Genomic DNA, 72,089 nt, shown 5'->3' with positions numbered 1-72,089 from the left:
TCTAAGGCAGTTGTGCCTGCAATAGATGTAATGTTTCAAGCTTTAAGGTGTGCACATGATAGCTGTTTTCATGTTTTTCTAAATATTTCATCTGTTTGGTTTTCTTCATTACATTGAGTCATTGACACTTGGTTGGGTGACGAATCAGTGAATTTGGGACAAAGATAGTGACACCCAAAAGATTATTAAAAATGCTTCCTGAACTTTTTGATCATCAAGATCAGAATGTTCGTGCTTCTTCAAAGGGGCTAACACTAGAGCTTTGTCGTTGGATTGGAAAGGAACCTGTCAAATCAATACTGTTTGAAAAGATGCGAGATACCATGGTATGCTTTTGTAAAGTTGGTATAGATTCTTCTCTCATAATTATTCCTTGTTTGGGAGTACTCCTCATATCTTTGTATTCTTTTTTTATATTAAGAAAAAAGAGTTGGAGGCCGAGCTTGCTAATGCTACAGAGACTGCCAAACCGACCCGTAAGATAAGGTGACTCTTTGTTTTCCTATCCATGACGAAGAAATTTATGTCATTTTGCATGTATTGGAATTTCTCCTAATTCTGTTAACGTTTAGTGGTCGTTCTTGTGAATAGTTATTATATTTCCAACGTCTGTCATGCTAATTCTGTACAAGAGCAAGTGGATTTAAGATTAATCAGGTATATCATGTGGCATGTATTGGTTTCTTGCATAAGTATGTGTTGTTTATGAATAGGATGTTGTCTGTTGATTCTGCTAAGATTGTTGGGCTTGCATTCTTTTGTGTGCCATTTCCCTTGCTTGATCTCGGTTTTCATGTTTGTTCTTTTCTACTTTTTGTCGCTGACTTTATGTGCCTCACTTATTCTCAGCTGAGTTAGTTATGGCTATTATTGTGTTATTTCCTAGTATTTTGCTACAAACATACCCAACTTGTGTCAGCTGTTTCGGTTTTCTTATCTCTTACATGGTTAGATTAAAATTGACTATTAGATTGGAGTATTGTTTTCTTTTGTGACCGTGTCTTTGCTATCGGATTTGATTTTAGGACTTTGAGGTCAAGACCCTTCTTTGGTTTTTTCGTCAAGTGTTTTATTCTTTGTTATTTATCAGATCTGAGCAAGACAAGGAGCCAGAAGTTGAAACTGCTTCCGAGGTTGTGGGAACTGGCCCTGCTGAAGGAACTGTAGATGATAGTATGTGAACATTCAGCTGAATTATGAAACCCTTTTGTTGTCCTTGATCTGATGCATACATTTTTCTGTCAGCTCCTCTGGAGATAGATGAGTATGAACTTGTTGATCCAGTTGAAATACTGACTTCTTTGGATAAGTCTGGATTCTGGGAAGGAGTGGTAAGTGGCCATCTCTTAAATTATGTTGTGTCACTGGTTGTGTTTTATTATTAAGTGTAATGGTTGCTATTTATTTTTCAGAAAGCTGCCAAATGGTCTGAGAGAAAAGGTGCTGTTGCTGAATTGACCAAACTTGCATCCACAAAACGGATTGCTCCTGGAGATTTTTCGGAAGTTTGTCGAACATTAAAAAAGGTTGTTACCCAACTTTTTTCTGGAAATTTTTTATTTTAATTTTTATGTAGATTTAAAATTCTTTTGGTGACATCAAGTATTGGGTCGTTGATTCTGAACCATATGCCCCAAAGTTAGTTCTATTCAGGTGCAGTGACATGTATTATCCTTGATCTAAACATTTTTTTTAATAAGAAACGGTATTTTATTAATAATATGATAAGAAATAAGTACATCAGTGGACTAATGATCCACTTTCATCATGAAGTACATAATATCAATATTGTATTAATGATACACATAAGCCCAATATCGCAATATATCTAATATAGTGACATTCTTAAAGTCATCATAAGTGTCAATCCACTTAGCAACTTTGATATTGATTTTTTCCCAGCAATGTTCTCTAGTTTCTTCCTTATCATAAAAAATTCTTCGATTTCTTTCCAGTCATACTATCCAGCATATGCAATGAACCACGACTTGCCAAATTTTTTTTCCCCTCGTACAGTTAGCTGTCCTTAATCCATAGAGAATAAATCCCTCGTTGACTTATGCATCACCCAAACCAATCCAAGCTCTTGCAAAGCTCTAGCCCACAATTCAGTCATGAATGGACAATGGATGGGCATATGATCCCGAGTTTTCAATTCATTTCTACGCAACACACACCAATTTGGGCACATAGCAATTGAGGGCCATCTTTTTTGCATCATCTCCGAGGTCGGTAGCTTACCCTGAGTCGCTGTCCACGAAAACACCTGAATCTTTTTTGGAATTGGAACCTTCCAAATAACATGGAAAAGAGGAGAAACGGGGAAACGAGTATGGGGAAAAAAAGACTTGAAGAAAGATTTGATTGAGAAAATACCAGAAGAATCCCCTCTCCACATACGAAAATCATCTACCCTGTCAATCAACCTAGTTCTCTCTAACACACCTAATAACTCGGACAACTGAAAAAGCTCCTCATCTCTCACAGCCCTTCTAAAATGAAAATTCTAGGATTGAGTAGACATGGCATTGTCAAAATGGACAAAATGTAATATAGGCAAATTGTGAACCGCGGATAACCAAAATAATGCCGGAAAAAGATCTTTAAAAGAAGAATCACCCCACCACCTGTCTTCCTAAAATCTAGCCTTGTTACATCCTCTCACCTTAATAGAAACTCATTGCTGAAAAGTCGGGTGTATTCGGGAAATAAACTTCCATGGGTACCTGAACGTAACGTTTCTTGCCAACCCCGCATCCCAACCAGTCCCTTGTAACCCATATTTACTTACAATGATTTTCTTCCACAACGTCCCATTTTCCATATAAATCTCCACCACCACTTCCCCAATATGGCCTTGTTTCTCAAGATAATATTTCCAACACCCAATTCTACTTTTTCCTTAGATTTGCACACGTGTTCCCACACGACAAGTGACTATGTACATCTCCATCCGCTCCGTCCCATAAAAAGTTTCTTGATTTCTTCTCCATTAATTCCGCTATACCTTTAGACACCCTAAAAAGAGACATGTAATATATCGGAATTGCATTTAAAAACCGATGCTATCAATGTTATCTTCCCCCTCTTGACAAAAAAGATTTTTCCAACTTGCCAATTTTTTCGACATCTTAGCCACGATGGGATCTTAGAACAATGCTTGTAACGGATTTCCACCTAAAGGCACTTCCAAATACTTAATAGACCATGTCTCCTTACCACATCCAATTTGTTGTGTTAACAGTTCAACTTCTACTTGTTCACATTGGATATCCAATAAAGCACTCTTTTCCCAATTGATTTTTAATCCAGATATTTCACAAAATGATCTCACAACTTGCATCAAAAATTTGATATGGTCCTCATTCCTCACAAAGAAAAGTGTATCGTCCGCAAACTAAATGTGAGATATCTCTATCATGTCTCTGCCAGCCTCGATCCCTCTTATAAAATTCCTTTCCTTGACTTTGTCAATTAATCTCCCCAACACATCCACTACCAAATTGAACAAAAAAAGAGACAAGGGATCTCCTTGTCTAAGCCCTTTATGCGCCTTAAATTTACCCCTTGCCCTCCCGTTAATCATAACAGAAAATGATACATTCGACACACATACTTTGATCCATCTTCTCCATCTCCCTCTAAACCCCTTTTTCATCAAAACAAAATCCAGAAAATCCCAATTCACATTGTCGTAAGCCTTTTCGAAATCCACCTTTAATACCCATCTTTTCTTCTTCTTGCTCATTCATTTTTCGAGTAGTTTATTCGCTACAAGACCACAGTCGAGTATTTGTCTTCCTGAACGAAAGCATTCTGAGATTCAGATATTGTCTCTTCTATCACAGCTTTTATCCTCGCTGTTAAGACTTTTGCTATTATCTATACAAACTTGTTGTCAGGCTAATCGGTCTGAAATCCTTCACTCTGATCGATTCATTTTTCTTTCGGATCAAACATATATGTGTTTCGTTGGTTACACCATTTATGATTCCGCTGTGAAAGAACTCATCAAAAACCTTCATTATATCTCGTTTGACTATATTCCAACACTCTTGAAAAAAGCCAAAGTTAAAGCCGTCGGCCCCCGAACTCTTGCAACCATTGCACGGAAAGACTGCTTTCTTGACCTCCTCTTCCGAGAACTATTCTTCTAACTCTCGACTCAAATCTCTATCAATGGGGCACCACTCCACTCCTTCAATACCCCAACATCTCTCATCTGACAAACTATGCAACTCCTTAAAGAACTGCAAAATAATGGAGACAATTTCATCCTCATCACTCGTAATCGATCCATTGTCTCTTTCCCATCTATTAATGGTAGGCTTGCTCCTCCGATGATTTAAAAGTGAGTGAGTTTTTTTTGTATTTTGACCCGTCTTTAATACATTTGACCTTGCTTTTTTGATAATTGATTTGATTCTTTCGACATTTCTAACAACCATTTGGTTAGTTTTCTTTCATTCGATACTTCTTCCGACCTCATCATAAATCTATATCCCTCCCATCCTTCAATCTCCCCATTGTCCACCACGATAGGGCCAATATTTTAAAGCTTTTGAGCATCAAGCACACATTCTCAAATCTAAAAGGCGTCGGACCCCACTTACTTTTTCCCAAATCCAAGACCACTGGGAAATGACCTGAGGTGATTCTTGGCAAGAGTGTTTGTCTAATCTGTAACATATGGGTGAGTCCCTTAAATTCGACCACGTGAACTTTCCATTCAGTAAAGGTGGATCTCACAACTCCAATTCCTGTATCAAGGTATCAAAACAGAGCATGCTCGAAGTCTGTGATCGACTATTCATTTTCTCTCGTAATGATCTGACCACATTAAAATCTTCCCCCAAACACCATCTATCTCCACATAAAACCCTCAACCCGACCAATTCATCCCAGAAGTTATTTCTCAAACTTGGTTTACATGGACCATAGACCGCCGTAAACCACCAATCATTGTTATCATCCTTTTGAATATGAACTGAAACCGAAAATTCCCCAATCAAGTTATCCTTAACTGAGATGACCCTTGGATCCCACATAATCAAAGTTCCTCCTGACCGACCGACTGCAGGTAAATTAACCCACTCCACAAACCTCGATTTCCATATACTTGCGGTAAAAGTCCTATTAAAACATCTACTACTTAAAAAATACAACTAATTTTTTTTAAAAAGCTTAATTTCGAAATTTAAAATCTTGCATGTATGCACTACTGCTGAAAGATACAACTTTAACAAAATAATCATGATCAAATAATGGAGAAAATACTGCAGTTTTAAATTTGCCAACTCGGCCCTCAACCACGCATGAACAAAATAAAATGAGTGAATCCTGAAAATCAACATCATGTCATAATAACATATAAAACCGATCATGTTTACTCGAAGCTCCTAAAAACGTGATGTGCGGAAAAATGTAGTCCTCGGATCGTGTGCGCACATCCAACCCTGCCTACTCAGAGTTCGGCACCTCCAGTCCCCTCCTCCAAATGCTCACATGCATCATACACGCCTAGTGAGTCTAAAGACTTAACACACATGTATCATTAATAGCAAATAAATATACTTAACATGCAACATTGAAAAATACTGTAATAAGATGCGTTTGATGAACTTAAAAGCATAAACGTAAACATGTCATGAGAAATCATATCGTGTTAAAACAACTCATCGTATCATCATATACTTATACATTTACTTTAATTGAATTCCGTTCATTAGTTGTGACTTTCGTATCAACTCTATCGTATCAGCTCTATTTGATGGATCCATCTACGTATAACCGTGATTCCCGGCGGCTGTTGGACATCAACGACAGTATTACCCATCCACTGGGCCTAGGCCTCATCATCATCGTATTCATATACATATATCGTCAGTCACTACCAAATCCCATCTTTCAAACATCATCATTTAACAAAAATCATGCATATGCGTAATTTTCCTTAAAACCAAACATGCAACGTATTTTGTTTATAATTTCATAAAAATCATATACGTGATACATAACATTTAAAAACATGATAAATTTGTGTTTGGGGCTCTGCCAGGACAAAAATCTTGACTTGGGTGCAAAATGACCATTTTGCCCCTGGAAACCCAAATTGATCATTTTACCCCTGGGCCTCTACATTTCGACCCGAAGCTTACTAAACTCCTTAAAACATCCCAAAACATAATTAAAAGTATTTCTTAGACGTAAACTCGAGCTCGTTTCAAAACTTAAACGATTCACTTTAAAACTTGGACCGTGGTCCCTGTTTTAATCTGAATTCATCCGAAACTTAATCAAATCTTTCCCGACTCAAATCATGTCTTAAATTTACCAAACCAGCCCTTAAACCATACGTTCCAGCCCACTATAACCCACGAAATCATGGCCACAAGTTGCTGAAAATTCGGCCCCCTTGCTAAAACTCAAACCCTAATGCACCAAGCCGCGTGTTTATCGACCCTAGTCAAAAGCCGACGTGTCCAGAACCTAACCAGCTATTCTGGAACCAAGACCGAACTCAAGAGACCCTCCTTGAACCATCTTAGCTAATCCTACTGCCCAAACAACTAACCCGACGCGTTACACCCGAAACCCCTCAACAAACCAACCGAGCCACCCCTCAACCTACCCCTTCGATCAACTTCTGAACCAAGACCAGCAGCTCACGGCTCTCTCCCAGCCCCGTCACGACCCAAGAGGGTCAGCTCCTTGGCCAGGATCGAACCATGCACGGCTGCACAACCCATAGCCTTCGAACTCGCCATAACCGAGCCAAAAACGATAAGCATTGATCGGCCCTCAATGCTTTCGACACTAAGCCAATTCCAGCCCCTTGCTACCTTAGTTCACGACGTTATCAGACCCTCAACAACCCTCTCGGCAGTCCCCTTGCACAAAGATCACAAAATTCGCGAGTTACCAACATTTAAATGCATTTTTCCTCATGTAAACCGTGCAAAGAAGGAAGCTACGAAATCAACCAACGTTTTCATCATGCAGTAACATATATAACCGCATACTAGGGCGTGAATGAAGAGGAAAAGGAGATACATGCGTGCCTTAGCGATTAAACAATCAAAAGCTTGAATATCTTTGCGCACGTCAACCGGAGATGTGGGGGAGACGTTTTCTTGAAAATATTGAGAGGCCGAAGCTTGCTGCTGCAAAGGGGAGGGAATGCTGCTGAAAACGAAGGGGAGTGGCTGCTGAAAATGTGAGGTGGGCGGCTGCTAGGTTAGGGGATGCTTAGGGTTAAATAAATTAGGTTTAGGTCAAGTTAATGACACCCTAATGGGCCCTTAATAAAATTTTAAAAGGATTAATAGGTTTTGAGCCATTAAACATTAAAACAAACCCAACAAGCCCAATAACACTCCCGAAAAATATTTCGTTTTGATACATTTTAAAAAATATTGCCCGAGCCCTCAAAAGTCCCCCGAATCGTTAAAATTTGCGTATCGATTAAAATATAACATGGCGGGTAAAAATACCCAGCCAAGACCCATTTTCAAAAATCATACTTAAAACACCTCATATTAAATAATTAAAAATAATTATTCATTAAAAAATGTTTTTCCTGAATATCCCGGTTTCCGTTCCTCGTTCGAGCGCGAAGTGCAACTTAAACCTTAATGCATGAAGTTTTAAAATAAACATGAAATAAATCATAACCATGCAATAATTATGCACTAAATGCATAAAATCATTAAACACATAATTTAAATAAAAACCCTAGATTGCATGCATTCGGGTTACGTACTTTAAATTTCCTGGACCTTACACCTATCCACATCTCTTTTGATTTCCTACAGCACAACTAAATCTGGTCTTTTTTTGACAAAGACATGCCCGTAAAAGATGGCACGTATCAACTCTCTACGTCTAGTTGAACCACCACCCCTAATGTTCCATGAAAAAACTTTCATCGATTCACTTCAGCAACCCTCGTAATCTATCTGAACCTACACTTTTGTCTCTCCACTATCCATGTCTTCTTTATCATTTGAAATTTCCACTTTCTCTACACCTATCTTAGATACACTCATTTTCGACTGCCCGCTTATTTTCCAGCAGCTCCAGGCCCTCACTTCTCTTTCCTGCTTCCGTACCATATTGAGGCCCTAAGGAGTTGTTCTCCGACATACCCGACTCTTCAACCATATAAAAAGAAAATTGATCAAGATAAGAAGGTGGGTACATTGCAAACCTTGTTCGGAGATGATTCAAAAAAGTCCCCCAAATCTTCGAATTCCAGGGAGTGCGGTGACGACTCATCTGAAGTTACTGAAATATGACTGTCAACTTCACTGGATTCGAATCCTTCATCTGAGAGATCGTCCATTACTTCCTTTGGTTAGTTGGTCCTCCCATTTTCCATCATCACCATCTAGTGTATCTATGCCATCCTCGATGAATGTAATCTTTGGAGCTTCATCCTCTCTCGAGTAAAGTGATTCATTATGTGACTTCAAATGTTTCCTACGATAAACAAACTCAAACTTTCTTTCCTTTGAACTACTCTTCTCCTCTGTATGTGGATGACGTGCCTCTGTGGTCGGTAAATTGTTCACCGATTCAATCGTCCCTTTCCGAAATTTAGGCTATCTTTTCGGCCTTATCTTTTAAGAATCTTGATTTGCCGCCCTCGATACCATGGTTCAGAGACGCAATTTCGTCCACCTGAATTTTGTAACGTGCCCTCTATTTCTTGTCCTTTGGGTTGATCTTTGATCTGCATCCTCAATTTTTGACTTTTCTGATTATGCTCACCGGATTTTTCTTCATTTCTCAGTTGCTGAAGTTTGGGTTCATCCGAATCTATTTTGCGCTTGTCACTTGTAGGTTTTCCGTGGAAACCTTTCGCTCTATCCCATCCCGCCAACACTCTAGCTCCATTAACCACCACTTGTGCATAAGATTTTTTTTCATAAATTTCATACACTGCTAGGTTGACCGAATCCACTACACTACGAATAACCATAGGTCCTCTTTGAGTTGAGATCTTCATGGTTCTATTGATGAACCCACCTTCAAGTTCCACCACTTTGATTTTTGCTGCCGACAAATCTTTTAGTAGAATAGTGTCTTGACTAATGCTCAACAAACCTCCACATTGCTCTCCTATGTTTTTGAAAAGAGCAGTGGACCATAAATCCCAAGGTATCCCCAATAATCGCACCCAGCTATTACAGCATTCAAACACTTCTTCCTCACTGTTGATTTGCTGCCTCCATTTCTCAATTGACAAGGTAACTTTTTTCTCCAGAAAGCATTTCTTCAGTCGCAAATAAAAGGAGGCATCCTCTTCGTTGTCTGGCTACCATATTGCTTTGTTGGCTTGAAATGGAAATATTTCAAAATAACTTCTAAACTATTATCAGCAACATACAAATTTCCAATCCCTAACCAAATCAGAAATAAACAAGTGGTTAAGCTCCAGCAAGTTCGTCGTCCAAGTCACAACTCTGAATATGATCTTCGCCCATACGTCGTCCAATGACTTTGTTGAATCTGTGAAGATTCTATTTTTCCTCTCCAACCAGAGCGACCAAAAGGTGCCATGAATTACCAAAAACTCTTTTTCCTTCTCCCGGTAAGGAAGCCTGGCTCCATAAGAAACAAGTCCCGTGCTCTTCTTGGAAAGGTCCATTCGAAACCCAGCTCTTGTAGTACTTTTGTCCATATACCACTTGAGAAAAAACAATGCAACAAAAGATGGTCCTGATTATCTTCTTGTTTTCGACATAAACTACACCATTGCGGGCATAAGGCACAGGTAGTCCACGGTTTTTGCAACGAATCACAAGTCGGCAGTTTCCCCAAAGCCACTATCCACAAGAAGACTTGAACCTTGTGCGGGACCGGTATTTTCCATATATTATAGTAATACGAGAATAACGGGGAGTTGGAAATATGGAAAAAAAGAATCGTAGAAAAAGAGAACAGAAAAACCCGGAATAGTCCCCCACCCAAACTCTAAAATCATCCGTGCCCCGCTCCAACCTAACTGTATCTAATACCCCTAAAAGAGTGCTGAATTCACATAGTTCGACCTCATTTAAAGCTCTCCTGAAACGCACATCCCAGTGAAAGTTAGAATTGACTCAAAGATCGGTAACATCTATAAAAGAACTGATCGGTTTGTTAATCGAGGTGGAAATGTGAAACAGAGATGGAAAGCGCTCTTTGAACGACAAGACCCCTCCCCCTCAAATGTCTTCCCAAATACGAATGATATTCCCCCCTTTAGCACCACCCTAATCAAATGATGAAAAGTCGAGTAAGAACGAGAGATAAATTTCCAGGGGCTTCTAAATGTCGAGTTCTTAGCCAACCTCACGTCCCACCCGTTATCTTGTAGACCATAAATGCTCTTGATTACTTTTTTGCACAATGATTCCCTTTCCACTGAGCATCTCCGCCACTATTTCCCAAGAAGTGCCTTGTTAAACAAATATTCCCCAAACCCAGTTCTCCCCTATCATTTGGTTTACAAACTTGATCTCACCCAACGACATGGCAATGCGTTTCCCCATCGGCTCCATCCCACAAGAACCCCTCATCAAATTTTCCATTCTTTTCGCCACCCTAATTGACACTTTGAAGAGAGACATGTAATAAGTCGGCATCACACTTAACACTGACTTAATCAACATAAGTCGACCTCCTCTTGAGAGAAGTGACTTTTTCCAACTTGATAGTTTCTTGGACATTTTTTTGGACATTTTGGATAACACAGGTTCTCAAGTCAACAGTCTTAGGGTCGCCTCCCAAAGGAGCCCCGAGATACTTGATCGGCCAATACTCTCTTTTCCACCCGATTGCTAATGCCATACCAGCACCTCATCTTCGAAGACATTTAGTCCCAATACTACGCTTTTTTCCAAATTGATTTTCAAGCCCGAATTAAGACTTGAGGAGTTGAGAATTTCCACTAGGGCCAGTAAGTGCCTCTCAAACTGAACAAAAAACAAGGAACGAGGATAATGGATCCCCTTGTCGAAGGCCTCTCTCCCCATGAAATTTCCCCCTTGGTCTACCATTGATAAAAACCGAAAATGAAACATTGAAAACGTACCCCTTGATTCACGACCTCCATCTAGTCCCATGAAATTTCCCCCTTGGTCTAGTCCCAAACCCTTTCTTTTGCAGCACAAAATCCAGAAATCTCCAATCGACGTTATCTTACGCCTTTTCCAAATCAACTTTAAACACCCATCCTTTCTTTTTTTCGTATTCTTCTACAATTTCATTTGCGATCAGGCAGCAATTCGTAATCTGTCTTCCTTTAATAAATGCACACTGGTTTTCTGCAATTGTATCGCCCAAAATTTTCTTCCACCTATTCGCCAAGATTTTTGCCAAAATCTTATACATACTCGTCAAACTGATTGGTCTAAAATCTTTAACCTTAATTGCTTCTTGTTTCTTTGGGATTATGCAAATGCAGTTTTCGTTTGTAATACCATTAACAATGCCACCATCAAAAACTTCAGCAAACACCTTCATTAAGTATGCTTTGACCGTATCCCAAAACTTTTTATAGAAGGCCAGTGTAAACCCGTCCGGCCCTGGAGCTTTGGATCCATCGCTATCAAACACCGCCTTTTTAATCTCGTCCTCTAAAAACGGGATCTCCAACTCCTCAGCTTCACTCCTATATAAAGGGACTCCACTCCAACCCGTCGAAACCCCCTCCATCACCATCAGATTTCCTATAAAGGTTTATGTAGAAACTGATAATGTTCTCTTCAATCTGCTTCTCCTCCGTAACCACAGACCCATCTTCCAACTCCACTTTATCTGTCATTGATCTATTCCTTCGATTATTGAGTAATGCATGGAAAAATTTAGAGTTCTAATCCACTTCCCTCAGCCATCTCACTTTTGCTTTTTGACTTGCTATCTGGAATCTTCTAAATGACAACACTTCCAGTTCAGCCCTTGCCTCCTTTCTTTCCTCCTGAAGATTTTCAGACCAAGATCCCCCAGCCTCTTACTCATCCAACTGATTTATCATATTAACCAACTCCATATATCTAACACCCACATCTCCGAAAACCTCTCCGTTCCATTCAAAAGCTTCAACTTTGATTCGTTTGAGTTTCTTCATAAACTTATACCCTTCCCACCCCCTTGTAACCCCATTGTTCCACCATGACATAACCAAATCTTTGAACTTGTGATGGGACAACCAAGTATTCTCAAATCTGAACGGAGCAGGACCCTACCTCAACTTAGCGGTATCAAGCAAGACTGGCCGTGGTCCGATGTATGTCTGGGCAGCACCGTTTGTCTGAAGGTTGGAAAAATGTCCATCCAACCCCTCGAAATGAGATATCTGTCTAAGTGGTAGCAGATCGGATTGACCACGTGTACTTCTCGTTCAATAATGGTGGGTCATGTAATCCCAATTCCCCAATCAGATTATCGAAACATTACATACTCGTGGTATTGGAAAGGCTATTCATCTTTTCTCCCGTATTTCTGACCACATTAAATTCACCTCCCAAGCACCATTTGTCCCCGCATATAGAATTCAAGCATGCTAATTCGTCCCAAAATAATTCTCTCTGTCTTGGTTTAACCGGTCCGTAGATGGCTGAGAACCACCATTTGATCTCTTCATTCTCTCGAATTTCAATCGACACCGAAAAATCTCCTGATCACTGACCACCACCACCACTCTAGGATCTTATATTACTAAAATACCTCCAGATCTCTCTAGTGACAATAGACTAACCCAATCCACGAACCGTTTGTCCACCAATTGTTTCTTAGTTTCTAAGAGTACCACGATATCCGGTTTTTCCTTTCGAATGATAGTTCGAACTAGTTCCCTCCTTGCTGCCCCACCACTCCTAATGTTTCAAGAGCAAATTTTCATAACAACGTCTTGGGACCCTTCGAAGTCGAACCTCTCTCGTAGTTAATCCCGAACTTCAGTCTGTGTAGTTCTCTACTCAGAAGACCAGGAGATTTCTTAACCCTTTCCCAACAATTCACGTCTGAATTCCTTCCCTGAAACTCACTTTCGGTACCCAGATTGTTCTCCACTCCAGCCCCTTTAGTAATTTCTCCATCGGAACTTTACTTATCATCTAACCTCGTTGACCCTCCACCTAAAAGACCACTAGACAACCCCACAACACGACGCTGGAAGAATAGAATGAAGTTTGAAAGAGTGGTTAAGAATTGATGAGTGAAAGCCGGAAAATACCTGTCCCGCTAAAGGTTTCTCATCTTCAGGTTGAAGTGACTCGGGTGTTAGACGGATGCTCATATGATGGTGAAAACAGCCCCTCAATATCCTTTATCACTCCTTCGGTGTAAGCTGAATCTTCAGATTGTTCAGAGACATAACTATCTGAGTCGGATGATTCAAATTCTTCCTCCAGCAAGTCATCTTGTGAATAATTGAACACGCATTCTTCTATGTCTTCCAAATCAAATTCCCTCAGCTTACTAACTTCGTCATGATTCAAGAACCCTGAATTTGTTATCCCACCATCGTCATGGGCACCCTTATCCTCAATAGTTCTTCTCTTTTGTCTTCGAATGTATAGTTTCCCATAGGTAGGCAATTGTGTATTGATGTTTACAATATTCACCCTATTATCTTGCTCCTCGGCTACTTTGTTATTCATGGATTGAACGAGTGAGCTTCTGAATTTTGTGACTTCTTTTGGGGGACGACCTTCCTCAATATTTTGAAAGCCTTACCCCCCAATAGAGGTGTCGACATCGCACTATTTTCTGCTGGACCTTTTTGCCGATCCTTCAAATGCACAGTCCGCTGCATTTCTTCCATCCTCTCTCTTTTATTGCCAGATCCGAATCCTAGGCTCCCGTTTGCCGTGCTTGTTGCTTGATGTAATATAACCCCTGATTCGATCTTCCCATCGGTATGGCAGCTGGTGAGGTCTTCATTTTCTATTTGTTTCCTGCGCATATTTAAATTACCCCACCTCGCCAAGGTCCGATTTCCATTAACCACCACCTGTGCGTATGATTGCTGTTCGTAGTGCTCGTAAGCTTTAAGATCGAAGGATTCTACCCGAATTCGAATCTCTATGGTCCTCCCCTTCAACGGAATCTGCACCCTAGTTTGAATAAACCCTCCTTCCGTGCCTTTCATCGTGTTAGTCACAACTAAATCACTTCCTTCAAAACGTGTCATCATATTCATCACTTAATAAAAACATGCATAAACGTAACTTTTCTTTTACACCAAGCATGCACCATATTTATCATAATTGCGTAATCGTAAACATGATGCATAAACATTTAAAATATCATAAATTTGTGCTCAGGGCGCTGCCAGGACCAAAACCTCACCCCGGATACAAAATGACCATTTTGCCCCTGTCAACCCAAAAATTATCGTTTCACCCCTGGACCTCTAAAATTGACCCGAAGCTTACCAAACTCCTTACAATATCCCAATACATATTTAAAAGTATTCCTAGACGTAATACCCGAGCCAAAATCAGAACTTAACCGATTCGTTTTAAAACTTGGACCGGGGTCCCGGTTTTAACCTGAATCGACTCGAAATTAAACCAAAACTTTCTCAACTTTTTACCACACCTACTAGGCACTTAAGAGTCCTAAACCCCAGCAATTCCAGCCCCTAAACTCACGAGACAAACCTCTAGCAGTTGCTGGAAACTTGCTGAAAAATCGCAACTTCCCTACTCCAAACCCGAAATGACCCCATTGCATCTTAGCGCTTCCCTGCTCGCACCAGCTCGCACCAGCCACAACCCAACCTAGTAGGGACCAAGACAAGACCCTAATGGACCTACCAGACCCACGCCCCAGGCCCCATGCAAGCCGCTAACCTCTATGAACCGTGAATCACCAAGGATCTCCTACCGCGGCTAACCCATCTCGCCCTTGCTCGGTTGTTCGTTCCCTCCTTTCCAGCGTGGCTCGAGCCATTCCAGACCCTGATTCAGACCCACCAGGGTCTGGTCCAGGGCTGGAGAAGGCCCTCGCTCAGCTGGCGTGGCAGAAAGAAGGACCGAACCCCTGCACTAACCTCCTGATCTGCACAGCCCTTAACGCTTCCAACCAAACCCGATCACTTCCCATTCCAGCGCCTACGCCTCACACTCCCGCTCTGTACAGAATCTTGACAGCCTCATACAACAGCCCCTTGCACCACATAACAGAAATCGTGAGTAGCAATTAAGAGAAATGCATGGCAAAAGATGAAAAACTGAAAAGAATTCTTCCTACTCAAGGACCGATCAAATAGTTTCACACATCATGTATATATGTACGTGAATGATGCAGCAAAGGAGGGGATACAAAGCATGCCTTAAATGATGCACACACGCGAGGGACCCGAGATGATGGCTGGAGGAAATTCTTTGCAAGAACAAGTGGAAAACCGATGGGGCCTCTAGCTATAATTGATGAAAACGAGAGGGAGATGGTGCTCTGAATGGGGTGTCGGCTGGTACAAAGTTTAGGTTTAGGGTAAATGGTGTTTAAGGGTTAACTATATAGATAAAATATTAGTTAATGGGCCTAAATTGTTTAATTAAAGATTAAAAAGATAATTAAGCCCTATAAACTCAAAAGCAGGCCCATTAAGCCCAAACTCACTCCCAAAAAAATATTTCGTGTTGAAAATATTAGCCGAACCCTTAAAAAGTCTCTCGAATCGATAAAGTTTGCATACTGTTGAAAATAAAGTCATGCGGGTAAAAATACCCAATAAAATCTCATTTTCGAAAAATACACTTAAAAACGCTTTAAATTAATTTATAAAAATAATTCGTGTAATAAAAATAATTTTCCTGAAAATTCTCCGGTCTCCGATCCTCGTTCAAACGTGAAATGCACCTAGAAACCCTAATGCGTGAACTTTTAAAATTTCATGAATTAAATCATATCATGCATGAATTATGCATAGAATGAATAAAATAATTTAAATCCATAATTTAAATAAAAATCCTAGATTACATGAAGTTTAAATAAACAATGTGTTAAAACACAATTAACGAAATAAACATGCATTTAAATCTTTAAAACAATTTAATAAAATAACAAAGAAATTTAATAACTTGCATGCATGTGGTTTACGTGGACCATCAAATTTTCGGGACGTTACAACCTACCCCCCTTAAATTGAATTTCGTCCCCGAAATTCGCTTATCCTTGATAATCAAAAAGTTTAGATTATTAATTCTAATATCCTAATAATCCACACTTCCGCTGCGCTATTCTGATAAAATAAGTGTTAAGCAGCTGTCCTTACATCTATCTCCTCAATCCTAATTAAATTGGCCTACCAAAATCCTTGTTTGTGGATCGCAACTTAAATCAAATTATGGTGACTTAGTTCTATTTTCTATGTCCTCAAATTTCTGACTTTCTTGTAATTCATCATACTAGAAATGGATGTCCAAATTTATTTCACCTTATTTTTTATATACTATACCCATAATGTCCAGTGTCCTATTACATTAGCATTTAGGCAGTTCAACTTAGGAAACCTTAGCACCAATATTTACAGATCAACTCCTATCCTCGTTAATACGCTTAAATGTTAAACTTTATCTCAACCTCATAATAATATTAGGCTAAGATTCTTGAATCGAATCTTTATCTTACGGCACCAACCTTAGGCAACTTAACTATTTACAAGTGTATCCCAATTATTAAATTGTTGCAAATCTTAAATTCAAGTAACGTTAATCCATAAAACCCAAGATAGACAATATCGATCTTCTACCTTAATAATAAAACCATTCTAGTATCAATTACATGCTTAAACTATTTCTTTCCCAATTATAATATAGTTGAGGCCTAAGACCCTTGAACTTTCCTCATACGAATATCGCATTCTTAATGCTTCATTGATTCTAGCGTATAAAACTTAATAAGTTATCCCATGGTAGCTTTAGATTAACTCTAATAAATCAAATTCGCTTATAGCCTCTAGAGTTCTAGAATCCCCATATCACGATTTTAGATTTCTTACTCGGTAAAAATCTTAATTTTTGTTCATTGGTAATCTATGCTGAACACCACTAATTCCTTTTTGTTGTTATTTCACCCAAAATTTCCATATGAACACATATCCCATAAATTTGAAATTCAAACTGACGCAACCCTAATAGTTTTGGATAACACAATTCCAATACACAAATCTACTTAATTCCAAGTTTCTTAATGGCTTTCAAAATTCCTCAAGACTAGGTGTCTACCTCACCTCTTACACGCGTCTATCAAATAACCTAACCATAAATCATACCCAACTTTCTAGAAAAATTAAATTCCAACAAAGGTATAATTTTAACTGTTAATATCATGACTAAAGCTTACGACATATTAAACTTGAGTTCCCAAAAATAAATTAACTTATTGTCTAATGTTATAACTTAACTAATTGATCAGCTTTATCTTAAATTGTCATCACTCTAAATTCTTAACTTGCCACAGCATTAATTCACTAGCGCTTAACCTTTCAAACCCAATGTTGATTTTTCCTACAATGTCCTTGCTTATCATTCCTTATAACATTATAACTCAAATGTCTAAAGGTTCTAAATATCCTTCAAGCCTAAATCACCGGCAATTCCTATCGTTTAAACCATTCATTTCTCTCTTATTGCTAAATTAGTCTCCAAATTCCTTAGAATTGCAACATTAATTTTTAATTTCCTCAAAAATTATCCAATTTATTCTTAATTCCAAAAATTCCACAATCGGCCACAAGTTCTTGGCATTCCTAATTCCATTTCATAGGTTTCACGTATCATAAGGTTCAATAGCCTTAAGTTTATGAAACCCAAAATTAATTATAATAACCAGTCTTACATTTCCATGAATATTTAAAATCCCAAGTGTTTCTTAGAAGTTCGAATTTAATCCTCAAAATTTCGAGATTTGCAATTTGGCCCTTATTGTTCTCGAAAATGACATTTTTGGCCCTACAATTCTTCGAAATTTGCATTTTTGTCCCCATAACATTATCGGTTTTTCCTCTTTAAACCTTAAAATTCTCAAAACTCAGAATTAAATCCCAAAATTCGGTAAATTCGAAAATAGTCCCTTAGAAATTTATTTTTGCACATAAGCCTCAAATTATTGGTTATTACAATTAAATCCTTAAGATTCTTAATTCATGAAATTCAATCCTTAAATCCAACTAGGTAGAGCATGCGTCCTAAATAAATTCTACGTTTTTATATTTCCAAATATCGTCGTAGTCTTCAAATCATTAATCCTTACAAGGAATCCTAAAAAAAATAACTCGGCTAGCAACCACGAACCATCAGTAATTTCTTAGAAAATTTACAAGTCCCAAAAGCATTCATAATTTTTAAGTTTAATTTATGACCTACAAGTAGAATATCAGTACTACTAACCAAAAATTAATATAACCAAATCATTTCCTACTTCTCCTAATGCCCAATAGCAAAATTCTTATTCTTGTCCAATTCCACCACAAAGCCGGCATGCATGAAAATCATATAATTTCTCATTTCATGTCGTAACATGCATAAAAATTTTAAAGTATCTAATCTCAAAACATAACGACAGATAAACATGTCCCGTAAAATGCATATCATGTAAACATGCAGTTGATAGCATTAAAAACATTTAAATCATAAAAACTTACAGACTTGAGGCTTGAAGACTGAGCGGCAGAAGCTGGCGGTGGCACAACCCTATACTGGACCCTTTGCTCTGATACCAACTGTAACGCCCCAGATTTGGACGACTGTCCTCACTGTATCAAGACGGGTCTTTTCAGCGTGCTTATGTCCTCACTCACACGCACCCTGGGAAACTTCCCAGGAGGTCACCCATCCCAAAATTGCCCTAAGTCAAGCACGCTTAACTTTGGAGTTCTTATGTGATGAGCTACCAAAAAGAAGATGCACCTTCGTGATATGAGTAGTACAAATCAAATCTTTTAAGCCCTCTTCAACTGTATAGTCCATTACATTGAACAGTCTCGGAATCCCTCTCATTCCGCTGTGGGATCGGTTCATTCATGTTCCCTCCACCTAGAAGCCTGCCAGGAGCCGCTCATTGTCCGTGCATTCTCATGGCACCGGCGATCACCCCCCGCCCTCTTCGGCCCCGTGCCTCACAGTTATGGTTTCTTCTTCCTTAGGATTACTAATTGGTTGATGTTGAACTGTCTTGTGGTGCATTTCAGGTGATTGAACCGCAGCTCGAATAGGAGATCGAACATTTTGGGCTGAAGTGTCAAGTCTTGGCCTTCTGGAATAAACTTGTAGTGGTTGAGTAAGGTCTTGAGTTCCTCGTTCCTTTATCGTTCCATCAGGGTTTGGATTATAAACAGATGTTGAGGGCATAATGATGGGTTAGATAGACTAGGACTAGGAAATTCAAAGGAAAACGTTTCATGTTCTCTATCTTCATCCAAATTCTATCCCTGAAGATAAGTACTTGGATTCATCAAATGTGACATCAGTTGAGACACAATATCTTTTTGTGGGAGGATGAAAACATTTGTACCCTTTCTGAGTGGAGAAATAGCCAATAAAGACAAATCTAAGAGCTCGGGGATCGAGTTTGCCCCTATTGTGTGGATGAATGTGAACAAATGCAACACCACCAAAGATTATAGGAATCGAACTGTTCAAGGCAGTAAAGCTGGGAAAGAATTTAGTGATTCTAAAGGGCTTTTAAATTCAAGGACTTTTGTTGGATGTCGGTTTATTAGATAAGCTGATACGAGGACAACTTTTCCCCAAGCAATAACTTTTCCCCAGAATTGCTTGGGGACATTTTTGTGAAACAAGGATGCCCTCGTGACATCAAGAAGGTGGCCATTTCTCCATTCAGCCACCCCATTTTGTTGGGGGGTACGAACATAAAAAGATTCATGAATAATCCCGTGTTTTTGGAAGAAAGGAAAAAGAATTTGATTAAAGTTAGTCCCTAGCATTATCAGATCGAAATTTTTTATTCCAACCTCAAATTGAGTTTTGACCATTGGATATAAATTTTGAAAAATGGTGCTGACATCAGACTTATTTTTCACGAGGTATATCCAAGTCACTCGGGTGCAGTCATCAATAAACGACACAAACCATCGTGCCCCACAAACATTAGGTACATTTGAGGGTCCCCAAATGTCGCCATGAATAAGAGAGAATGGGGCAAAAGTCTTTGTATTACTGATTGGAAAAGAAGCACGCTTGTGTTTAGCAAGCTAACATTCAGTACAATGAAAATTCTTAATCAGAGACTCATTAACCAACGATGGAAACATACATTTCAGAACACGAATTGACGGATGACCTAAGTGACGGTGATAAAGCCAAACTTTATCTTTATTGTGCAGAATCCAGATTAGTGGATTCGGTGAAGATACTGCGGGATAATGGAAAAGAGTTTTAGCAAGAGGTTTGCTATGAATGGCGTCCTCCCCATTGCATGGGGACAGTAAGAAGGATTTTATCCCGGGTCTTGAAGTAAAGTGTGTGTTTGGAAACGGGACATCGTTCTTTCGATTCCGGAGATTCGACGCACAAGCTCATTTCGTTGAGCCAGGAGAACATGGTAGAAAAAACAATAAAGGAGAGGAACTAGCAACACTGGCAGTATGCACACAACTTGCTTCCAGATGGTGAATACCTTCTGGTTCACTAGCATGTCCAATCTTCCTCTTCGTGCCCAATTCCATAAAATATACAATGAGATGGGTAGAAAATCACGTTACAGTTAGAATATTTGACGACTCTTTAATAAAGACCAAGTTGGCAAGGAGGGTGGGAACATGAAGAACATTTCTTAGGGTGAGATTATCATTTATGTAAATATTTCCTTGGCCAGAAACTGTGATGGTGGATCCATTTGCTACTGTAATTTTGTTTTGGCTAGGGCAGAGTTTATAAGTGATGAATTTTTTAGAGCAAAAGGTCATATGGTCAGTAGCCCCTGAATCCATCACCCATGTGTTGAGATTTGAAGCATTAGGATGACAAGAGGTAGAGGATATACCTAAAAATGCTTGTGAACATGTACCTGCTCCGGATGGTCCTTCAAGAGTTCCCAAAAAAAATTTAAACTTCTCAATGTCTTGTTTGTTGAATTTGGGATGTGGTGTATGTTCTTTGCTGCCTGAATGACCATTAGCCATATGGGCTTGCCCTTTGTCATTCTCATCTTTGCTGAAAAATTTATTGTTCAGATTTGGAGGCCTCCCATTCAATTTCCAGGAAGTCTTTTTGGTATGGCCTGACCGCCTGTTCCATTTTAGGCATGATATTTAAGCGTAACACTTCTCATTCTTTCTTCAGTACGGATGATGGAGATGGCTTTGTGTGAGGACGGTAAATCTTCCTTCCCCAAGATCTGTATCCTTACAACATCAAATTCAATATTAAGCCCTGCAAGGAAATCGTAAATCCACTCATCAACCATTGATTACTATCATCTATATCAGCCAAAGAAATAGGATCAATCATATCACACATATCATATCGACGCCTCAAAGCTCTATTATACTTGATATAAACCAAATCATTCAATATTTTTTGCTCCAATCTGTTTCTTCTTTTGGAATGAAGGTGAACATATTTGATACAAATTAATTTTAGCTTTAAAATAATAAATTTATTTAATATTTCATTAAATACTAATACTTAGTACTCATATGTTCAAGTACACTCCAATTTTGTTCACAAGCAGATGAACTACAAGTAAGGCTAAGAACTTTCAACACGAACACTTACAATTCGAGTATCGAACACCCATAAGCCAACCACCATTCCACTGGTTATTTTGAAACAAAATAAAAAATTGAACATTAAAACTATTACATATCAATTATCATATAATAAAAATAAAATATTGATTATCTGGTGATTTTTTTTTCTTTGTCTGACTGCCATGGGCATCCCAAAAAGTCCTTCAGCCTTTTTGTACATTGGCAATTGGTCCATGATCTTATCCTTTAGCTAATCGGTTTCACACATCCTACCGATACATTTATACAAACACGTTACAACTTAATTATCATTTTCTATATTAGAATCTGAATAAAACTCCAGGTTTAAGAAATGCCCAGCAGCATGTAAAGGTCGATGGAGTTGTATCGTCCACTTATGATCAATTATAGCAAAAATATATTTATATTTATCTTCTTTGTGATCAAATGAGGTTGCAATAGCTTCTTTAGTTCGATCGATATCCTCATAAATATAGCCCATTGGAGGTTTTTTTCCCCATCAACCAATCGAAGAACTTTCACAACAGGACTACTTACTTTAACAGCATAAACGACTGTATTCCAAAATGAAGGCATTAACATAACCTCTGTTGTTCGATTACCCGTGCCTCGTTTCCAAATCTACTAGCGGTCCATTTCTCAGATGTAAACATTTTTCACAAATTCTCTTGTGATTTTGAAACCGCTTTAAAGTCAAATAAGTAGTTGCAAAACGAGTTTTTCCAGCTCTAACCGTATCTTTCAATCTCGTGAATTCTCTCATCATGTTTAGAACTTGGGGCCTGTTATATATATATCCATTAACCATCATTGCCATTTCATGTACCTTATTCAAGTGAGAAAGTTTAACAAAATCTTCAAGCATTAAATCTAAACAATGAGCAGCGCATGAAGACCAATACAAGTGAGGATATTGTGCTTCCAAATGACGTCCTTTTCATTAAAATTTAAATTCAATATACAAATTACACTTTAAAAGTTAGAACTTTAATTTAAATAGTACAATAATTTTATATAAAGTGATATAACTAACTTCATGATAAGTAGGGGCTTCATTCCACGACCAAATTGTCCAACAGCTTCAATAAATGGTTTAAAACTATCATAATTCATGGTGTTAAAAGGAATACCTGCATCATATATCCCATCTAGCGAACTTTTGCACAACATTCTCCCTCAGTTTCTTCTTATTTTCATCATACAACTTCGCTGTCTTTGCATCTTTTTTCTTTTCTTGAGATACAGTCTCATCAACATATTGTTGGAAGTATAAATCTATTGGACCAGCTTGTTTTAGTTTCTTCCCATGAAAATTAGGTGCAAGATTAGAACACTGACCAAATGAAACTGATTTAGGTCGTTTCCCTTTTGCTGCACGTACATCTTCTTCAAGTTCCAAATATTCTTATTGTTCTGCAACTTCATCAAAGTGAGGGATCGCATCCTATTTGATTATTCAATTCTTTCTTTTTTGAAATATAAGAACTGATTTCTTCTTTCACGTGCTCTGGACATTTTGAGCAAGTTTTTGTATTTCTATTGACTCCAACAAGATGTTGTTTATGTCGATAAATCCCACCATTAGTTGTTTTCCTACAAAAATTGCACTTCACTTATTGATATTTTTTGGGTCTTCTAATGTTGTGATTCAAAATTTGACATTTTTATCGGCAAGAACAGACTTTATTCTAGAATTCTGCAATAAATTGCTGAAATACAAAATTAGAAGTATAAATACAAAATATAAATATAATATATCAATTAATCCAACCATCCCGGAAGCAATGAAAGTTGATATTGGTGGCGGGGTAGACATGATAACAAACACTGGCGTATGACTTGTAATTTGTAAATGATCGGTGATCCTAAGAATAAAACTACAGCAACAGGTTACAGGACTCACTTTATACAAGATAGATCAAAAGTTGGAAATACATTTTATTAAAAATCAAATAATTCTACTTCATTCTGAATTCTGATTATAATGTATTAAAACATAAAATACAAACCAACTCCAAATTAGATTACAGATTACTTATGTAAATTCAATTGGACACCGAACAGACAAAAAAAGGTTTAGAGTATTTGTGCATAATCTATAGTATTCAAGACTGACTCAGTAAGCCTTTCTTTCCTAATCACGTACAAAATCCAAATACAATAAATCCTATATTGTAAGCCACAAAGCCATCTCTCACATACTCACAGTTTTTGATGAAGCACACTAGCAGTCTAGCACAGTTTGATGAAGCACACTATCACAGTCCACAGAGAGAAACGCACATATGACAGAACCAGAAAGAGTTTGAGAGTTGAGACGTAGAGACTAGAGAAAAGCCGCTGCACACATAGTCGCATACACTGAGAGAAATTGAGAGGCCGCTAGGGAGAAAATCGCACACATGCTGGGCTTTTTAAAACATACAATAGGGATTGTTTTTGTTATTGGGCTTTAAAACTTTTTGCGCTTTAATTATATATATAGAATCGTACCATATCTTGTGCGCCTTTCAGCAGAGGCGCGCTTTTGTTACCCTTAACTATATTCTAAACATGCTGATTCTTTTTCTGTGGTTTAATGTTTGATTGCTGTTCTACGTTGGGATATTCTTTATGACAATGTATTCTACATGTCAAAATATATATTGAGTGCTTAGCTAATGTGGCGGTTGATTTGACTTTAATTTGTTAGTACTTTTCAAATTTTGGCCTATGTGATCACCAAGCATCATATAGCTTTGTTGAGTTTTTGTGAATCTTTGTCCAATACTTGCAATCTCTCAAAAACTGCTGAGGTTTTGAAGTTCATAGAGTTTCTAACATCAAATTCAGTGTATTTGTCTTTTATTTGACATTCACAGTTTTGACTGTCATGATATCTCGAAGTGATTAACCAAGTAGATTGCTTCATTGTCTGAGTAAAGCATGGTATTGATTTGTACTTTATAAATTGTTTGTTGCAGCTATTGTGTCTTTCAAAGAGCAGGTGGAAGCACTAACCAACCTTGACCCATCAGTTGAATTTTTGATTCGTTTACTTTGTGTTGTTCCTGGTTGGAACGAGAAAAATGTTCAGGTATATATTTATCCTTACACTTGTGTTCTTAATATAACTACAATGTTGTCACTTGAGTGGATTAAATTATCTCTGTTGGGATGTTGATGAGTAGGTTCAACAACAGATTGTCTATATAATCACTCACATTGCTTCAACTGCATCAAAGTTTCCGAAAAAAGGCGTTGTTCTTTGCCTTATAGGTTAGTTACTTTGAATCATTTATACTGCTAATATTACCTTGCGACTATCAATCCTTTACTTTTACCATCTATCGTTATCATCCTTTTCGTACTATTGATGGTTGGAAGTCGTTTTCCTGTGGTATGTTGAAGATAACTTTAGGCTTTCACCAGTTTCTGAATTCTGCTGTGGATTTAAATTGTTGACAGGTGTCAGTGAAAGAGTCGCTGACGTCAAGACTCGTGCTCTGGCCATGAAGTGTCTTACTACGTTTTGTGAAGCTGCAGGTCCGGGATTCGTATTTGAGAGGGTAAGTTGAAGATTGTTGGGTGTGACACGACCACTGATATTTAACTTTGCAAATAAAAAGAGCAATGTGCTTTATATTGAACTTTGTTGAATGTCTTGAAATTGCTGTAATGACAAAGTTTAGAAGGAAAATGACGAGCTTTCACCCTTCCCTCCAGCATATCTAACTATTTGCTCCCCTGACTTAGACCTTGGATTTTATTTCTAAACCTTGTAACGTGCGCCTACTTGGGAATTTGGGGTTGCCCCGGCTGTGTCATGACTTATGCTTGCCTCTAATCCTCTTCTCTCACGTGGTGCATCAATACAGATTGTGATACCCTATTCTATGGAACGTCTTGCAATATGAGGACTGTTATTGCAGAAATTAGTTGCCTTATTGCAGAAATTAGTTGCCTGCCATTTTAAAAAGAAAAACCTAACGTACTGTTACGCTCATATTTCTTGAATCTTTTCTTGTCACTCTTCAGACACATGGCGACACAACCTCCACTGTTAACTGCCCTAGACTTTGTCTCTGACCCCTCTGCTAGTTGACCAGCTACACCTTCAGTTTCTGCTATTCACCAAAAGATAGAAAACGATCAAAACTCCTGTAAATCTTAAATGTTGTTTTCTACCTCACTCAATGACTTTCTTGTCATGATGCAACAACTACTGATACCAGCCCTAGACCGTCTCCGGCCCCTCTACTAGCTGACCAGCTAACACCATCAGTTTCTGCTATTCACCAAAAGAAAGCGTAAAAAAACTCCTGATCTTTATTATTGTTTTCTAGCTCATTCAACGACTTTCTCCTTATGACGCAACCACCACTGATACCTATCCTAGACTGTCTCTGTCCCCTCTACTAGCTGACTATCTTTTCAGTTTCAGAAATAGTGTATCCGAACCTCTCAAGTCACAAATTGATATTTGTGGAAGATATATTTTTTATGGCGAAAGAAAGGGTGGCAATGAAAAAAAACTAAGCGAATTCGCTCCATGTTATGAATTGTATCAAGGCCTTGATAATTTCTATACTTGAGAATAATCAGTCATTAGGGAACTAAAATCTGTACTAAGAAACAGTTGGGTCATTTTCTTAAGTGAGAGGGTAGAACTGTTAATTCATTTTCTAATAATGCATGTGCGGCCGTTATTTGTTGCAATTTGATTGATGGTTTTCTTTCCATTAGTGAGCACTCTTTTGGATATTTTTCTCTGGTGCCAGCTTTATAAAATCATTAAAGAGCACAAGAATCCCAAGGTTCTGAGTGAAGGTCTATTGTGGTTGGATTCTGCGGTTGAGGATTTTGGTATTTCATATATTAAACTGAAGGTTCAAGCTCCTACACACAAATTTGTTACTTCTGATTTTATTTTCTTCAGGTTTGTGCATAAGACATGTTCAATATCTGGTGTTATTTGTTATTACAGGATTTAATCAACTTCTGCAAGGATATTGGTTTACAATCTAGTGCTGCTGCCACTAGAAATGCCACGATTAAACTTATTGGTGTTTTACACAAGTTTGTTGGGCCAGGTGATGCATGATTTTTGTAATATTATTCATGTTATTCAGATGTTTATAGGACTCACTGGATACTCTCCTTGCAGACATTAAGGGATTCCTCTCAGATGTAAAACCCGCTCTTTTAAGTGCCCTTGATGCTGAGTGTGAAAAAAATCCTTATGAGGTAAGATTTAGTTTCTGAATGATCTTCCTCATCTCCCTTGAATCCAATTACTTTGTGCGTCACATTTTTAATTTTTCTATCTGCAGGGGACATCAGCAGTTCCGAAGAAAACTGTGAAAGTAACTGATGCTAAGCATCATCCTTGGCTTCTGGTGGGGTAGATGGCCTACCACGTGAAGACATTAGTGAAAAGATTACCCCTACCTTGTTGAAAGGCCTTGAATATTCAGACTGGAAGGTGTGATGTTGTACATATGTGATTGCTGTGAAGTTTGTAAGCCATTTAAAGTGCCATCTAGTTACTGAATATATTTTGCTCTAGATCCGTTTGGAGTCTATTGAAAGTGTTAATAAAATTGTAGAAGAGGCCAACAGACGTATTCAACCGACTGGAACTGGTATAACTAATGGTTATATGTTCAATAAACTATCACAGTTCCTGGGTATATTGTGTTAACTTATTCTTCTTTCAGGAGAGCTTTTTGGGGCTCTAAGAAGCCGTCTGCATGACAGCAACAAAAACTTAATCATGGCGACTTTGTCCACTATTGGTGTTCTTGCATCTGCAATGGGACAAGCGATTGAGAAGTCAAGCAAGGTTCATTTCTCTAAATTTTTCTGTCATCTATATTCAATTTTCTCAGAACTTTGTTTTGGTTCTCATTCTGCTTTAATGTGGTCACATGCAGGGCATTCTGTCAGATATTTTGAAATGCCTTGGTGACAATAAGAAACAAATGAGAGAGTGCACTCTGAGCACCTTAGACGCTTGGCTTGCTGCTGTTCATCTTGATAAAATGGTTGACACGAAAGAACTTCTCTTGGTTACTTTCTTGCCTTTGACTTTTTCTAATATTTATGACGTGGAAGTCTTTTTTTTAGGTTCCTTTTGTTTCAGCTGCTCTTACTGACACTAAGCTTGGTGCGGAAGGGCGCAAGGATCTCTTTGACTGGTTATCCCGTACAACTTGGTGGATCAACTAATTTTCCTGATGCTATACATTTGCTAAAACCATCTGCATCTTCTATGACGGTATTCATTTCTCCATTTAACTTATTTATTTTTTTGAAAGTTTTCACTGTTAGCATCTGTTTGTTTCAGTTTTACTTGAGATGTTACTTGGTTAATCTGCCAGGATAAATCAGCAGATGTTCGTAAAGCTGCTGAAACATTGTTTAGTGAAATATTGAGAGTTTGTGGACAAGAAATGGTATGTGGATTGCTACTGCTTACTGGAAGATCTTTGATTTCCCACAGAGATCGTTGTTTGGTCTCACATATTCTTTTCGTAGGTGACCAAAAATTTGAGAGATATTCAAGGGTCTGCTTTAGCTATTGTCAATGAGCGATTAAAGCCACACAGGGCTTTTCAAGGTATATTAATTTTTGCCTCCCCGCCTGTCTTCCTGAGAAGGAAAGAGTTGTTTTGTATCTTTTAGATGCTTTTTCAGTGCTTAGCTTCTTGCTGGATTGCAGAACGTTTTGAACCTGGTCGGACAGTTCCTTCTGGATCGACGTCCAAAAACAGCTTGCAGATCGGAAAAGCCAATGCTTATGGTGATCGTGCATCACAACATGGAAACAAGGCCGCTCCTACAGTATGTTTTCAATTGATTAAAGTGCTATTTTTTCATAAATTAACATACTGTTTGAGCCAAATTTGGTCTGTCCAGAGAACTATTTCTACAAAGGGCTCAAGACAAGAGTTAGTTACATCCGTTCAAGACATCAACTTGCAGTCGCAGACTTTGCTCATTGTTAAAGATTCAAATAAGGTATATTGTATACATGGTGAAAATTGATTCACAGCAGCTTTGGTGACCTGTGCGCATGCTACCGATATGAATTGTCTGATTCTCGTGCAGGATGATAGAGAGAGAATGGTTGTTCGCAGATTTAAGTTTGAAGAATTACGTTTAGAGCAAATTCAAGATCTCGAGGTGTGCTGTTTTTTTGTGTGTATTCATTGCTTGGTTTTGGCTCTTCACACCAAGGTTCTAAAATTCGCTAGGCGTCAGTCGGGCGATAGCCCAGCACCTAGACCGCCTAGGCGGGGACTAGGCGCCGTTAATCGGATTCTACGGAATCAAAACATAATAAATCACATACTAGAACTTCAACACAATAACATCAAATTTAAAATAACTTCAAAATATTCTCAATATAGTTTAATGTGTCATCTCAATAAAATAAGAAAGAATTCAGATTTGTTCCAAAATTCACAATGAAATAGTTTAATGTGTCATCACAAATTTACTCCACTTCTTCTTCTCCGAAATTTTCAACAACTTGTTCTTCATCGGACACAAAATCAATATCATCATTGTGATCATCATCTTTTTCATCAGATTCAAAATCATCCTCGTGAAATTCTCTAACTCTAGAGCTTCTTCGGGGTTGTAGATTTTTATCTGCCCCAGTTGCTTTATCAACTAATTGCCAAGTGAGCCCCGAACCTGGTTCAACTTCATTTTCTTCCCCACCATCCACAATCCAACCTTGTGCATTTGAAGCATCTTTTTCAAGAAGGACGTTGACGTTCCTTTCTTTCTCTCTTTTTTGCTTGTTAAACAATCTAGCATTAAATTGGACAAATACTAGATTGTTCAACCTATTGACATCCAAGCTATTTCTTTTCTTTGTATGAATCTAAAAAAAATCGAGAATGTAATTAGTATAGTTATGAATATGAACATACACTTTAAAAATTATTAATAAATTATTTTAATTAAAGTTTAAACTTACTCCTTCAAATGCACTCCAATTTCTTTCACACTCAGATGAGCTTGTAGTTAATGAAAGAATCCTCAATGCCACTCTTAGCAAGTTGGGTGTGTGAGCACCGTAGGTACTCCACCATGTACATGGATCAAATGTATCATCATTTTTTTCACATGCTTTTGCAGCCAATGCTTTCCCAAATAACCCAGTCTTATCTCTATATTTTGCAAATTCCTTGTTAATAATTGTATCTTGCCATGTATTCAAAAATCCCTGTCGCGACCTCTCCAAAAAGAGCAATAGAACTATCTTTGTAGTAGAAATAGGGATTCAACGAAAAAGCTATGGTATGCAATGATGTATCAAGTCTATCCTTCATTTTTGACTGAATAATCACGATGATAGGTTGATAATTTGATTCGACATAGTTCGGAGTCACCTTGATATCTTCTTTAGCTCGAAGAAGCTCCTCATATAGAAACCCCATGAATGACTTTTTATCTCCGTCAACCAATCGGAGAACTCTTACCAAAGGAGCAAATATTCTCAAACAAAGTGTCACACCATTCCAAAAACTCATTCTTAGGCTGAGTGACGGATGCAGTCGACTGATGGATTGCTTGCCATTTTTACCCTCCAAACCTTACTGAATACGAAACACTTAAAAGTTAAACATGCTAGTGTCTATATCAACAGTTTAATAAGAAATGGTGAGACCAAAAACTTCGAATATAAACGAACAAAATATGTTCTCCTAGACAACAAATTTCTCGGCCGAGAAGTTGACTAAGATAAAAATATGATTGGAAGAATAAAAATATGAAATCGTGAAGCAAGTCTATACATCCTTCTCAACACTTTGGAACTAAACTCATAAACCAAGTCTAACTGGACTTCTGATTGGTCTTTGCTAAAGCTTCCAACATTATCATTCAGCCATAAAAATTTTAGCTTTACTGAAATATAATACTATAGACCTTTTGTTGATTAATGGTATTAATGGAAGACAATCATTCAGCATGATTGTAGGAGATGATAAGGAAATATTTGTATTATGGTAATTATTGTAATTACCAATTAGAGATATTATTACTATAATTATCTGTAATGTTTAGACTATAAATAGGTGTAGTGGTAATAAGGGCAAATGTATGTGTAATTTTTCTCATTCATTTTCAATATCAGTTGCATTGCAATTCAACATGGTATCAGAGCCAGGTTCGAGGAGCTCTTAGGTTTTGAGCAAGTTGCTAACCTTGATCGCTGTCGGCGTTGAAAGGCCTGTTGCACAAGACAAATCTCTGGATTGCGTTTGAATAGTCTCCATCACTACCATGTCTGACGGAAAGAAGGAGGAATCTTCTACTGCCATGGATGAACATGCTGGTAGCAAGATTACCACCACTTATGATAATCCTTCTCTGCAGATCAGTCCTGTCAAACTTGATGGAACAAATTATCTCGCGTGGTCGCGATCATGCTTGCTGTTTATTCAAGCCAGAGGTATGCAGGGCTATATCAATGGGAAAATTACATCGAATCGTGCTGATACTTCCAAATGGGAGTCCGAGAATTCGCTTGTTATGTCGTGGTTAATCAATTCTATGCAACCACAACTCGCACGTGGATACCTTCTGCTGGACACGGCACAAAAAATTTGGGAGGCTACTGCTCAGACTTATTCTCAGTCTGGAAATGATGCCCAAATATACGAACTACGGAGGAAGATCCATGAAACCAAACAAAGTGAGATGACAATTGCCCAATACTTTTCTGAACTCAGCAGTTTGTGGCAAGAACTTGACTATTATCAGGATTTTCAAGCCTCATGTCCAGCTGATGCAACAAAGTTTCATACATTGGTTGAAAAGGAACGAGTGTATGATTTTCTAGCAGGGCTGAATGATGTCTTTGATCAAATCAGAGTACAGGTTCTTGGAAAAGACCCTTTTCCCTCTTTACGACATGCATATAACTATGTGCAACAAGAAGAAAGCAGAAGAAATGCTATGATGCCAATTATCTCTAATGAAGGATCAGGTATGCTTGTTGACTCACATACCATCACCACAAAATATAATGCTGCTAGAAGTACAAGTAAAGGAGGTGAAGTACAAGATGAGAAAAAGTGTGAACATTGTGGGAAACCAAATCACACTAAAGCCACATGCTGGAGTATCCATGGCCGTCCAAAACGAGGTCGTGGTGGTGGAAGATTTAATGATTCACGACCTCAAGCTAATGTTTATGAAGCTTCCCATATCGAGCAACCGAGTGAGGAAAAATCTTCCAAGGGACTATCCAATGAGGAGTTACAGACTCTCAGGCACCTTATGGCTAGAATTGAATCTCCTGGTACCATGAATGCCACTTCCACTCATTCCTCTCATCTTGCCCGCACAGGTATATCATGCCATCTGCTCATACAACCCAATATACTCATTGTGTCGATGATGATTCATGGATTCTTGATTCCGGAGCCTCTGACCATATGACTGGTGCTCGTGAAAAATTCCTGACATATTCTTTGTGTTCAGGTAGCGATAAAGTCCGTATAGCCGACGGATCTTTATCTTCTATAATCGGAAAAGGTTCTATCAATTGCACTTCTTCACTTGATTTACCTCTAGCTTTACATATCCCTAGTTTTTCACATAACCTTCTGTCTGTTAGTGCCCTTACCAGAGATTTGAATTGTAAAATTGAATTTTTCCCTTCTCATTGTATTATACAGGAGCTGAGCACGGGGAAAACGATTGGCTATGGTAGAGTGAATGACGGTCTATACCAATTGGTTGGAGGATCTAGTCTCAAAAGTCATGCCTTGATAAGTGATTCGGACTCCACTCATCACCAAATCCTTCAGTGGCACAGAAGATTAGGGCACCCTTCATTTTATGTTTTAAAAAAAATTTATCCTCGTTTATTCCAGCAGTGTAATGTGGAGACCTTAGTTTGTGATGCTTGTGAACTTGCTAAGCACACTAGAACTTCATATCCTTCCATTAATAATAAAAGTTCAAAACCATTTATGATAATCCACTCTGATGTTTGGGGACCAAGCCCGGTAGTTTCTCTATCGGGTTATAGGTGGTTTGTAACTTTTATTGATTGTTACAGTAGGAAGACATGGGTCTATTTGATGCATGCAAAAAATGAAGTGTTTGTTTGTTTTCAGTTTTCCATAGAATGATTAGCACTCAGTTTGGTGTCTCTGTGAAAATTCTACGTACCGATAATGGTACTGAATATATGGAAAAGAACTTTCAATCTTATTTAGGCATTCATGGAATTATACACCAAACAAGTTGTGTCAACACGGCCGCTCAAAATGGGGTTTCTGAACGGAAAAACCGACATCTTCTTGAGGTTGCCAGGGCTCTCATGTTCACAATGAATGTACCGAAAGTTTATTGGGGTGATGCAGTTCTCACAGCGGCCTACCTGATCAACCGCATGCCTTTGAGGACCTTGAATTTCAAATGTCCATTGAAACTCATTCAAGGTAATAATTTCTCCAGTATTCCCCCGAAAATCTTTGGGTGTGTATGTTTTGTACATAAACATATTGGAGGAAAACTGGACCCTAGAGCATTGAAATGTATCTTTGTTGGATATTCGACCACGCAAAAAGGGTACAAGTGTTACCATCCACCAACTAGAAAATTTTATGTCTCTATGGATGTTACTTTTCGGGAAATGGAAGCTTTCTTTCCCATCTCGTCACCTGTTCTAGGGGAGAACAACCATATCGAACAAGTGACTTCCACTGAGCAAACCTTTCTTGGACTGCCTGTAAATAGTGGTCAGGGGGAATATGAGAATATTGAAACAATCTCAGATACAGATCAAGCCCAATCCGAAACAGGAAAACTGGATCAGCCTAATCTGCTGAGATATGCTCGCAAGAAAAAAGATGAAGCTACTCTGCATAGCCAACCGTCGGTCCCGGACGACTCCTGTAGAATCAGGTAACCCATCTCCTAATCTCGGTTGAGACCTTTTCAGATGATATTTATAATGACCTTGATCTTCCAATAGCTCTTAGAAAAAAGGCTCGGTCGTGTACTCAACATCCCATTTCTAACTTCGTTTCATATAAATCACTAACCTCATCCTATAGAGCTTTTTTGTCTTCTTTGCATTCTATTTCTGTTCCACAGGGATGGAAAGAAGCCACCAATGATCCTCAGTGGAAAGGTGCCATGGTAGAAGAGATGAAGGCCTTGGTAAAAAATGAGACTTGGGAGCTTGTTGACAAACCTTCGGGTAAAATCCCGGTTGGATGCAAATGGGTATACACTGTGAAGCATAACGCAGATGGCTCTATTGAAAGGTTAAAGGCCCGATTGGTAGCCAAAGGATATACTCAGACCTATGGGATCGATTATCAAGAAACTTTTGCACCGGTTGCTAAGATGAACTCGGTGAGAGTCCTCTTGTCTTGTGCTGCTAATCTTGGATGAGACCTACAACAATTTGATGTAAAAAATTCTTTTCTACATGGAGAATTGGAAGAAGAAGTTTATATGGAAATCCCTCCAGGCTTCTCATGTCAGAAAACTGAAGGAAAGGTTTGTCGATTAAGAAAAGCTCTCTATGGTTTGAAACAGTCACCTCGGGCATGGTTTGGTAGGTTTAGTGTAACAATGATTACTCTTGGCTACAAGCAAAGTAATGCAGATCACACTATGTTCATCAAACATCTCAATGGTAAGGTTACCATCCTCATTGTATATGTCGATGATATCATAATGACCGGAGACAACCAAGAAGAGATGACGAGACTAAAGAAACATTTGGCCACTGAGTTTGAGATTAAAGATTTGGGCAAACTAAGATATTTCCTTGGAATAGAGGTAGCTCGATCAAACAAGGGTATATTTATCTCTCAAAGAAAATATGTCCTAGACTTGCTGAAGGAAACCGGAATGTTAGGCTGTAAACCAGCGGATACCCCAATTGAAGCAAATCACAAGTTGAAAGAAGACGTCAGTGAGTTGGTCGACATTGATCGCTATCAAAGATTGGTCGGGAAATTGATTTACTTGTCTCATACAAGGCCTGACATAGCCTATGCAGTAAGTGTAGTAAGTCAATTTATGCATCGGCCTCGATCCACACATCTTGAAGCTGTCTATCAGATACTAAGATATCTCAAATCTAGTCCTGGGAAAGGTCTCCTTCTTTCAAACAATGGCCATTTGGGAATAAATGCATACACTGATGCGGATTGGGCAGGATCTCCTAATGATAGAAGGTCTACTTCTGGATATTGTGTCTTCATCGGTGGAAATTTGGTTACTTGGAGAAGCAAAAAACAGACCGTGGTTGCTAGATCAAGTGCCGAAGCTGAATATAGAGCTATGGCACAAGGCGTGTGTGAATTGTTATGGATCAAGAAGCTAATGCGAGACATTAAACTCTTTCAAGAAGAGCCTCTAGTGCTACATTGTGACAATAAGGCAGCTATAAGCATTGCCAATAATCCGGTTCAGCATGATCGTACTAAGCACGTTGAGATTGATCGATTCTTTATCAAAGAAAAGTTGGATGACCAAAGCTTAAGAATCAGCTATACCAATTCTGGAAACCAGTTAGCAGATGTCTTTACTAAGGGCTTGTGTGCTAAAGTGTTTCACCCTTTCATGTGCAAGATGGGTATGACAGATATACACACACCATCTTGAGGGGGAGTGTTGATTAATGGTATTAATGGAAGACAATCATTCAGCATGATTGTAGGAGATGATAAGGAAATATTTGTATTATGGTAATTATTGTAATTAGCAATTAGAGATATTATTACTATAATTATCTGTAATGTTTAGACTATAAATAGGTGTAGTGGTAATAAAGGCAAATGTATGTGTAATTTTTCTCATTCATTTTCAATATCAATTGCATTGCAATTCAACACCTTTGAACTACAGACAAAATTGAAAACATGCTATAGACCTTTGAACTGTGACAAAATTGTTCTATGAACATAATTCTACTGAGAACATTATAGAACAAACACCTTGATGCAGTGTTGGAACAATAATCAGGGAGAAAAAGTATATGCAAGAAAGTGAGGAGAAAGAATAACTTGAGCCTCTGGAACGAGATGGAGTCCTGGAACGAGGAGTATCTATGTTTCTGGTACAAAGAGTGCCGCTGGAAAATAACGAGAGCCGAGAAAGAAAGAAAAGTAGCAGCCCAGAAAGAAAAGCAGCAGACCTAATGGGCCAAAATTTTATTTTTTTAAATGGGCTTCTTAGCGGATCATTAAATTTTAGAAGCCCAAATTTTTTTTTTAAAAAAAATCAGCTCACCTAGCCGCCCAGCCTCCGTCTAGGTGCGCCCAGGCCCGCCTAGCGCCTGGGCTGGCCGCCTAGCGCCTGGGCTGGCGCCTAGCACCTTATCGGTGCGGCTGGCCTCCGCCTTGGCCGCAATTTAGAACATTGTTTCACTGGAAAATTTTTGAAGTTTTATTTTACTTTTCGACTGATAATCGACCAAAATATAGATTTATGCCACATATTACCCGTATGATAAATTGATATTGTGAATAACGTGTTCACTGAAGTAAAAATAAAACAAATTATACCTTTTTCAAAACCTACATTTTAATCCAGTCTTTAAGTTTGCAACTCCTTGTAGTGTCAGTGTGCAACAGCCGGTGATCATGTCTCTCATGTAGGGATATGATATCACTACCTGATGAATTACTTACTAGTCTACATATTATATTTATAGAGCAGTTATCATTGGCTTCTTCTTATGTTTCATTAGAATGATCTCATAAAGTACTTCCGAGAGGATTTGCATAGGCGGCTGTTATGTGCGGACTTTAAGAAGCAAGTAGATGGAATTGAGATGCTGCAGAAGGTATTTTTAGTTTCAGTTTGTGGTTCTGCTAACATTTCTACTGATTGGGCCTCTTGAAATTGCATTCTTTCTGCGTTGCAGGCTCTTCCCTCCATAAAAATGGAGGTAATTGAAGTCTTGGATGTACTCCTGAAGTGGTTTGTCATGAGGTTCTGCGAATCTAATACGTCATGCCTATTAAAGGTATAACCTAGTTACACAGAAACATGTCAGTAATGATTACGGCGTCAACATGACTGGCGGCCTGTGCATTAAGTTTAATTTTTGCTGTTCTGGCTAATATAGGCTAAAATATTTAGTTCTGTTTTTAAGTCCGACCTGGTGTTATACTAGCCGGACTACGAGACATCTGAAAAAACAGTTATTTTTTAAATGTGCAAAATTAAACAAGAGAAAACCAGTCCAAAAATTAGAAATTTGAATTAAAGAAGATATGTCAATACATAATTTTGCTTCTGAAAGAGTCAACTTACTTACTATCAGGATTTTTAGCTCTCTAGTTTTGGTGATCATCCTTAAATTTTTCAATTTTTACTTTTTTTCTCTCTTTCACTTGCAATGATGTTGATCCTTGGAGATATTGGTTTACTAGATAGATGGATCTTTACTTCTAGTCTTGATAAAAGTAAATCATTTTTCACTCTTTTGTTATGAATAAAATTTGTGCATGCCTAGTTGTTAGAAGTTATAATATTTTGAATTATTTCTAAGTGATCAAATCCTTATGTTGTTAAACATACTAATATATAGACCATTTGGCTAGAGTGTCAGTTTAGTTATTCTGATTTTTCATCCATTTTTGGAAACTGACTTGATGTCATTCATGCTCTTTGAAAATGTTGATAAGGTTCTGGAATTTCTACCTGAACTTCTGGACATGTTGAAGAATGTGGGGGCTACACAATGACTGAAGCAGAGGCAGCCATTTTTCTTCCCTGTTTGGTTGAGAAGGTAGTAGACGAATAGTTATTTTAGTTATCTGTGGAAGATGCGTTCATCATGCATCATCTTTAATACTTTATTTTCAAGGCTCAAAAAAATTATTTGAAATCCTTTGATTTATTCTTTTCCGTTTTCACTGTAGTTCTTGTTTAAAATATCAAGTTTTTATGCATTTCGTTTTCCTTCAAATCCCATCTTAACCACAATGGATCGTGGGTTGCAGTCTGGGCATAACATTGAAAAAGTACGAGAGAAAATGCGGGAACTGATGAAGCAAATAATCAACACTTATTCCGCAACAAAAACTTTTCCTTATGTTTTGGAAGGCTTGCGTTCTAGAAACAATAGGACACGGATTGAGTCTGCTGACCTTGTCGGATTCTTACTGGATAATTATGGAGCTGAGGTAATTTTTTAGCAAGGCTTGTGTTAGGATTTAACAATATTTTGAGTTTTGATTCATTACTATTTTGACATTCTTTATTTATCACTGATCAGATAAGTGGGCAGTTAAAATCCTTGCAAATTGTCGCAAGTTTAACTGCTGAACGAGATGGAGATGCTAGAAAGGCTGCTCTAAATACTTTGGCCACTGGATATAAGATTCTTGGTGAGTTTTACATATTTATTATTGCAAATAGAGAGGCAAATTTCATTATTAACAATGTCCTACAGTTTGTAGCCGTGTCTTAATCTTTCGATATGAGTGTAGAAGAATGTGATCGATTATTTTAGATAGGACCAGGCTTAGAGAAATTATTTTATTCATTATTTTTTATGCTGTTAGGACCAGGCTTAGAGAAATTATTTTATTCATTATTTTTTATGCTGTGAAACAGCCATTTGGCACTTGGGTAACTTAAAGATAACTTCTGTACATGTGCTTTCTGAGTACTCAAGTGTACACGCAAGCTCATATATCATCATGAAACTACTGGTACACCCAGTAAAGAAACTATCTATTTTCCATGATTTTTACTGTCCGCGAAAATGTAAACGCTCTTGGTATGTTTTGCAGTAGTGCTTGAACACCACTCTTGTAAAAAAAGCCTAATTCCTAGTGGCCTACGAAATATATATGCATCTGTGTGTGTGTTTTATAATCTTATGCAGTTGTTGCTTGGAAATAGATAGAATTCGCTTCTGACCATACATTTTGAAAATAGAATGGAAACTCATGAATATGAAACTATTATTCGAGTGACATCTTTGTTTTTTTTTTCTCTTGTAACAAAGTACTTTTGTTGTTTCCTTACCCAGTTTTTGTCTAAATCTTTTTGTAAATAATTTGTCTGTCAGGTGAAGACATTTGGAGATATGTTGGTAAGCTTACCGAAGCACAAAGAAGTATGTTAGATGATAGATTTAAGTGGAAGGTTACTACATGATTACACTATTATGCTAACCGTTGCCCAATCTACGATTATTTGTTTTTTCCCCTCCGTATAATTAATTCATTTACTTGCAATTCCCAGGCTCGGGAGATGGAGAAAAGGAAAGAAGGAAGGCCAGGGGAAGCCAGGGCTGCTCTGAGGCGTTCGGTGAGAGATAATGGGTATGTTTTATTCATAAAGATGGCGTATGATGATTTTATTTATTTAAATTTTTTAGTTATTATGTTGTCATATCTGATTAATAACCCTGAGAGTAGTTACATTCAACTCTCTAGATGTGGCAAGACCTTGTTGGTGAGGAAATTTATATGACGGAAGAAAATGACAGATCATTTGAAATATTTAAGTTTGTATATCTTAAAAATGATTACTGATCTTTCTTGAAAAGGGGCTCACTAAATAAAATACCAGTAACCAACCCACATGCTCATTGGATGGCTGTTGGATACGTGTTTGGTTTGACTATATTAAATTTTAGATATTTTTCATTTCTGAACTATTTTTTTCCCACCGTCCCAGAATTTGGTCATGGAATAAAAAAAAGCAATTGCTCTTATGCTCGAGTAGTTGGTAATGGCTTTTGTGATCCACTTAACTGAAGGAGGAAGATTTTGGATTTCTTTGGTTTTGTTTTGGGAGTTTTGCAGAAATAAAATTATATTCTTAATTTTTTTTAAAGAAATAGAATTACAACGGTAAATGTCAAATCATATAAGCAATTATTGAATAAAATTATTTTAAAAGTTGTGCTGGGAGAGATGTGGGGAGGTAAAAATGTATATTTTGGAATGATGAAAAGTTTTGAAAATGAGGATAGCGATTGTTTGATTTTGGGCTATGGAAAATTGTTTCCGTAAAATGAAATAAAACCATTCGGTGGTCGCTATTGTTTGTTATTTTTGATGTTGCAAATTTGTTATTGTACTATGACCTCCCAGATCAGATTTAGCTGAGCAAAGTGGGGAAGTTACTCGCTCTGTGGCTGTCCCAATATTCAGCAGGTATCTGATTTTAGTTATCTTGTTCAATCTGAAGGAGGATATGCATAACCATTCACTTCCCCTTGAGCATTTCATATTCTTATAATCACCTGCTTCTTTGCTTTCTAATTATTTTTGTATCCTAGGGAGAGTTATGGTCATCTTGAAGTTCAAGCAGATAAACTTCCAAGTCATCAAACATATTCTGGTATGGGTCCCACAGACTGGAATGAAGCTTTGGATATTGTAGCTTACGGTTCGCCTGAGCAGGTTTGTTTTGAGTTCCTATGTTGGAGTACCTTGAATGTTAATTTGAAAGTGCATTGGTACTGTCATTTGTTCACTCAGCTTCAAAAGATCATCACCCTTACCCTTGCCTTTTCTTGTTTCATTTAGTGTTTGCATTAAGTACCTTTAAGTGTGAGTTGACTCTACAATCTCTTGCATAGAATGTCAACTTTGACCCACTGCATATAAGATGTAATCTTGATTACATGACTGTACAATCTGAATTTTGACAGCATTTAATATCTATGGATATATTATTTGTCTTACTCATGAATGCAATTTTGTCAACAGTCAGTTGAAGGAATGAAAGTTGTGTGCCATGAATTGAGACAGGCAACTGCTGATCCTGAAGGCAGCAGTATGGGCGATATAATGAAAGATGCGGATAGACTGGTCCTCATGCTTAGCTAAAAAGGCAACATCTAGTTTATTTTCTTTTGTTGGAAGTGCCTCCTATATTTATTCCTTGTGAACATCTCATTTATTTTGTTTCAGATAATGAAGACTTTTGACTTTAGTCTCAATGGTGCCTCATCAAGGTCTTGTAAATATGTCCTGAACACTCTCATGCAGGTAGACGCTCTCCTTTGTCTTTCATAATTTTGCATGTGGTCCCTCCTGCTTTTGTTCTTGGTTGAGCGTATAAATGTCAACGATTTGGTTTAGAAAGCTGAAAATCGAGAAAAAAATTCAAATTAAATAATTTAGCATAATGTACGTTTTCCAAATCACTATCGTCGATGCAGATTTTTCAAAACAAGACACTAGCTCATGCTGTCAAGGAATGCACTCTTGATAGTCTCATTACAGAACTGTTGCTATGGCTTTTGGATGAAAGGGTTCCACAGATGGATGATGGCAGTCAACTTTTAAAAGCTTTGAATATACTTGTGTTGAAGATTCTGGTAAAGCTTGATAATAAAGTTCATCTACAAGGCAATAGTGGGTTTTTTTCATAATTAAAATACTTAATATTTAATCTTCAGGATAAGACCATACCTCATCCTTTGTTGTGCTTATAAATCTCTTGCTACCACTTGATCCATCAAGATGGCCATCTCCAGCAGCAAATGAGTCCCTTGTTATTAGAAATCAGAAATTTTCTGATTTGGTTGTTAAATGTTTAATCAAGCTCACTAAGGTGACATTTACTGTTTAATTTGGTGATTTTAACAACTGTCATGAACTGATCTCTTGCATCAAATATTTACAAAAAGTGCCAAACTGATATGTTCTTGATCATCAGAAAAGCATTTATTTTTACTTATTTGTTTGAAACCTGGTGATTTATCTGCACCACTTAATATGGATATAGGTTTTGCAAAGTACAATATATGTCATAGACCTTGATCGAATTCTTCAAAGTATCCATATATGTCTACAAAAACTAGGAATGCATGAAATATGGAAGAGGTACTAACCTCTCTCCCAAAGTAAAAACATTTTTTTCCTAGCTTGCTGATTATGTTATTGGTGACTGAATGTTTATCATTTACATACTTTCACATTCTTACTACTCTTTGCCTTATGAATTCACTGAAGAGCGGGGGCTGATGACTAAACCACTTTGGATGGTCAAAATTGTTATGTGTGAGCTTGTTAATCTTCAGGTATATATGGAATACTCTTGATAATATGGTAGCTTAATCTTCCAACTAATTTGCAAGTTACCTCTATAGAACTTGGCAGCTGCTAGGATGTTGACACCATCTGGGCCTGTTGGGCAAACTCACTGGACTGATTCGACAGCCAATAACTCAGCACCTGCGACACACTCTGCAGATGCACAATTGAAGGTACCTGTTTTTGAGTCCTGATCTCGAGCCACGTATTTTTCTTGTCGGTTTCTCCTTTATGTTGCACATGTATTGTTGCATATGTATTTACTATTTTCCAATATAACTTCTTGATGTGTGTGCAACAGCAAGAATTGGCTGCAATATTTAAGAAAATTGGTGACAAACAAACTAGCTCAATTGGTTTGTATGAACTATATCGCATTACTCAACTATATCCTCAGGTAAATTGTTTGCAATACCGGAATAAACTTTTAATCTGTCATATATTAGTTACTTAGAGATGTCCCTATATCTTTATAATTTATTTCAACGTTTATTTAACAACAATCTCTTATTCTTTTGGTTTCAGGTTGACATTTTCGCTCAACTGCAAAATGCCAGCGACGCTTTTCGAACTTACATTAGAGATGGTTTAGCACAGGTCTGGATCAATTTTTCTAAAAAAGGTATTCGAGAATATTGCTTGAACATTTTTGTGTAATGTTTAGTTTCATTCTCTGGCAGATGGAGAGAAATGCAGCAGCAGGAAGGACGCCTTCGAGTGTACCCCTGTCCACTCCACCGCCAGTGATGCTCAACCCTTCTCCAAGATTTGGAGCTCTATCTCCTGTAACTACAAATTCATTGAGCGATTCAATGAATACAAATACAAGAATCGAACCCACAAACTTCACTTCACCACCATCATATGCTGAAGATGATCGGTCTGTTAATACCGTCTCACCAAGAGGTTCCACTTCCGATCAATCAGGATTCCAGCATTTAGATGAGTCAAGAACTGACATACTACCATCAGGTATATAGCTTTTCTTAAATTTGTTATGAACGAACAGAATTCTGCTCAATTTCTCAAATCCAAGCTCAGTCTTGAATTTTGAGCTTTTATGCTTGAAATTCGGATCAGTTTGGAATTCAAATTCAGACTTGATTCATGTGGTTTTAATTTAATTATTGAAATTTATTAATCAGATGTTTAAATATGGGTCGAAGTCAGTTTATCATATTAGTAAATTTGAATAAAATAATATGGGCATGAAAGTGTGTTCAAACTTGTTAGAGGTTGGCTTGTGTTCAATAAAATCAGGAATACAAAATTTCTAAATGACTCGAAAAGTGGACGAGCTATTTGATTTGTTGGAATCCTAGTTACGAGCATGGCCTTATCATGCTTCAGTGAGAATAAGATCACCTGATAATTTATTTTAACTGCAGTTACAAACGGTACATTGGATGCGATTAGGGAAAGAATGAAGAGTATCCAATTGGCAACAGCTCAAGTGAATCCTGAGCCGAGGAACCGACCACTGGTACAAGTAAATGGAAATGTTAGCCATCCATATGGGGCGGAAGGGCACAGTGCCAGTAATTCCACAGAGAGTGGTATCCTTCATATGGATGAGAAAGCGTTGTCCAGCCTCCAAGCTCGTATGGAGCGATTAAAGAGTGGATCATTTGATTTTATGTAGTAAAACTTATACTGAGCTTTCCTCGGTGATTCCTTCTTGTCAGCAGTGATGTTAATGTTAAATGGCAACTCGGAGAGGCAAATCCTCTTCATTGATTGTATATGCAGGTTCTAGGCACTTGAAGGTGGCATACAGAACTCCCTGTGTAATTTTGACGCGCTAGTATTGATTATAGATAGAGTCCGAATTTTGTTTAATTTTGATGAGCTGGCATTGATCTTAGATAGAGGGCAATGTGTCCTAACTGCTGTCGTAGTCGATACATGTGTATTGATGTTTGTTATTTGCTGTTTCTTGCTCTTCCTTTGGTGATGAGGATAATAAGATGATAGTCAAATCTCGATTTTATGATAAGGTATGGTATAGTTTAAAGCGAGTGGTGGATAGATGGGTGCCTTTGTGAAGTATAATTTGGGAACTATTGTAGAGTAGAATCATTATCGACATACAATTATGCATTCAAGATGTTTATCAATTTTGTATAATATGTTGCAATTATTACCTTGCTCTGTAAGGTGGAATTGGAAGAATATTATCACTGCTGTTTTGATTTTCAGGTTGTGTGATTAGGTTGCATCCTAAGCGGTCAGGACATAGATGAGTCATTTTATACACTGCTTAAATCTACAATTTGAGTTTAATAAATGTGTATCAAAGAAGAGTATATATTCAAATAAAAAAATTATAATAAATATACATGTAAAATGTATAAAGTACTTGTGATTTCTTGTTTTCCTGATTCAGATGCAGAAACAGAACTCGGGATATAAATATGCAAGTACGTCACTTGTCCTAACTATAATTAGGAACCTTATGCATATCTTGTCGAAAATGCAAGTACAACAATTTGACCACAATTTTCAGAATCAGGTTGTATACAACCACCAATAACCAACAGCGGAACACATCAAGGAGTATTGTGTCACTTATATGTTTGTACTATTTTCATCAATTATTGTTTATTAACAGTGTAAATACAGAGTGGTCAACTTTAAAGTATGAGATTTAAAGTCTGTTTGAAGTAGTACAAAATCTAAACGATCATAACAATAAACATGTCATAGAGTAAACTTGCGGGATACATCAGTCTCGATGATAGGGTCACCGTCAATATTAAGCCTCCAAATTAACGTAACATCTTGCAGTGTGATTGTTGCTTCGCCAATTCGAAAGTATAAAGTACGAGTTTTTTCGGCGTCATTTTTCCATAAAAGCAGTTATCAAATGATTATAATAAATACAATAATCACAACAGAGAATGCCGTAAAAGCCGATTTCATGTAAACATGAACAAACATGATGGTGTAGTATACCACTTTTCTACACTTTCCAAATTAAATTATATGATTGACACATCCTTAGGGTATTATCCAAGTTGTTAAGTATAACAAAATTAGATATATGTGTGTGTTGCTGATAAAGAACAGTAACATCAGCCGGTCCATCATATAATGACATCTTATAATTAATATCTAAAAAACAGCTACGACATCAATTATCAAAACAATTATAATATACAAGCATTAGCTATAAGAAAAACAATTTTAAAAAATTAAAAATAATAAATACATTAAAAAATAATATATTCACAATCTACGAGTTTTGAAAATACAAAGTTATTTTAATAATAAAAATTTATATACATACCTCGATTCAAATTTTTATCATAAAATTTTACTTGCTTGAAAAAATCCAAAAATAAGTATTGACAATATAAATAAAATCAAATAAAAAATTTAGCTTGACAATATAAATAAAATCAAATAAAAAATTTAGCTTGACAATATAAATAAAATCAAATAAAGTAATTATTCTATCTATTAATATAAATAATAATTTGAATATATACACAACTAATAATAATAACAAACACATAATAATTTTAAGATATACACACACTAATAAATATTAGACCGCGTCACATTAAAAATATTTTTTTAATAAATATTGGTGGCATGCTCTCTCAAAGGGCCTAACTTTATCTTTTTTGGAAAAAAAAATCAAGTTATCACTTTTAAAGGGGCTTGACTTGATTAAATAATAATAAATTTTTGAATTTATCTTAAAAGATTAAAATTGGTCTAACAGTATTGTAGTTAATATCTACAAAAAACATGACTAAATCAGAGAGTGTGTTTTTCCTAAAATATTTAATATGTGACTTTTTATTTATTTTTTTATAAAAACCTAAAACAAGTCACACATTTTTTTTAGAAAGACAACTTAACAAAAATATACATACACAAATATATTGTAGTTAAAATTTTTACTTTCTTAACATATAATTATAAAAAATTGTAAAAATTAATAATAATAATAAAATCAAAGTATAACATTATTATAGCTTATAATTATACAGTAAGTAAGGCATATACTATGTTTTTTAAAAAATATTTAATAATCAAGTTAAAAAATGCGATATTTTTTTTAAAAAAATACGTGACTTGCATTTTTTAAAATATTCTTTTAAATTGAATTTAGAACAAAAATATACGTACAAAAAATATTAAATCTAAAATTATTATGATTATCGTAATATATAATTATAAAATTATTATAAAATAGTAATAATAAGAGAAAAATTAAAATATAACATTTATTTTCTTATCATTTTCTAAAAAAATAATAATGATAATTTATTATAATTAATGATTTTGCAATTTCTTTATAAAAATAATAATAACTAAAAAAACATAATTAAAATTGCAAAAAAGAGAGACTCATACATAAAATATATTCTAGCATAAATAATAATTTCAATTATAAATTTAATATTTAACATAAATAATTTATATTAGCCTTATATTGAAGTTGGAATAAAAATTTACCTGCAAAAACACAAAAACTTCAAATTAATTAAAAATTGTCAGGAAGTGACGAAATAAATTAATTAAAAAATTTACAAGAATTTAGGAGTGAAGAGAAGATTGATGAAAATTGATGAAAAAAATATGATACATACTTTTCGATTTATAGAGGAAAAAAAGAGATGCACGTGGGGTATGTCCCCAAATAATTTAGGCTGTAGTTTTGCAGCTTTAGACCATGTTGCATGTTTCTTGGTCAGAGTGAGCGAGATGTACAACTTTAATGTTTTTTAATTAAACCAAGTCATGCACGTGACTTGCCTTTTTTTAAATAAAAATAAAAATTACATATCACGCCTAGTAGGCGAGACACACCTTTTTTTTTTGAAAAAAAATACATGTCACGCCTAGTAGGCGTGATTTGCCTTTTTTAAAAATTTTTTATGAAATTGACATGATATTTTAATTTCATAAACTCTTCTATTTTTACTTTATTTTATTGAATTATTAAGATAATTAAAAAGCCAGTCAGGAACAAAACAAAGTAAGAAATCCTGGTTTATTTTATTTGCATTCAAAGCAAGAATTCTCCCTTGTTTTATCAATCTGTATGATGTTAATGATATTTTTTAAATTTGACAGAAACTTTCTTACATTCAGACTCCTATCACTAGTAATTTTTTTTCCATTTCTAAAGCCGTGTGTTATATAAATTTATATTGTTTTCTATCTTATGTAACTAAACTTTTTAAAATTATATTAAAAATAAATATACAAATATTATCACTAATTTCGGTTTATCTATGTAATATGTTATAAAAGAACAAAATATATCTACTTCCAAGAAAATCACTTGCAACAATCCAATACTGAAAAACACAATTTTTTTCCATAAAAAAACTATTCTTTCTCAACTCAAGAAAAAAGACTATTTTTGTAATGTATATTATTGTCACCACTATAAATAGAATAAAAATCTTCTTTAATATCAATCCAAAAATAAATATTTTTAACATAAATATTTAAGGGGCAATTGTCCTAAACTCCCTAACAGCATTTTAAATTTGGCGTAGGTCCCTAGTTGAGATTATATTTCTTCTCTCTCTCAGAAGAAAGTAAATATATATTCTAACTCCCTGATTTACAACCGTGACCCTTTTTATTCAATTGACCCACTTTTACCTCTTTTATTTATTTTTTAAACACTCATCCACCAAAAGAAATCTCATTTTAAGGCAAACATCAATGACTTGAGCCCTAAAACATGAAGACATTGTGCAGAATAAATTTTTCGAAATTGCTGAGAAGACCCTTGAAGAGTTCGTGCTGAAAGGAAATCCGCCGACTTTGAAGCCGACAAAACCCTTGAAGTGTAGAATTGTCGACTTATAAGAACCGAACAAAAAACAATTGAAGGCAAGTTGAAAGTGTGTTTCTTTCCTCAAGCTTTATATTTTTTTTTCCCTAAAATTACATCTTTATGATTAATTTTGCTTTATTTGTTTGAATTTTAATATTGTTATTGCGTGATTTTCTGTAAATTCCATACATTTGTGAAGTCTACCGGTTTCATTTCTAATATTTAAGATTTAGTATTATTATTGATTTTGCGTTTCATGTATTTCAATTGTGAGTTGATTATCTAGAATATATATAGATTTGTCGATTAATTCAATTTTATCATCAAATTTTACAGTTTATTTCTTTATTGAAGAAGTAGTTAACTTTTGTAAAATTGTCTTGAAATTTTTTACGATACTGAAATTTGCATATCAATTAACTTTTTATGTTTTTATGTATTAGGTGCAAAATGGAATCTGTAAGTGGGGTTGACAACCTTTCGTTTTTGGGTAGTTGTAAGTATAAGAATCAGTTGTTTGTGATTTCAATTTTAAGTGGTTGTAGCCTGATGGATATATTTGTGAGCTTAGAAAGAAATGTGCAGAGATTACTCCCGAATATATGATTTTGCAATATGTAGCTCCACAACATAAGATGTTCGTGACTTTGAACGACGACGACAACGTCCTAAATATGATTCATCTTCATATGTGCAGAGAGTAAAAACGAACATTTCAGGAGCCTAATTATTAGGAGGTAAAATATATTATATTTCTCTCCATATTTTGGTTTGATAATTTTTTATTTAACATCTAGTAGGCTTGAAATTGTGAAATTCGTGAAAATAGTGTGGTTATATAATTTGTGCTCTAGTATTGTGATGTAAATACATTTTCTGGCAAATTATTGGTTAATAATATGTAGTTGGACCATATTTAGGAGAACTGCGGATTATATGATTTGACAATATTAATATTATTTACGTTCAGTACTTTAAATTTTTTATGTTAAAAACAAGTTTATATCAAATTGGTAAGAGGTGTTGATAAGACCGACAGTCAAATAGTGATAATGAAGCCGATCAGGCCTAATTGCGCAATACACTAGATGTTTGGATTAATTGCATATGTGGCGTAGGTCAATCATTCAAGGATGCTGTTGACTTTAAACGATTTGTTAAAAATTATGTCGTTGCTACAAGACGTTCATTTCCGTACAAAAAGAATGATAGCGAAAAAGTCATTGCTACTTGTACTGAAAAGAGTTGTGGCTAGAGATTTTATGCTTCTAAATATAAAGCAGACAATATATTTGCGATTCGAAAATGCAATTTACAGCATACGTGTGGTGAGAATAATCTACATAGTAGATGACATCCTAGAGAAAATTCAACATGGATAGCTAATGTGGTGAAATACAAATTGATAGGAGACCCTCTTATCATCCTTGTACAATACAAAAAGACTTGCAAAGAGATTATGGAGTAGAGTTAAACTATTGCAATGTGTGGAAGAGCAATGAGTTAGCGATGCATGATATTCATGGCATAGATAAAGGATGCTACGATAGACTAAGATGGTATTGTTGTGCTGTTCGAGAAACGAATCCTAGAACTATTGCTGAGTGTGAGATTGATCCCATAACTAATAAATTTAAACGACTTTTCATCTGTTTCCAGGCATGTGTGGTTGGTTTTTTTTACTGGTTGTAGACCGTTAATTTTTTTTGGATGGGACTCATATAAAGAATAAGTATAAGGTTGTATCTTACTTGCTGTGTCGAAGAATGACAATGATGATCTTTTCACAATTGCTTATTCTATAGTGGATGCGGATAATGATATTAATTGTGAATGGTTTTGTTATCATTTGAGAAGTGTTCTGATTTCATATCAAAACATTCCTTTCAATGAGTATATTTTTTTCTCTGACAGACATCCTGGGATTATCAAGGCAATTAAGCTAATATTTACAGGTAGTCACCATGCGTATTGTTTGAGACATTTAGTTGATAATTTTGTGAAGCAGGTAAATAGTCAATTATTTACTTTTATCTAGACTGATTTGATTTATTTGTATATAAATATGTTTTTAATCTGATATTTTTTTATCATTTTAGGTGATATGAAGCTATCCAAAATATAATAAAAAAACATTGGTCTGTGGTATTCAAGAAAACTGTGTATGCTCCATCTGTGCAGGAATATGAACAACATATAAACAATATCTTAGAGTCCATGCCACTTGCTAGGGATCTTATTGTAAATTTTGAGCCACAGAGTTGGGCAAATGCAGTGTTTCTTGGTGATAGATGGGGTGTTATAAATAATAACATAGCCGAGTGTTGGAATAATTGGGTTAAATCAGCTCGGTATCTCCCTATTGTGGGTATGATGGATCATATACGATTGCAAATCATGAACATGATGCAGCATCGACGTGAAGCAACATCGGCGATGGTTAAAGAATTAAGTTCGAAAAAGGAGAAGGCTGTTGCTAATTTGTATGTAGAATCCCGAAATTTGATAGTGCACCCGTCTTGTAATTGGAGGTTTGAAGTAGTTGATGATGAAAAATCATTCGCTACTGATTTAATAGGCATGACTTGTTCATGTAGATATTGGAAAATCGATAAGCTTTCACGCAAGCATGCATGCGCCACTATTGAGTCGAAGTCGATGTCGTTTTATGATTTTTGCAACAAGTATTTCAAAATTGAAATGTATCGCCAAGCATACAAAGGAATTATTAATCTCATCCCAACTTTTGACACTAATGAGTCTTATCTTGATGATGGAAATGTAATCAATGCTTTTGATGTTAGGAGTCAGTTAGGCCATAGGAAGACTAAGAGGATACCGTCGCAAGTCGAATCACGTGTGTCAAAGTGTAGTCATTGTCATACGAGAGGCCACAACAGATGTAGCTGCAAGGAAACTATAAACTAGTTGTGAATGTTTTTCAATCTTTTAATTATTGCTAAATTCTTACATTTAGTTTCTTTCAATATTACTCTATTATTGTTTCTGACTGACACCTGAAATATTTTTCAAGACTTCCACAGGAAAAAGAGAGTGCTAGAAGGGGAATCAAGCATGGTGATACCTGTGAGAAGGCATACACGTTCGAGTGGAAGCATTGGTGGTCAATGCATTATGTGATTGTTTTGTTTTTGAAAACTTGGTTTGCCATTATGTCTGTTGTTGTAGTGTTTTATGATGCATTGTATTCTCATATGTTCTCTGGAAAAGACATTGGGCTTGTGGTTGTTGTTTCTATTAACATTGTATCATGGACAATTTATTATTGTGTTTGTGGACGATGTTAAGCATTTCAACATGTATTTATGTTTAGTGTTATTTGTTTTTGGAAAGTTTGATGTTTCATATGTTTACTTTTTAGGTTTGGTTTAAATGTACACAACTTTCTTTATTGGGTATATTATGTGTAAACATAAGTACAAATATTAAAATATTGGGTATATTTTGAACATGAAAAAACTGGAATATAATACAGATTTCTCAAATTTATGTCGAAATTAGAAAGAATTTAGTAATTAAACATTAATTAATTAATGTCAGTACTATCTCCATGTTTTTGGAGGTTTATTGGACCATAACTGTGTATATAACTGAGATTGTGTGCATATATATCATTATATGACCTACTTTACATGGTGGTCTATCGAAGATATATTGTACTCAATTCATGTGTACAGTGTGCTCAATTAGTAAATTACTATACTAAGTCGGACTTTTTTTGTATCTCGACATTGCCACAATATAACTTCATCCAGAAATGAAGTGTTTCTTAGCATTATTATATGACCAACTCTATGTGGTACTCGATCGAATATATATTGTACTCAATTCATGTGTATTGGGTGCTCGATTGGTATTCAAAATAAATTTTCATAAAATTTTAATAAGTCAAGTGATATTCAACATTGACTTGTGTTTCTTAGCATGATTAAATGACATACTTTACGTGATGCTCGATCAAAGATAAATTGTACTCTAAGGAATGTGTACTGTCAACTGTGTGCTTGGTTAGTAAACTATTATACTCAATTCATGTACAGAGATAGCTTATTCACAAGGATTACGTACCGATATAAACCAAGATTAAAAAAAAATAAAGACATAGCTCCATAAGCATAATGACAAATGATTAATTACTCAAACTTCTTTTTCGACATTCCATTTTCAATCACATAACATTGTGGCTGCCATACGAGCTCGATAAGTGTCCATCTGCACATCCGCTGCATAGCTCCAGATGTCATCCGTGTCACGGGCCAGACACTTCAACCACATGCATGTATAAACGCCACAATCGAGGGATGCACCTTGTTGACGACAAGGTTCTCTTAACACTGGCTCACTAACAATGTTGAATCCTAATAAGTGACTTGTCGAACCAGCCAAAATCTTTGTCATTACAAAACAATACTTTCATACTTCAATCTTAATTTGTATTTAAATATATTATCGTTAAACTTACATAAACTTTTGATGTCCCAACTGTGAACGGACTATGCATGGAGTTCCACAGTCTAAACATCCCTTCATCTCGTTTGTAAACCAACAAAAACCAATGTCATCTGTCATTTATGAGAAAAATGATATATTTACATCTTCTAAATACATTTTCACCCAGTTCATGTCGTTTACCCATCGTGAAAGATGTCATCTATGAAAGAAAAGCTCCATAATCATTCCAGAGTACCATCCTCCTTTTTCCATATTCTTGCAACTTCGTAACCACTTTGTCCTACAAATTCAAGACAACATATACTCGTGTATCTTAATCCGGAAAACCAAAAAAAAAAAACGACAAAAAATTTCTAACTGCTACAAACCTGCACAATCGTGTCCATGCAATAAATTTCAAATCCATGCTCGAAACTTTGCTTTTGCATAATTCTCATGTAAACATTAATTATCTCTGACGCAATTGGATCACCAAACAGCAAATGACAGAATATCAGTCCAATTAACCTCATAAACTTATCTTGTCAAACGACAACACTACAATAATAAAAAATTCAATTCCATTAAAAAAAATTACGAAACATTACTACGAAAATAAAAAGAAGAAACATATGGAAGATCAACGTACTCCAATTCCTTTCTAGCAAGAAAGTTTGTCAACAATTTCATCTTTTCATTAACTACTTCTTCATGTCCACAAAAATCGGATCTAGTTTTGAATTCATTCATGGAAACTTTGCCAGGAGTATTTTCTTTCTTCTCAACATCTACAAATTCCTATCCAAAAGTGGCGATATATTTAGTAATATAACACCAAATCCAATCATCATTAACAAAAATATAACTAAAAAACAAAAAATAAATTAAACTTATATTAATCAGTATGGGATTAAAGTATTCTCCATTTACCTGTTTTGTCACCTTTATCTTACGTCTTGGTGTTGAGTTAGGCGGAGTAAAAAACATGGACCCTTTTTTTTTCTTCACATGATCACCCCTAGTACTCACATTGTCCACAATTGAAGATTGAAAAATATTACGCTTCTTTACTTCTGAATTACCATCAACAGTACCACCACTGCTCTCATCACCTGATCTATTTCCAGAGTCGCCTCCGAACACGTAATTGTTTTCTTCTTTTAAAACATCATCACTATTATGATTCAATGCATTACTTTCAGTGCCAATTTGCATCTCATCAATTAAAGCATTCAAAGAATGAGATCTTCTAATCCTTTGTTTTCTTTAGCCAAATCAGAAATAATTGTACCATTACATCTACAAAATCATCAAAGTTAGAGGTTGCATCATGTGCTAAATCAAAATTAACTTTTTTGGTTTTATCAACATTCTCCTCATCTTCAACAATATTGTCACATTTATCGACCACAAACTGTTTTTCCTTAAATCTACGTCTCACATTTCCACCCTCTAATTCAGCACACCTCTTTTTCAACATCTTTATCTCATCCATTTTTTTCATTACAATTTTCTCAAATCCTTTTGCTTCAGATCTACCATCTTCTTGCTTTAAAACACGCTTTATGTCCAATAAAAACTTCTCCTCCTCACAAAATGGATGTATCGACAGAACCTACTCACAATTAATAAATAAAATGCCAAACCAACCAACCATAAAATTTACGCAACTACTTAATAAACTGAAATAATAAAAAGTACCTGAGTTGAATCTATGTGTTTCAATAATAATTAAGTTACGGCATTCAGTGGGATCTTGCTTCTCCCCCACCCAAACAACTGAGGGTAAATATTTAAACCACGTCGTACTCCTAAAACTGGGACAGTCTCATACAACCAAGCCTAAAACCCAAAAAACAAAATACTAAAATTTATTGAAAACATACTAAGATCATAATTATTAAAGGTACATACTAACCATCAATCCAACCGTTCATCCATCAACATAAAGCTTTCTTCTGATTTGGCATATTTCTCGGTACAAAAAACGGAATGCAGCATCTCCCTAAGCATATTTAAAAAATATTGTAAGATCATCAAGATAAGAAAATATAAAGCCAGGACTGATATAATTATCAGTGGGTAATATTATGCAGTTAAAAATGAACAAAATAAAAACTCAAACAAAATCATCAACGTCACTCTGATTATCATTTCTTGCTAGTAAAATTAGTTTTTCATAAATAGCTTTTCGGTTGGCATTGTTGACATTTCCGTCAAAATGACGAATCAAAAATATGGAGTCTATTTCAGGTCCAAGTCAATTGGTTGACCACTATGATGTAGACCGAGAACAATAGAGAAATCAGCTGACTTGAAAGGGATGATAATGTGATCACCAACAAAAAAAGAGCATGAATCAGCTTGAAATCTGTTTAGAAACTAATCATTGTGGCCACTACTAATTGCAAGGACTGACATATCAATCTATTTAGCGAAAGGAGTATCATTTATCTGACTCCTCTGCTCAAAGGAGTATCATTTATCCGATTCCTCTGCTGCTCGCCTAGGATTGCCTTCAATTCTCCCATAACAGTTTTAAAATAAAGAGGGGAATATCGTGAAAAATATTCCTTCACACTCTTCTTCTCCTGATGATAATCATTAACTGGTTTGTCTTTTACAACATTTTCTATATCAAAAACCAAAAAAAAAGTTATACAAATAATTAGTATAAACACAACTATGGAAAAAATCTAACTGTATATATATGCAACAAATAATTAGTATAAACACAACTACGGAGAAAAAACCTAACTTTATATATATGCAACAAAAAAATTAAATTAGACAATTGTCTTTCGTATACAAATCCAGCCATGGTATTATTTTGGCACATCATATATACCAGAAAATATTTGGATTATACATTCCAAATGTTGATTGTGCTACTAATAAAAATCGTTTAGATTTTGAACTCGTTGAGTTTGCTTTTCACCACTACAAAAGCCAACCTAAAAAAAGACTCTAATTTTTCTTGTACCACGGTCACTAGTAGCTGCTCAAAAAATTAAAAATAATAAATATTCACCCCCTTCTTAGCTCGGCTAGGGAAGGGGAGAGTGGCCAAGAATGGGACAGGCAGTGGTCCACGCAAGCTCGTTCTGATCTTGGATTGAAGTTGTACATAACCCAAGAAATTTGGAATAACTACCTCAAAATTAAACACTAAACCTAATTTCTGAATTTCAGCAAAGTTTCAAAAATTCATTCCCGTAAAACTAAACAATCTAATGGAAAGCACTACCAAGAACAAACCCCAGAAATTGGGGAAAATCAGTTGTCAATACCTTATAACAAACAATAACAGTTTCAAAACCCCAAAAAAATTTAAACAAATAACGAACCATAGAAATTGAAATGAGGTTATCCTTCGTACCTTTCTTCGATTTCTTCTTATTTATAGATGTTTAGCTTTTCTTCTCCGTTGTATCTTCTACCGATTTCTCCACTTTTTCCCCTTTTCATGTGTCTGAGTCAAAAGATTCATTCTTCTTCATCTCATTCTCCTCGCACTTCGTCGAAATCGGTTGTTAGGAAATGGGGAGAGAGATAATAATATAGATGTTATTATAATATATACATGGGTATTACTGGGTTTTACTTAAAAACGAGAGCAATTGGGTGTTTTGGTTTTATTGGGGAATTAACACAAATATATTGTTTTTGTCTTGGAATGTCTATAAATATATTCTTATTGGGGACTGAATGCAAAGTAGGAGGAATTTTTGTACAGTTTGCTGAATATTTAACACAGAATATAATTAAAGCAGTATCTATTGTTTAGCACGCAATCTCCTTACGAAACTATTATCCATATTCCCACTCTTTACCCGTGTTTGTTTATGCCCAAAAAAAACAAAAAACAGAACCAATTTTTACGTTAATCTAGCTGCGAGGAAGCATAAAGATCTCGAATATTTTCCTCTCCCTGCCACTGTTGTTGTTGATCTTGCGCTTTGCTGGACTATTTTACTTTGGCAGGAAGTGAGAGCAGTTGGGATTGCAGGAATTTGTGATGGCTTCGACGTTGGTGTTGCTGGTAGTGTTTGTTCTTGATTTGATTGCTTTTGCACTTGCTGTTGCCGCTGAGCAACGCAGGTCTTCTGTGAGTACTGATTTTCTTTATCTCGCGTCATCTTATTATTTTTTAAAAATTTAATTGATGGATAGCTTCTTTCTTTATTCCTATAACTTTTGTTTTAGATCATGCATGTGGGCTTGGATTTGATGTGTTACTGTGTGCGATTTATGTGAATTTTATGCAGATTAGCTGTTTTTTTGGTGGACATAATTTGGTCGGTGATTAATGGAACTTTAGCTCTTGTTTATTTAAATATAATTTTGATGTTCATATTCTTCCAGAGAAACGCTAAATTTATTTGTGGTTGGATGATCGAAGTTGTAAAGTACAATTGAGTGTACAGTTATCATATGTTAATTTATGAAATACCTACATAACATTCTTGAGGTAATATAAAGCGTAGTTTGGTTTGGGATTTTCTTGGAGTATGGAGTTAGTTTCTAATAAGAGTGGCATGCTCTTGAATTTTTGACATCCTTTGGAATTATTTTGTCTAGATTATCCTTCAAATTAAGTAGTTTCAATTCAACATGGGATGTTTCTGCTCGACAATTTTGGAATTATTTGATTTTGTATTTAATCATCATTTGAAACTCGAAACTGCTTAGTTTGTGTTTTACTTCCGAATTTTTATTATTCCCAGTGGGACGTGGCCACTCACAAACTTCTTATATACTTGATCATAGTTATTCATTCTTTGAAGCACGAAGGAAAACATGTAGTCTATAATTCACTTTGAAAAAGTTTTTATTATGTTTCGATGTTTCCTTGCTCAGAGTTCTTGAATACTTGTTTATATTTAATCATCCTTTGTAACAAGTTCAGTCAATCTAGAATTCATTTCATAGGCCAGCGCTTACGCATAGTTTTTCATCATCTCGACAGGCCAAGATTGAAACAAGTGCAAATTCTAAATATTGTGTCTATGATTCGGACATAGCTACTGGTTTGGGTGTGGGATCACTTTTGCTCCTAATGGCTAGTCAGGTACTGATCATGGCAGTAAGTAGATGCTTGTGTTGTGGGAGAGCTCTTCGTCCGAGTCGTTCAAGGGCACGGGCAATCGCCTTTTTCATCACCTGCTGGTATATTTTCATTTAAATCTGTACTGCATTCAGAATGTAGCTCAAGCATTTGAAGTGGTTTTATTGTCATTTTTATGTCCTAAAATACCTTTCGGGAAGACATTTGCTGATCCACACAATACAGAGTCTAGGTTCAAGGCACAATGAGACTCGGCCTTTGTTCTTAGGTGTGCATGCCAAGCCCACACCTTTGCCTTGAAATACAAATGTTGGTGGCTATAAAGACTTGTTGCGTCTTTTAAGTGTTTTTAAATGTAGAGATGGTTAATTGCTGGTGAATTACAGAGTGATACCAATTTCTTTTTCATCTGAACTAATGTATAAGTTAAATAGTTTGGAACCTTGCACATAGGTAAGGTTACATATATTGAAATATTTTTAAGATCTTAGATGCTAATAACTAATAAGCAATCCTTAAGTGTGTCTAACTTCGGCAGAGGGTGTGTCTTGGTTTGCATCTTGCACCTTAGCTCTACGATATCTTTGGTCTTCATGCACCTTTCCCCCTCTAATAACTATGACCCAACATGCATTCACAGAATTTGGTCTTCTGTCAATTTAGATGATGTTATTGTTGATAATACAGGGTAACATTTTTCATTGCCGAGGTGTGTTTGGTAGCTGGCTCGGTAAGAAATGCATACCATACTAAGTACCGGACCTTGTTGTCTGATAATCCTCCATCGTGTGAAACCTTGAGAAAGGGAGTCTTTGGAGCAGGAGCAGCGTTCATCATCTTTACTGGCATATTCTCTGAGCTGTATTATGTGAGCTATTCTAAAGCTAATGATGGATTCCTGCCTCAAAGTGGGGATGCTGGCATAAGGATGGGATCCATATAGACAATCCCCACTCGAGGGAAAGATTTTTGTTAATTTTCATATCTACTTGCACTCCTCTAAACAAACTGGTGAAATATAGCATCACATACACACCATGCTTTGAAGTGAAATATTGGTCCTTGTACTTCTGGATTTAATTGAGGATCAAGTGAAATTATGTTAAAATAGTTAGATGTATTTTGCCTTGTTCGTTGTAATAATCTCTGAGGAAGATCCAAGAGCGCACCATATGTGACAGTGAAATGATATTGTATGTGCAAAGATTGTCTCTTACAAATCTCGGTTTCTTTATCCATTATATTGGATTTCATTTCTTATTTTTTTCTAGATGTTGATTGAATGAATTTCTATTCATCCGCTGGTTTGTAGTTATTTGTAGTTATTACTATGTTTTTTGGACTTAGCTTTAAGAATCTAGTTGTGCATTTGATTACATTTCATGTGTTGAATACAATTCAATGTTCCAGGGTAAAGTAAGTATATACATAAAAAAGTGAGCGTGTGCTCTCTATTAATTGAAAGTCCTTCATGATTATCATGTTTTGACAATTTCGAGTCGAGTTTGAACATTTCCTGCAGTCTCTTGTTCACCGTCAGATCTGTCACCTCCTGTCATATGTCATAGGTTCGCGGTCTGCACAATTGTATAATGAATTCTTATAACAACGATTTCATATTTGTCTTCGTATTTTTGTATTCGTTTTACCAAAATGATTATTCAATTTGCTATAAAAGTATATTATAATCCATTATGAATTATTTTAAACTTTCATTTTTTTCCTACGATGGATGGGTCATCACAGATTCACAATCACCCCTATTCGAAACTTGATGCACTAGCATTGAACTTGGAAAGAGCTAGACTCCGATATGTTCAAGAGCTGGTTCATAATGGGGCTTATGTTCAATGGATCCTTGTCGTTTTTTGAAAACCATCGACCCAAAATATTATAAAAATTGATTAACCCTTTATAAATTATTTTAATATCTTATGTTTTCCTCATGTGGGATGGGTATCATGTATCGCTCGTTTATGTCGGATTATGCAAACTATGAACTTGTAAAAATTTAACAGAAACCGTGCATAAAATCTATACAACAGAAATACATGCATATTCACCAGAATCAATTCTCAATCACAAATCTAATTTACCCCAAGAGACCCTCATCAAAATCCACCTCTAGTCTAACATAAAATACGTGTGCCAATTATTCTTTCTTCTTCAAGAAACTAAGCAGCACAGGGACAACTTACATCGGAAACCACATCATTGACGAAAACAAAAATCGTTCTACTTATGACCGTAGCCAGTAGTAATATTGTAGCTGACTTCTTTTAGCTGTCCAAATATCATATTTGGATCGGTAAGCGATATACCCAGCCACGCAGAATGGCAGATGCAATTCGTTGCTACCGACACAATTATAGACCTGAAACTTATACAATGGAGGACAGATTAAACAATTAGCATGTATGGACGAATTACCCAAAGTTTGACAGCACAAACTACCCAAATTAAATGCAAATCAATGCATATTTACATAGAACTTACTTTAGACTAGAGCAACCACATTAAGATCAGATGGTGCTGGATTTATTTCAGTCTTGAAAAATGGCTTAGCTTTAGTGTATGATCTATATCTCATCATTGCCCCATACTATATTGATATCAGATGAAGTTGACTGCTCAATCTCATTTTTCCAAATACAACTCCAATAGTTTGGAAAGTCTTCTATACCAGTAGTTCTGGTATCCGGGCCAGGCCATGGGATACTGCTAGTGGATGGAATATTTACTGTGGTAATGATTGATTCTTCCATGGATTCAAAACTACTGGGATAGTACTGATCATAAGCGTTTAACGACTGATAGGAAGTAGGATTCATAATCAAAGAAGAATTCATTTCGAATGTATTCAAACTCGAGAATGTAAATTCGGTGTTCAGATTATGAGGCTCCGAGACATTTAAACCTCTTGTATTGTCTGTCCCATTTCTTCCCACTAAAAGCTTCGTGTTGATGTCATTTGTTGAATTATAGGATAAGGGAGACAAGGGGAGGATCAAGGAATGGTATAGAGTATTATACGTGAATTTCTGGTCAATGATATCGATTACTGGAGGAAATTTTGTGCAACTTTGCGCACTTGGGGCGGAAGTAGTGGTGGTGGAGGTGTTTGAAATCTTGGGCCGCTTGTTTTTCCTGACACCACCAACTGGAACGTTACGAAGAGTGCCACCTTTGGTCCAATGCCTTTTGCAAGATTTGCAAAAATGGCGAGGCTGAGATTTGTTATAGTTGTTGAAGTAACAAAACTTAGTGTTTGTTGAACTGCACCTCGGACACTTTGAGGATTCTGATCGTGGCTGAATCTGCTGCCGTATTGTCGGTGGTTTTGGTAGCTCCACCATGCCTGACTGTAGCAAATTAGTCTGATCCCAGTCTTCGTCTTGATGATCGTCGCAGACCTGTTTAGTACTCAATCCCATGCCTCAAAATCAGATCTCACAAGAACCCAAGTAGCAAATCAAATCAAGATTTATGATCAAAAGAGTATCTTTCTAGTACACTCTTTTATGGACGGGAAAACGACCTCTCGAGATTTGAGGTTTGTGTATGGCAGAATGGAAGATGGATACGTAAAATGATCAAGAAAGAGTACGAGGAGTAATAAATTCTCGATATCTGAGTGACGCGGGTTGGTTGCGAGGATATTATACAAGGGATTGAATGATTAAGTTAAAGGGGAATTTATAGGAAGAAGGTGGTGAGAAATGGGAATACTTGTATTTCTTATTTCTATACCTCTCTGGCCATCACTGTCTCTCTGTAAAAATAATGACATTTCAGGGCAAACCAAGGACACGCGCTCGAGAATTTGGAGAATAACATTTTTTGGTGTTTAATCAAGGGAACTTGTCAAAAAATCCCTATACCCATTCTTAACTTACTCTTTACTCCCTACCCCACTAAAACTTTGTTTCAACTCCCCATTTCTTTTAAATTTCCAAATTTACCCTTATATCCTAACTTTGAATAATTGATTTTTCTTTTGTAAATAATGGTCCATCATGCTTCCGAAAATAAATTAAATCTTTTACCTCTTTGACCGGAGTACCGCCGGGTTATATCCACCGTATTTTACGAACTGCTCCTCACAGTCCAACCACACGATCGCAACCGATGGTTACAGACGCAGATTCCTTCAGTAGTACTTGGCACAACTCTAATTCGTTTCCTACCTTAGAGTGTACAATAAAAGATAAAATTTTGAAAATAATACATGAGAGGGACTAAGAGCAAAGATCTCTTTATTCAAACACAAACATTTTATTAATACATAGTAACCTCCTGTAGAGGAGGAGAAACTTGTTTAGCTACTAATAGTAGCTGAACTCACTACACACATACACTTGAAAGAAAATTATTACAAATGATTTGAAGAAAATTGAAGAGGTTGATCGATGCCTTCATCTTCCTTCTGCTTCTTTATTTATAGAAGGCTCCTTCGGATTTGAAACTTCGGACTTCAAATCTTCATAACCTTTACAGCTTGCACATGGACCATGTAGTGGTTGAGTGGTCCATTAGGATGGTCCCTCCACCTTTCTTGATTTGTCTTTTTCTAGATTATTAATCTAGAAACCGTCTTTTCTTGGATTTTTATCTGCCTGCATAAATCGTATATATGCGTTTGGATCAGATCAGCTTGTATCTCCTTTCCTTCTTTTTTGAGCTGTTTATAATAATCTTTGGAAATTTTCAGCTCTTTTCTTGTTGCCTTAATCCTTATTCTGGAAACTCTGAGATAGTTGAAATACATTTTCTTTTATTTCCAGGTTTGGTTTAAGTCTGGTATGGTTTACTGGTTCCCTTTACTCTTATTTATAGTGTAAAGTTTGGGTCCAGTTTTCTTGTTTGCTTTATTGGATTCTTTTTTTTTTTTTTAAATAAAGGATCCAATGTTCTTTCGTCTTTTACCACTTATTATTAGTGGTCCTGGTGTCCTTGTCCACCGATTATTGGTGGTCCTGTCTTTCCACTTACATGGTGGATTTTTCTTTTTGTTAGTGGACTAGTCACATGTCCACTTTCAATTTTGTCGAGGAATCTTTGGCTTTCGGTGTCCTCGAGGAAAACGTGAATGTGATCCATCTCCACTTGTGCTTGTGTCGGTAAAGTGTTTCCGATCAGATCTCGGTTTGAATCCTTTACCGAATTCAGGTTCCTTCTGATTTTGGCATTCAAGGCAGACGTTTTCTGACCATCTTCCTATATGTGCCATGTTACAGAATTTTCGGCGAGTTTCTTTACTGGCCGGCAGCTTGCTATTCCACAAAAGATTTCTCTTTTTCTGGAATAAATCTTCTGCAAAACTTGTGGTTTTTCCTGTCATGGTGTTTAACAGGAATGATCCGTTCACTGAATGATTATAAAATTTGAACGGAAACTTGACTTTGTCCATCTCAGTGAGACAGACCCATAGACCCCAAGCTCTTCTGGTAGACACATCATCTTCAGAAATTGAAGCAACCAGGGGTGTTTCTTCTGTTGGAGGGTCTTTGATAAATTTTTGGATATTTGTATCCGGCCTCCTTAATTTGATGAAATGAAAGGCTTCGTGAGAACCTTTCCCTGCTGGTTCTGGTGCTGCACTGAAAAAGTATAGCTCCAAAACATCTCCTCTGGACAAATAATCATTATTCGTCCCAAGTTTCATGAACAGCTTCCTGGATCCACTTTGGTAATCCTGAAATTTTCGGAAAGCTGGGTGATGTAGTATAAACTGAGGCAATAGCCCCGAATTCATACCATGATTTAACCTCATTTGGATATGAATTTGGTTTCATCCATACCCTTGGATATTTTCCTGAGACATCAACCCTGTTAGTAGCTGGGTTGATTCCAATTCTTGTTTTCAATTTCTCCCAATTCTGTTGATAAACCTGAAATGGAGAAATTATTGCTTCGTTAGTACCAGCCTTAGATTTGCCTTTGTCAATACGAGGCCTAAGGTTGATCTTTCCCTCTTCAATCCCCGAGGTGAAGGGTTGACTGAAGACTCAAGATAAGGATCAGGAGTCTCAATTTTTGTTTCAGCCGACTCATCTGGTGATGATCCCGACTTAACACTTGTGCAAGGGGTATTTGAATCCCCTGCTACAGGTATAGAGTCCTGTAGTCGAAAACTCTCCATTTGGGAAACCAATGGCTTCTCAATGCCTTGGAGGATAAGCCTTTGCATTACAGACCATAACTGAGTATATGCCTGTAAACATCCTGTAATTCGATCAGAGACAACTCTCTTATCGGCTTGTTGTAGTCTTCCCGCAACTTCTGCGTTTACGACTAGCTTGTTAAACTCGTTTTGAAGCATTTCAAAGTGTTCCCTCAAATGCCTCTGCATCTTTATAATGGAATCGATATCACCGTTGTCCATCTCTTGTTCAAAAATCTGCAAGAATATTTTCATGAGATTTTATTATCACAATATCAAAAATATAATTCTGACATAGTGCCTGCCATCTTAATAATCTAGCCTTCTCTGGTTTAGATTCAATTATATTCCTTAAGAACGCTTTTACCTGTGTATTATCAACTTTCAAAGTGAATTTCTTTGCAAGTAAAAATAATGGCCATTTTTCAAAAGCTCTTTTTACTGCATAAAATTCCTTTTCATTGATATGCCATCTAATGGCTTCTGCCTCTGAGAATAACCCACTACAATATCTGCATGGTTGTTCTCCATCTGGTGTGAGCTTAGTAAGAACTGCTGCCCACCAATGGTCACTGACATCGGTATATAATACCAGATCATCTTTGTCTTGAGGAATCGCCATTTTTGGAAGATTTTTACAAACCTCCTTTAAATGGATAAGTCCTTCTGTGTGTTCTTTTTTTCCATATAAATCTTGCATCTTTTTTCAATAATGGACTAAACACCTTCCTATGTTTTGCTAGGTTTTTTATAAACATCCCAGCAAAATTAACAACTCCTAAAAAGCTTTGAAGTTGTTTCTTGTCTTTGAGACTTTCTGGAAAATTCTGCACCTTTTCAACTATGTGGTCTTGCAGAATTATTCCTGACTCATAGATTTCAATTCCGAGGAATTCAATCTTTCTTGTAGCAATGACTGCTTTTTTTTCCGATAAAACCAGTCCTTCTTTCTTGCAAATATTAGAGAAAATCTCCAAATGCTTGACATGTTCATTCATATCTTTAGATGCTATTAAAACATCATCAATGTAAACAAACATAAATTTAAAATAATCTTTAAAAAGATTATCCATTTTCCTTTGGAATATCTGGAGTGAATTAGCCAATCCCATTGGTAACACCTCCCAAATATAATGTCCTTGAGGTGTGGAGAAAGCTGTGAATCTCTTGCTTCCTTCCTCCATCCGAATCTGATAGAATCCAGACTTACAATCGAATTTAGAGAATATCTTGACGTTGCGTATACAACTAATCAAGTGTTCTCTACTAGGTATAAAATACCCATCAAATTCCAGAATTTTATTAATTTCTTGATAATTAATAACAAGTCTGGGTTTTCCTCGTTTTATCTCACCATGGTTTCTTACCAGGAAACCTGGACTGCTATATGGTGATATACCTGCTTTGATTAAACCAAGGTCCAAATGTTCCTTGATTACAATCTGCATATCCCTTTGATCAATGATATTCATTGGAATAGGCTTACAACGGACAAATTCATACTCTTTGCCTTCCTTAATCTTAAGGCAAGCTTTGAGTTGATTTCTGTCCCACCATACCAAGGGATCTTCATTGTAATTTTCTTTAATCCTCTTCTTGACATCTTCTAATGATACCTTAGATTCGAACTCTACTTCATTTGTTTGTAGAGTTATCTTAAGGCATTCTATATCTTCTGGTTGGAGTACTTGATCTGTTCTCAACTGGAGCATTGTTTCTCCAAACCTTCTCGAATCCTTCATTTTTGGGTGCAGAAGTTGTCCTGAATCACCACGTTTGCTGCGAAACTGGATCGGCAATTTTCTATAAAATGCCTCTCGTAGTCTCTGGACTATGATTTTGTGATTACAGGCTGTTGTAAACACTAATCTTCTAGTCTCATTTTCTTGAGTATAGGACTTGAACATCTGTAGGAAATTATTTCCTAACAATATGTCAGCTCCTGTATCATGAAAATAAATTGGTGGTGTTTTAACCTTGTACCAAGGTGTTTGCCCTGCACCGCCAATCATGATTTCTGTCATCTTAATCCCTTTACATAAAATTAAGATTCTTCTGGAGAAATCTCTTCCAGCAATCTTTGGTAGTTCTTCTTCCAAATTATTTGGAAAAACTCCTCGCTTTGTTGTACATATTCCAGCACTTGAATCAATATAAGCAGCAAAATATTCTGCCTTATATTGTTCATACAACATTCCTATTGGAATGTATATGGAGAATGGGCTTGTGGTCATTGGATTTTCCACATCTTATCATTTGCCATAAACTCCATTCCATACTCTAGACGTTTCCAAGGTTTGTGTTCCTCGAGAAACTCCAATCCAAGAATCAGTCGATCTTGATTCTTTCCCTGGAATTCCTTGAATGTGAACTTCCAATTCTCCGATATTAATCAGTCCTTGGTAAATCCCTATCACATGTTGTTCCAAATAGTATATTGAATTACAAGGAAATTGATTCCTTTGTTTTGTAATGTCAAATACTATTTTTATTTCCTTCCACCTTTCTGGGCATCTAAGTTTTCCCATTGTAGAAAAACTTTTTGGCTCCTGTTGGGTTTCTATGACAGGCGTTTTTCCCCACCTATAACTCGTAATTCTATCTCCTTGAAAAGATAGTCTTCTTGATTCCAATTTAAGACTTTGATTCCTTTGTAGAATCGGTTTGTCTTGTATTTGGATATATGTTTCCTTATTAAAGGAAACTCAACTCTTTCTGGATAAATTGCCTGAGCAACTTTTCCGAATATCTCGGGTATTTCAATGAACTCGTTTCTAATAAACAACTCAGAATGATGTGTATTAGATAGAGCATATGAAATTTGATAAGTAATAGAGTATGGTCTATTACCTTCTTTCATCAACATTTTTTCCTTGAAATTTTGATGTAGTGTCAAGGCTCGGCTGAAATCTCGATCTGCCAGGTTGTAGGCTATCCTTGGATATATTACACCTACAATCTTTCCTGCACAGAGGTTTCCTGAGATAGTTCCCAGTACTGAATCTTGAGGATTCTCCATTCTTTTATCGCATATAGCAATATCAATAGGCGAATCTATTCCTTCTTTGAAAGTAGCCTTTATCATAATTTGGATTGCTCCAAAATGAATCCAAGACATAGTCCTTGCTACTTCTATCTTGAGTTTTTGTAATTCCTCCTTAATTTCTTCAGAAGGAATTAACTGCATCTCCATTCTATTTCCCGTAAGTTCCATTAGGATTGCCATTTCCCTTCTAGAAACTTTATAGATAAGATGATGCTTTCTGTTTCTTAGGCCAAGACTTCCTAAGAACTTTTCTATCTGTCCTGCAGAGAATCCTTGATATCTCTGTAAGCTAGGATTTTCTCTCATGATCCTTTGGACCATATTATTAGAGATTGTTGTTTGGCTAAAGAATCCAGACAAATCTTCATGTGTTTCGTGTCGAAACACCTCGTCTTCAGTCGGATTCCGATTCAGTTCCATCGGATTCTTCTTGACTTAGAACTTCTTCTTCTTCATATATACTCTCATCTGAGGCAATGTCCTCAAATCGGTATACTTGAATAAGATCTTGGTAATAAACTGCTTCTTCAATATCCGGGGTGGGCTCGAAGCGTTTAATACCTCTTTTTTCATTTTCTGGACAGTTGGTCGAAATATGACCTCTTGCTCCACATGTCCAGCAGTTACAATCCTTGAAACTTTCATTTGCTCGAGTATGAGCTCTTCTGAAAGTTTTCTTTGTAGGTGTTCTTCCTGTGCTCCGAGATGTACTCGATGCTTGCGATGATATCCTACTCCTTGATGGTCCGCTTCTTTGTCCAGATTTATAAGATCTGGCTTTTTGTTTAGACCAAACAGTTCTTGGTTTCCAAGAACTTCTTCCACTTCGTGCATAAGGATGAGTCCTAAAACTTTTCTTCTTATGCTTCTGTGGTTTACTTCCAATAATTGTTGGAAGATCATTCTCCTTACAACACAAGGGAGTTCTTTTGTTCATACCCCTTAGGCGTTTGTAATTCTTTTGTAATGCTGCCATATGGCACCATTCTGCCAATTTTCCTTTGAGGAAAGAGGCTCTTCTTGCCAGCGTATCTGGAATACCAGGTACGTATTCCCTTATGAGCATTTCTCTCCAAGGGCTTGGCATTTTTGCGAAGAAAAGCTGCATAGCTATATCTTCTTCGACTCCTGAATTCCATCGATATTTTGTGAATAACATTATGTATTCATCTACTAAACATATGTCGTGTAATTCAAGACTATACAGATCCTGAGTATATTTCTTCCTCTTCTCTGTATCTTGACTGTTAAAATAGTCTACCCCTATAAATTGTGCTTTAAATAGGGCAGCCATTTTTCCGGCTATCTCGCTCAGAGATTCTCCGGCCAGGACTGACTCTTTCATTTCTAATGAAGTCATGTCCCAAGCAATTTTCACTGATCCCATTAGACTCATTTCTAAAAGTTTAATGAATCCTTCTTTGTTGAGATCAAGTGTTCCTGCTGTGATTCTCATAGCAGATGTCCAATCATCTATGAGATCCTCTCTGTTTTTGAAATCTAATACATCAAGGTTAAGCATAACCCCATAATGATGTATAGGATCTAAAACGGTCTACCCGTAGGGTGTTTGGTGCAAGGGAACTTGACTTCTCCTTGTCCTTGTACCCGCTGGGTGTGATCCTCCACCAATATGGAAATCTGCTTGGGATTCTCTCATATTAATATTCTGAGATCCCACACTTTCCCTTGGTGGTTCCTGAGTGGATGACCAGGTTATAGCAGGTACTTCACCCCTTGCTGCATTCATCTTTAGATCTTCAACTTAGAGATTTGCGAAAGATTCCGCAAGCTCTTGTAGATCCTCCAGACCAATCCTTTCTAAAGTTGTCATCAGATCAATTTCTTTTCTGAGACAGACTTGATTAGATTGATCATCTTTTCTTCTTCAGTCAAAGGTTTTGACACTACTCTGGCCTTTCCTTGTTGGTGTAACAAGGGTTCAGTACCAAATAAGGGTGGTAACCATCCTCCTGAAGTTCTTTTACTAGAACCTGATTGTTGTTCTAGTTTCTGAATTCTTGTTTGAATATCCTTTAATATTCCAAGAATTTCTTCCTGGGTCTTAAGGATTTCTTCAACTCTTTGGGGTACAAAATATAGCATGTTGCCATAATTTTGTACTGTTTTCTGTATTTCTCTAAGATCTAAGGAGAGCTTAGAAGAGTCTGGTATAATTTCTAGAAACTTATTTGCTTGAATCATAAGTTTACCTGAGAATTTACCTGAGGGTGCTGATACTTCCCTTTCTGTTCTTGATATCTAACAATAGTTAGATTAACTTGTATATATTCCAAAATATTGGAATAAATCTTGTAAATTATTTTTCTCGAACCTCGATTCGGATTCATAATTTTTTCGAAATTCTCCTTCTCATACAATTAGTTACTAGTAATAATAAAATTTGTGTTTGAAATAAATTAACCATAGGCTCTGATACCATTTTGAAAGCGCGGAGGATCAATTAAAATTGAAATAGAAATGAGGGTATTTTTGTCCATTTTAAGGTAATAGGGAGTTTAAAGAAAGTTTTTGATGCATAGGAAGTTTAGGGAAGATTGAATTTGGGTTTGGAGATTTATGAGCAATTTACCTTTTAATTAATTTATTATCTTAAATTAGTGTTTGATTTATTGTGTGTGTACAATTTGTGTTTAAGTGTTTAATTTATTATGTTTGATTTATGGGTAAATTTCTTTTAAATCCCAAAATCCAAACTTAACTTTAGATTCGATACCTATCAGAAAAAAATATATGTTCGCATTCCTTGATCGAATATAAATGTTTCTATACTACTTAGGCACACAAATTTTTTCTCGGATGAAAGTCGATACAAAACATTAAAAATATGGTACAATATATGATATTTGAGCATCATTTATTTCAAATATGATACTGATATATAATTTTCGAGTACTCAAATGTGTATGTAATTATTGATATTGATTACACATTTTTTTTGGATGAAAATCGATTCAAAACATTGGAAATATGGTACTAATATATGATATTTGAGTATCGATTGTTTTAGATCTGATACTAATATATGATTTTTGATAACCCAAACATGTATTGTAAGTGTTGAGTCCTGGGGAGGCGAAAGAAACCCCTTGGTAGGGAGGGGGAGATCCTATGAGTAACCCGTACGACGCCTATGGAAAGCCCGTGAGGGAAAAGGCCCCTTTGAGGGAAGCCCAAGAACGGGATAGCCTTGGGTCGATCGGGGCAGTGGGCCGTATGGGCGGTCCACTAGGCCTGTAATGGGTCATTACAGAAATGATCTTACGCCGAAAGGAGAGGGATTCCAAAAACTCTTCAGGTATGGATCTGTGCAGTCGAGGAATGCTTAAAAGATTTAATAGGTACTATTCATATCAAGAAAGTGCGTCTTCTTTTCGGTAGATCATCACATAAGAACTCAAAGGTTAAGCGTGGTTGAGTTGGAGCAACTCTAGGATATGTGACCCCTGGAAGTTTCCTAGGGGGCATGTGAGTGTGGGACATAAGTATGCTGGAAAGATTCGTTTTGGTACAGTGAGGACATTCGTCGAATCTGAGGCGTTACAGTTGGTATCTGAGCCGACCTCTCCTAGTAAGTTGTGCTTTAGGGATGAACCAAGTGGAAGCTGATGGGCATGTGAGGCCCGGGGCCAAAGAGGCGGGGGGTAATTGCCGGTGTCATGAGGTTGCACGGACAAAGAGCGTCTTCTGGAAGGCTTCTAGGCGAAGGGAACATGAATGAACCGATATTACGTCAGAAGGAGAGGGATTCGAAAAACTGTTTAGGTATGGGACTATGCAGTTGAGATGTGCTTAAATGATTGGATATGTACTACTCATATCAAGAAGGTGCAGCTTCTTTTCAGTGGCTTATCACATAAGAACTTCAAGGTTAAGCGTGTTTGACTTAGAGTAATTTTGGGATAGGTGACTCCTGAGAAGTTTCATATGGTGCGTGTGAGTAAGGACATAAGCATGCTGTAAAGACTTGTCTTGATACAGTGAGGACATTCACCGAATTTAGGGCTTTACAATTGGCATCAGTGTGGTTCGGGGACGAACCAAGAGGAATTTGGTGGGCATGTGAGGTCTGGGGCCGAAAAGAGTGGGGGTGATCGCTTGTGCCATGAGGTTGCACGGACAATGAACGGCTCCTGACAGACTTCTAGGTGAAGGGAACATGAATGAACCGATCTTACGCCGCAAGGAGAGGGATTCCAAAAACTGTTCAGGTACTGAGATTGTAAACTTGAGGAGTGCTTAAAAGATTTGATAGGTACTACTCATATCAAGAATGTGCATCTTTTTTTCGGTAGCTCATTACATAATAACTTCGAGGTTAAGCGTGCTTGACTTGGAGTAATTTTGGGATTGATGACCTTTGAGAAGTTTCTAGGGCACGTGTGAGTAAGGATATAAACACGTTGAAAGACTCGTCTTGGTACAGTGAGGACAGTTGTCAAATCTGAGACGTTACAAAATATATATAAACAAGTTAAATATGTGATGAAAAAACAAATTTTTTTTGTTGAAAAATAATATTTAAAATGTGTGTATTGAATATTTGAATGTTGAAAATAAGAGTTGTAAATATTGAAAATTAGTGTGTGATGATGTAGGTAATGATAAATTTATTTTTGGATTATTTGTAAAGATTTTCTATAAATAGATCTCCCATTTGTGAAGAAAAACACAATTGAGTTGAGAAAAAAAATATTATAAAGCGTGTAGTTTAATAATTTTGAGAGTTTGATATTTTTACTTTTTACCATAAATTTTTACTTTTTCACAACACGTTATCAGCACGAAGCTCTAAAAGTTCTCCATACTTTTCCAAGCTCCAAACAGAAAAAAAAGGTAACAAAAGTAATAATATTTTTTTACTGTTATTTATTTATTGTGTATATATTTAATATATAATATAATGTTATTCAGAAATAATAATAATAATTTTTTCAAAAACTTGTTATAAATCCTGGGAGGATGTTAAGACGACATCCCACACACCCGGTAAGAGATACGACAAGTATAAAAGCCTATAAGGTTTTTAAACAAAATAACTTATGACACCTCATTATAATAATGTGATATGATATACATAATTATTTAAACGTGACTAATATTATATACATCATATTATTACCATAAAATTGTACAAATACATACATTTATTTTTTGTAAACCAACGGTCATAAACGGTAACAAAACGGATAGTTTTTGCCCTATAAATATGATCTCATAAACACATTCAATCACTCCAACTTTCTCTTCTTCTCTAAAAATTATTCTTCATCAAATTTTTCGAAGAGAAAAGAATATGGCTTTCTCAAGGTTATTTTTAATTATTTTGGTTATCATACTCACGAGTCTTGTATTTATTGGAGAATATCCTCCTCGTGTGTTTTCTTTATTTTTATGAATGCTTGTACTTGTTGTTTATCCATTACTTTGTATTGCAATATTCATTAACTAATAAAATGCATCGTAATTTTTTTTAGTACCACCATGTCAAATTTGACAAAGCTCGAATTTGTTGCGCTCGACATCACGGGAAAAAATTATATGCCATGGACTCTCGATGTAGAAATGCATCTTGAGTCATTGGGTCTAAGCGAGGACCATTAAAGAAAATGGTATATCTTCATCACAAGAAAAAGCAAAAGCTATAATATATTTGCGTCGACATCTCGATGAAGGTTTAAAATGTGAATATCTCATTGAAAAAGATCATATGGCTCTGTAGAAAGGATTGAAAGAAAGATTCGAACAT

General features: G+C 36.3%; 4 protein-coding genes, 1 long non-coding RNA gene and 1 pseudogene across 10 annotated transcripts in view; 4 read left to right on the top strand and 2 right to left on the bottom strand.

Annotated features, from left to right (window-relative positions):
• Window positions 1-3,071, top strand: part of LOC142533332 (protein MOR1-like) — a 4,766-nt gene extending 1,695 nt beyond the window's left edge. Inside the window, exons 4-9 of one of the 2 annotated variants that reach the window (XM_075640073.1) lie at window positions 1-47; window positions 149-326; window positions 422-486; window positions 1,091-1,173; window positions 1,246-1,331; window positions 1,413-3,071. The exon at window positions 1-47 is cut by the window's left edge and continues 33 nt beyond it. In XM_075640073.1, the coding sequence (XP_075496188.1) occupies window positions 1-47; window positions 149-326; window positions 422-486; window positions 1,091-1,173; window positions 1,246-1,331; window positions 1,413-1,565 (612 nt within the window). In that variant the 3' untranslated portion in view covers window positions 1,566-3,071. The remainder of the gene's footprint in view (window positions 48-148; window positions 327-421; window positions 487-1,090; window positions 1,174-1,245; window positions 1,332-1,412) is intronic. The other variant, XM_075640079.1, reaches the window with a different exon arrangement.
• An 18,224-nt stretch (window positions 3,072-21,295) lies between these two features.
• LOC142533324 (protein MOR1-like) lies at window positions 21,296-42,334 on the top strand (annotated as a pseudogene).
• Window positions 42,335-47,413: 5,079 nt separating this feature from the next.
• On the top strand, window positions 47,414-50,933 carry LOC142537971 (uncharacterized). 2 transcript variants are annotated; one of them, XR_012818620.1, is made up of 4 exons: window positions 47,414-47,657; window positions 48,034-48,327; window positions 49,505-49,545; window positions 50,625-50,933. It is a non-coding gene; the product is annotated as an uncharacterized LOC142537971 (long non-coding RNA). The 2 variants fall into 2 exon arrangements; XR_012818621.1 differs by having other exon boundaries at window positions 47,416-47,646.
• An 866-nt stretch (window positions 50,934-51,799) lies between these two features.
• LOC142533309 (uncharacterized) lies at window positions 51,800-53,323 on the bottom strand. 3 transcript variants are annotated; one of them, XR_012816722.1, is made up of 3 exons: window positions 52,973-53,317; window positions 52,432-52,840; window positions 51,800-52,343 (listed from the first exon to the last, which is right to left on the bottom strand). XR_012816722.1 is itself a non-coding variant. In XM_075640038.1 (3 exons), exons 1-3 carry the CDS (start codon window positions 53,255-53,257, stop codon window positions 52,259-52,261), a joined length of 519 nt encoding a protein of 172 aa, XP_075496153.1. In that variant the 5' UTR covers window positions 53,258-53,323; the 3' UTR covers window positions 51,800-52,258. The 3 variants fall into 3 exon arrangements, 2 of the variants coding, with proteins under 2 accessions (XP_075496153.1, XP_075496166.1); XM_075640038.1 differs by having other exon boundaries at window positions 52,692-52,840; window positions 52,973-53,323; XM_075640051.1 differs by having other exon boundaries at window positions 51,800-52,600; window positions 52,692-52,840; window positions 52,973-53,319.
• A 2,515-nt stretch (window positions 53,324-55,838) lies between these two features.
• Window positions 55,839-58,425, top strand: LOC142533299 (uncharacterized). The gene is made up of 3 exons (XM_075640027.1): window positions 55,839-56,150; window positions 57,012-57,211; window positions 57,798-58,425. The coding sequence occupies exons 1-3, from the start codon at window positions 56,061-56,063 to the stop codon at window positions 58,051-58,053; spliced, it is 546 nt and encodes a 181-aa protein (XP_075496142.1). The 5' UTR covers window positions 55,839-56,060; the 3' UTR covers window positions 58,054-58,425.
• Window positions 58,426-59,017: 592 nt separating this feature from the next.
• Window positions 59,018-60,919, bottom strand: LOC142537970 (uncharacterized). Of its 2 annotated transcripts, none has more exons than XM_075643420.1 (2): window positions 59,607-60,919; window positions 59,018-59,490 (listed from the first exon to the last, which is right to left on the bottom strand). In XM_075643420.1, the coding sequence occupies exon 1, from the start codon at window positions 60,542-60,544 to the stop codon at window positions 59,690-59,692; it is 855 nt and encodes a 284-aa protein (XP_075499535.1). In that variant the 5' UTR covers window positions 60,545-60,919; the 3' UTR covers window positions 59,018-59,490; window positions 59,607-59,689. The 2 variants fall into 2 exon arrangements, with proteins under 2 accessions (XP_075499535.1, XP_075499536.1); XM_075643421.1 differs by having other exon boundaries at window positions 59,019-59,484.
• Between the last annotated feature and the right edge of the window lie 11,170 nt (window positions 60,920-72,089).

This window comes from Primulina tabacum, chromosome 2, assembly GCF_025594145.1.
Source record: "Primulina tabacum isolate GXHZ01 chromosome 2, ASM2559414v2, whole genome shotgun sequence".
Lineage (NCBI taxonomy): Eukaryota > Viridiplantae > Streptophyta > Magnoliopsida > Lamiales > Gesneriaceae > Primulina > Primulina tabacum.
Note: the sequence above shows the minus strand (reverse complement) of the source record. Positions and strands in the feature narration are given on the sequence as shown.

Excerpts from the sequence above, each read along its gene's own strand:
- LOC142537970 (XM_075643420.1), bottom strand. The coding sequence starts at position 60,544 with ATGGGATTGAGTACTAAACAGGTCTGCGACGATCATCAAGACGAAGAC.
- LOC142533309 (XM_075640038.1), bottom strand. The coding sequence starts at position 53,257 with ATGCAAATTGGCACTGAAAGTAATGCATTGAATCATAATAGTGATGAT. Across the intron at positions 52,841-52,972 it reads AGATAAAGGTGACAAAACAG|GAATTTGTAGATGTTGAGAA; the intron begins GTAAATGGAGAA and ends ACTTTTGGATAG. Across the intron at positions 52,344-52,691 it reads CTTGCTAGAAAGGAATTGGA|GACAAAGTGGTTACGAAGTT; the intron begins GTACGTTGATCT and ends TTGAATTTGTAG.
- LOC142533299 (XM_075640027.1), top strand. The coding sequence starts at position 56,061 with ATGGCTTCGACGTTGGTGTTGCTGGTAGTGTTTGTTCTTGATTTGATT. Across the intron at positions 56,151-57,011 it reads CTGAGCAACGCAGGTCTTCT|GCCAAGATTGAAACAAGTGC; the intron begins GTGAGTACTGAT and ends TCATCTCGACAG. Across the intron at positions 57,212-57,797 it reads GCCTTTTTCATCACCTGCTG|GGTAACATTTTTCATTGCCG; the intron begins GTATATTTTCAT and ends TTGATAATACAG.